A 72,089-nucleotide genomic window follows, 5' to 3' on the forward strand; every position below is an offset into this window, starting at 1 on the left:
TTACAGCTGCCTGAACACTTTTATTTTCAGAGAAAATTCAAAGTAGCTGACTGTTGACTAGGCATCATTGGCCTAAGGTGTTTTTCTTTGGGAGAAAAAGAAAACTAGAATCAAATTCAGTTAAAATCTAAAAGATGCACTTGATAAATAATAATCTTGTACATGAAAATTTGGTTTGTCTATAGCTAGACATTGGGTTTAAGGAAATTTCCCTCTTAAATACAAGAATGTCACTTCCTTTAAAAATATTGCTTTGTGGCCAGTGCCGTGGCTCAATAGGCTAATCCTCTACCTTGCAGCGCCAGCACACCGGGTTCTAGTCCCAGTTGGGGCGCCGAATTCTGTCCCGGTTGCCCCTCTTCCAGGCCAGTTCTCTGCTGTGGCCTGAGAGTGCAGTGAAGGATGGCCCAAGTGCTTGGGCCCTGCACCCCATGGGAGACCAGGAGAAGCACCTGGCTCCTGCCTTCAGATCAGCGCGGTGCACCGGCCGTGGCGGTCATTGGAAGGTGAACCAACGGCAAAAGGAAGACCTTTCTCTCTGTCTCTCTCTCTCTCACTGTCCACTCTGCCTGTCAAAAAAAATATATATATATTGCTTTGTAACTTACCAAACTTTTTTGCAATTTAGTTTACCAGGTTTCTCTTGATATAATTGGTAATCAGTATTTGATGAAGCAGCAATTGGTGTTTAGTACTCATTATAGCCCTTATGGTTATTTTACAATCTCTGGTATAATATCATGATTTATAGTTAAGAGGAGTAAAATTCCATATAAATGCGATTTTGCTCTTAATTCAGATGAAGATATAATTTAATATCAGCATCTTAATTCATGTAATTATAATTGTGACATGTAATTGGGTAAAGATAAATGAGATAAATGTGTCTAAATGTGTATACCAGTGCTCTTAACACTGTATATTCTATAAAAATTTCATTTGGGTTTGTTTACAAATATATTTTCACAAAATATATATAAAAATAGTTCAACACTGCTTAAGAGTAACTAAGGTTAAAATTCAACGTGTTATTTAAAAGATTTTAATTTGGAGATTTTTACATAGGTTTAGAATCTGATCCTCTGTTAAAACAATGAGGTTTTTTAAAAAAATTATTTATTTTTTTGAAAGTCAGAGTTACACAGAGAGAGAAGAGGCTGAGGAAGAGAGAGAGAGGACTTCTATCCACTGGTTCACTTCCCAAATGGCCACAACAGCCAGAGCTGTGCCGATCCAAAGCCAGGAGCCAGGAGCTTCTTCCAGGTCTCCCACGTGGGTTCAGGGGCCCAAGGACTTGGGCCATCTTCCACTGCTTTCCCAGGCCACAGCATAGAGATGGATTGGAAGTGAAGTACCCATGTCTCAAGCCAGCACCCATATAGGACGCTGGCAGGCCAGCCAGCCGGTGGCTTAATTGCTACACCACAGTACCAGCTCCAAAACAACGAGATTTTACAATACATATAAGTTAGTGAATGTTTTCAAAAAACCATTAAAAAAACTATTTAAAACCTACAGCATCTCCTTTTAGTAGTTTTGCTTAATGGTTGACTCTGTGTCAATTTTCTAGCCAGCTCCAGTCAGCTATTTTCTCTTCCCTAGTTGTGACTCTGTTAAAATTGTTACAAGTTATGTGGGATTTCATGCACTGACTTGTATATTTAGGATTTTATTTCTGATACTTGGATGATCAAAGAGACACAGATTTTGTGTTCTGTTTAAGTAATTTATTGTGCTCCTTTATATCTCTGTTAAGTTCTGATTGTTTAAAACTGCTGAGTTTTTATTAAGAGTAACGGTTTGAAATTTCCAGTTGGGTCCCTGGATATATCAAATAATATGTCTCTCATCTTGTAGAGACACTACCTAATAAGGCTATTTGGATTATATTAAAGATACTGTCAAGATGTATCAAGTGGTGCTAAGTTTTAAGTCATAATAATGTAAAATACTATTGATACATATCTCCAAATTTGCTATCAGACATGATGGTTATCTTAATGAGAAAGGCCCAGAGGCCTAAAATGTTTACATGTTTTATAAAATCCTACAGGTTCTTTCAAAAATAACATGTGGAGTAAGCAGTTGCCTCTTGTTGGTTGATGAGTTTATAATTTTAAACATGGCTATTTAAATGTCTTTTGTCATCCATAGTTTGTGTTCTCCTCCAAACAATAAATTTCAGATTTGCTTCTCACAAAAACTAAAACATTGTTTAAAAGTGTCCTATAGGTTCTGAAGGTCTTTTTTAGCAACTTCTGCTATATTCAGTATTGTGGGATGGATCTGTAAACAGATGATGGCAATAATGAACTACAGGTTCCAACTAAGTGAATGTATGGTTAATTGAGGTTACTAAGAACAGAAAATAATTCAAATCAATTGGTAATTTAAAAATTTAAACATTTTAAGAAGCTACTACTAAAACTGCTTTATTGTTCTATCTTGTATCATATGTTATTTGTATATACATATTATATATCTGCATGGAAAATTTTATTAAAAACTGTTTTATTGGGCTAAAAGGTTGATAAAAGATTACTCCTAAATTTAAACTGCTAAATAATCAAAGATAAGATTTTGGTTTGTGTGTCTAAAATCTCCATACCAAATGTTTTAAAATTGTTGGTAAAATAATCTAAAAATGTTTAAGACACTGATATGTTTGTACTTGATTTCTGCTGGTCAAACAAGTTACACTTGTGTTAGATAGTTGAGTAATGTTTCCAAATATATGTATTACTGTCTTAAAATCTATAGAAGGCAGTGGGCCTTCTGGTAAATTTTTCATAACTTATTTAATAGTTAAAATCGCTTGCTGAGTTTTCATTTGTAAACAATCTGGAAGCCTGACTTGTTCCTCATTTCTCTATTCTCTTTAAGATGCGAAACTGACTCCATACTGAAGGACTCTCCATGATGTAGAGTTTGATTTTTAGATCTTAGAAAAGGGATGGATAACATTTTTCTGTATTAATAGCATAGCCAAAATGAGAGCTTAAATTATAATTTCACAGGTAGAGTGTTTTTCCATGAGCACAATAAACAAGCAAATCTCCATTTCAGACAAAAGAATGGAGAGAACGTTTTACTAATAACTTCAAATTTTATATATAAGATGGTCATCATGTTTGATGTAAAGTAAGAGCATAGCTTTCCTCATGGGCATTGTCTACCCTACCTCAAAAAAAAAAAAAAACACTGTCAGAACATGCCTGTGACAATGGATTTCTAGTATATCCACCAAGGATTAGGGTTGAAGCACTCGTCTTGCATCCCCATAAAGGTTTCCTAGGATCTGCTTTAACAAAAACCAGGAGGAAGAGAAAGCTAGGTGAAGAAGCAATGTGAAAATAGATGGCAGGGCAATTAATGGCCACTTTATACAGTGACCTGCCATCAAGGAGATCCAACAGGCCAGTCTTCTGCAGCAGTTTTCAATGTAGAAAGCCAGGGCTTCATCAGAAGTCAGCTTATGAAGAGCCTTGGCGATTCAACCAGCCAAGAGTTGGGTCACCGAAAATGGAACTGCCCTGGAGTTGAAGAACATCCTGGTCAGAGCCTCAGACCTCTTTGGCTTTACTGAAAAGCCTTTCACTCAGCCCAGCTTCCAAAGTAACCACCACTTCTGAGCAGATGGCCAAGTAGGGTGAGCAACATTGCAGGCAGAACTGTAATTTTCCTATTAGAGATGCATCCTGCCTTACCTGACCAGCTTTCCTCCCAGGTCAGCTAGGTAATAGAAGTCAACAGGTGCCTTCCCCTAGGAAGTTCACACCTCCCTCATGATGTAGCACATATAAAGAGATAGACAGCTCTGGTCCTCATAACTGACAAGGCCTTAAAGGATACCTGATTGTTATCAGCCTGTTAGTTTCTACTTGCTGCTCAATGGGAAAACTTGCTCATGGTTTAGACAGCACCTTTATAACTGCAAAAATAGTCTAACAATGACGTTTATGTTAATCAGGCCATGTAAAAATGTTTTAAAAAGCTCCAACAAATCGCCACACCTATTAAACAGCCTGTCTGAGGATGCAGAGTCTCTCCTATCTTCCTCTCTGGAGACCCCTCACCACTTGGTTAATGTCACTCCCAGGGCCATTGGCTGCTATTCTCACCTTGCATTTTATACCACTTTTCTATTGAAGTGTTTACAGGAGGTGGTAATGAAATAAACCAAAATCTTCACCAACCAGGTGGTCAACCAAATGCTACTACAGGGATATGCTTGCCTCTCCACCAGGAAATCTTGACTTGAGAAATCGCCCCACCAGTGGAGAGTGACTTGTTTCCATATGCCAGCAACAAGTAGCTCTAAAAGATCATCATTCTGCCACCTCTTCTGGACTTTTGGGACTGATGTAATTCTGTAACATTTGCTTTATAAAACCAAAAGGGGGGATGTTAGTAAAATGGGATGGTCATATCTCTGGCACCATATAAGACCCAGGTGCCATGCTAGGCTCTGGTTCCTTTGCCACCTTGCACAATAAGCCTCAGTCCTAAGCCAAGCCTGGCTTACTAGAAGTGATGTGACCGACTGGGCCAACCACAAGCCTCAGCTCAATCCCTACCCTAATGAGATTCGGGGCTCCCACTCACTATGCCTACAAGGCTATTACAAGACCTGCTTTCCCATAGAGGATTTCTTCTCTTTCTCTCTCATCTTCTCTCACCTTCTCTCCCCAGCCTGTCAATTTGCCCACCCCATCCCATACAATAGACCTTTCCCTTAATCAGGTGTTTGGTGTGTTTTGTGGTGGCCTTTCAGGCAGGGAAACAAATCAGTGAATTTGAAAACAATACCTCAAGAGCTTATCCAATCTAAAGAACCAAAGAACAAGAGATGAAAAAAAAAAAACTGAATTGAAATTCAGAGACTGGTGAGATTTCTCCAAGAAGAAGAGAAGAGCAGAATATTTGAAGTAAAACAGCCACAACCATCTCAAGTTTGATGCAAAATATTAATCCACACATCTGAGTAGTTCAACTAACTCAAAGTAGCATAAACAACAAAGTCTACACACTGAAGACAAGCAGTTAAACTTAATGACAGATTATGTTGGAAGCAGCTACAGAAAAGAAACTCATGACATAAAATGAAACAGCAATGTCATTAATAAATGAGTTCTCAGCAGAAACAATGGAAGACAGAAGGGAGTTGTACAACATATTCAAACTATTGAAAGAAAATAATTAACAACACAATGTCTATATCCAAAAATATATTTATTCAACTATAAAGGCAAAAATAAAGGCATTCCAAAAGAAATAAAAACTGAGATGATTGGCTGATAAGAAACTTATATTAAAGGAAATAATGGAAATCAATAACTCAAATCTTTAAAAGAAATAAAGAATACCAATAAATGTACACATAATAGTAGTATTACCAATAAATTTCTATAAAAAGAATATATCCTATATAATTTTCCATTTTTTCTTTTGACTTATGAGTGTTGCATAAACAAATAACTGTAAAATTTTGAGAGATTTTAACTGAAAGTTAATTTATGCATCAGTAAAGAGAATGGAGGGTTAATGGAGTGATTTTCTGTTTTTTCAGAATTCAGTGAGTGTAATCTGAAGTAAATTGCTTTCATTTAAGATTTATCTTGTGATTCCCAAAGCAAATATTAAAATGTGACTCTGAAAAAACCTATAGTAATAGCTAAATAAAGCAATGAAAATGTACTTTAGAATGTTATCTGTTTTATACAGGATAATCTAAAAGAATAGAATAAAAAGATTCATTAACAGTGGTTTTTCTACTCACTACTAATAGAAATTTTATTTAGTGCAAGGTTAAGCTTGTGATTAAAAGTAAATTGAAAGTATGCCATTCTGAAACTTCAAATAAATATAAGAAAGAAAGGAGGGGGAGAGTGGGAATGAGGGAGGGAGAAAAGGTGTGGTGAGAAGTATCACTATGCTTTTAAACCATATATACAAAATTGAAAAGGTAAAAGCTAATAAAAATATATACAGGAAATAATTGAAAATATGGTAAAAATCATAGAGAATATGTTAAATTTAAACATATTAATACCCCAAGCAACAGATAAAGATATGATCATCATCTAATTATATGTATTTGCAAGAAACAAAATTTAGATTCAAAGGCAAAACTGGTTAAAAACAAAATATCAAAATTATTATCCAAGCACAAATAATAAAAAAAAACTTCATTGACTATACCAATTTCAGGGAAAGTAGACTCTAAAACAAACAAAAAAAATGCTATCACAGAAAAAGAAATATTGTATAATAGTAAAGTACTGATATAGAAGCAGGATCTAACAGTTATAATCATCTTCACTTCTAAACACAGAACTCATAGTATATGAAGCAAAATGCCTAATGGTGTAATAAATGATTTTAAAGTAATTGTCAAGTGTTTCAATAACTCTCAACAATTGAGAAAAAAACTACATTGAAAATGATAATGATGTGAATACTTATACATCGTTAGTAGCATGATATCATTAACATCTACAGAGACTACTCCCAGCAACAACACAACACACATTATTTTCAAGCTTATGTAATGCATTCCCCCATATAGACAATATTCTAGGCAATAACACAAATTTCAAAAAACTTAAAAGGGCATTATTTGCTCACAGTGAAATTAAATTGAAAATCAAAATGGAAGCAAAATTTGAACTTAATTAAAATTTGGACATTAAAGAAAACAAGTAATCCATGGATCAAAGAAGAAATCAAAAGTGAATTTAAAAAATATTTTGTATTGCATGAAAATGAAAATTGTATAAACCAAAATGGCTAATATGTAATTAACGCGGTGCCTGGAAGGAAGTTTGGAGCTTTGTATATTGGAGTACAAAAAGTAGAACCATCCTAAATCAATATCCTAAACTTCTCCCTTTAAAAACTAGAGAGAGGAGCATTGGAGGCAGCAGCAGTTTGGTTATATGCAAACGGAAAAAGGTGGGGAGAATGAGCCATTGTGAAGTGAGTAGGGGTTTTGGCCAGTGATTCTTGTGCTCACGTGGAATCCAAAGACTTTACCAGAGGGAAAAATCCATATTCGCCACTGATTTTGGGTCTGATTGGAGAGATTGACAGGGGCTGAGCATCCACTTGGACTGTGTGGAGCCCACAATTTCTCAAGATATCATAGACTCTGGGGTTCAAATCACCTAAGCCTAGCACCCACAGACAGCTGTCTCTGGGAACACCTCTGCATCTCTGTGGACAGGAAGGGCCAGCAGAAAAGACTGCACCCCGTGAATATTGGAGCCCTGTATTCTGAGACCGTGGGAAATTTGGTAGACAACACCAAGCAAGCTAGGTTGTATTATGAGAATATCATAAAGAAGAGAGAGATAGAGATGGGGGGGTGAGATAGAGAGAGAGGAGTATAAATGTGTATTTAAAGATAACGTTGATGTAAGACATCATCAAGGACACAAAAAAGGAAAAATATTCCTTGCTTATGGATTAGAAAAATCAGTATCACTGAAAAGTCTATAATACCCAAAGCAATCTACAGATTCAATGCACTCTCTATCAAAAACCATTGACAATATTAGAAAAAGCAATCTGAAAATTCATATGGAATCACAAAAGAACCAGAATATTCAAAGTGATCCTGAACAACAAAAATAAAGCTAGAGGGAACACAATACCAGACTTCAAATCATGTTACAAAGTGATAATAAATAAAATGGCATGGTACTGGCGTGAAAACTGTTATAAATAAATGGAACAGAATATAGATCCCAGAAATGAATCCACTTACATACAGCCAACATATTTTTGACAAAATTGCTAAGATAATACAGTGGAGTAAGGATAATTTCTTCACAATATGATTTTGGTGAATTAAAATCTACATATGTAGAAGAATGAAATTAGATCCATACCTCTCACCATATACAAAAATCAAATCAGGATGGTTCACAAGCCTAAACTTAAGACCTGAGACAATGAAATTCCTGGAAGAAAACATAAAGGAACACTCCATGACATTTGTGTAGGGCTACCTTCCTGTATAAGACCCTCGAAGTACAGACACAAAGCCAAACTAGAAAATGAGATTGTTTCATACTCATAATTTTTGCAAAACAGCCCAAACAATCAACAGAGTCAAGAATCTTCCAATAGAATGGGAAGTAATATTTGCAAACCACCTATTTGACAAAGGATTAATATCCCAAATATATCAGTAACAATAATCTCAACAACAACACACACAAAAAAAGAGAAATGGGCAAAAGTCTTCAATAGACAGTCCTCAACAGAAGAGATACAAATAGCCAACAAATGTATGAAAAAATGCTTCAACTTTGAGCAAGCAAGCATCAGTTACTCAGGAATGGCTTTGAATCCCACCTGGCAATGGAGCCTGCCTGCAAACAGGCTGTGATTGGATGGCTTCAGACTGCCTGGCAACAGGCTGTGATTGGTTAGGGCATAAACCGCCCCTTGACCGGATTTGCTGTCTTGGCTATATAAGCTGTCGTACCAACTGAAATAAATGAGTCTGCGGGCTGCTCACTTCTGGCCTGCTTTCACCAGACTCCAAGGGTCTGTGTGGTGACGCTGCGCCTCTTGCCTTCACCACCCTCCTCCTCTCAGAACGAATCCTCATCTCAGAGCAAATCAACCACAACACAACATCACTAGTCATCAGGGAATAGCAAATCTAAACCACAATGAGCTATCACCTCACATCTGTCAGAATGGCTAACATCCAAAACACAGAATAACAAATGCTGACAGGGATGTGCAGAAATGAGAACACTTACATACTGTTGGTGGGAATGTAAATTAGTACAGCCACTGTGGAAAACAGTGTGGAGATTTCTTTAAAAGTTAGAAATAAACCTGGCATATGACCCAGAATTCCCATTCTCACTATTGAGTATATAGCCAAAAGACTTGAAAGATGGACTGACATTGTGTCATAGAGGGTTAAGCTGCCACATACAGCACCAGCATCACATGAAGGTGCTGGTTCAAGTCACGGCTACTCCACTATCAATCTAGCTCCCTGCTAAAATACCTAAGAAAACAGCAGAGGATGGCCCAAGTGCTTGGGCCCTGAACCCAAGAGGGAGACATGAAGGGTGCTACTGGATCTTGGCTTCAGCCTGGCTCAGCTACAGCCATTGTGGCCATTTGGGGTGTGAATTAGCAGATGGGAGATTTCTCTGTCTGTAACTCTACCTTTCAAATAAATAAAATCTGAAACTTGCAGAAAAGTTTCATGACATTTCTCTTGGAAATGAGTTTTTGATACAACCACAAAAGACATAACAATGAGAAAAAAAAGTGAGTGAGAAATCATCAGATTTTGTACATCAAAGAAAACAATAGAATGAAACGAAACCCACATTATGGGAGAAAATGTTTGCAAACCATGTATATGATATAAAGGAATAACATCCAAAATATACAAAGCTTCTATACAGCTCAATAGCAAGAAAACAATGAACTGGTTTAAAAATGGGCAAATGATTCAATGGACATTTTTCAAAGAAGATATGCAAATGAGCACCTTATATATGAAAAAGTGCTTAATAACACTAATCAACTAATAATCATGAAACTGTAAATCTATATCACAATGAAATATGAGCCCACACCAATTAGTGTATTCAAAAAGAGAAAAAATAAATCTTGAGGCTGTGAAGAAAAGAGAACTCTTGTGCAGCACTATTGGGGATGTAAATTTATGTAGCCATTATAGAAAACAGTATTATGGCTCTTCCAAAAATTAAAAAGGGAACTAGCATATGATCCAGCATTGCACTTTTGAAAAGAAAATTTGGCATATGATCCAGCAGTGCACTTCTAGAAAGCGTATTTTGTTAAAAAGATGTATATGAATTTCATTTTTCTCACCAAAATAAAAATCTTTTAATTCAAATATACTGAGAGACTTTTTATAGTATTCTTGTAAAATGAAATATCATTCAGCATTAAGAAAGAGATCCTGCTATTTGGAAGAGTATACGTGGACCTGAAAGATGTAATGAGAAGTAAAGTTAGCCAAAAATGAAAATCACACAAGGTAGCTGATATGTTAATTAGGTTGATTGTGTTGATCATTTCACAATGTGTGTGTATGTGTATAAAATGTGAAGACACATGTGCATTTTAATTATATGCAGTTTGTGCTATTTATGTTTATCAATCATATGTAAATTAAGCTTAAGAAATAAAAGGAACTATAGTATATTGTTAGCAGTCGCAGAGGAGAGTGCAACCCATACTTTAGGACGGCTACATGGGTAAGCACTGGGCATGGTCATGAGGCAGAGGGAAGGGGGACATAGGCTACAGCCCAAGAGAATGAATGAGCAAGTTAAAAAAGCAGACTTTAACTAGTTTGAAAAATTTCAGCAAATTTTGGGCATAGGGATTATCTGTACTTCTCTGATTTTTTGGTCTGTGGTGACTGGAGCAGGTAGATAATAATTCAGTGGGCAAAGGCTTCATTAAAGATGTGGCTTTAGATCGATGGTTTCTAATTATCTGTGGTTGTCTTTTTTTTTTTTTTTTTTTTTGTCTGTGGTGACTGGAGCAGGTAGATGATAGTGTAGTGGGTGAGGCTCCATTTAAGATGTGTTTTTAGATTGATGGCTTTTATTGGGAAAGTACATTTTGTGTCCTATTGTTTACTATATCTAGTAACTGTTTTACTCTGGGAAGGCCAAACACTCCAGGGTCAGAAAAGCCCCATCTGTCACTGTATCAGAATACAGAAAGTAAAAGACATGGTTAATACGTGGAGTGGAATAATTGCCTCTGCTTCTGCTGGAGGGTAATGGCAATTACTATACATAATTTGCATATTTTCAAGCAGTGAATAGTTTTAGTTACATGCACTTTGTAAAAACTCCCCAGGCACTGCCTTCCAAGATTTTGCTTAGATATTGATTTAATTAATCATAAACAATTTCTCTGACAATCTGGGCTGTACCCATTGCTACACAACAAACTATTGTAAAATTCAGGAGCTGAAGATGACAAACATCACAAAACGTCTGTGATAATGAATCTAAGGTGGTTTAACTGATGGTTCTGGCTTAAAAATTCACAGAACTGCAGTTAAGGTCTGCTTTGGTGTCAGTCATCTGAAGGACTGAAGAAGGATGGAGGATGTGCTTCCAAGAAGTGTTACTCATGTAGTTGTTAAGAGGCCTGAGTTCCTTGCCCTGGGGGCTTCCTCAGAGAACTGCTCATGAAGGATGGCTTGCTTTCTGCACTGAGTAATCAAAGGGAAAGATTGAGAGGGTAACAAATGAGGCTTTGAGAAACCAGGGGTGGGGTATGTGTGCGTTTTCTATCCCTACTCTCAATTCAGCACTTCAAAAACGAGATGTATGGGGATTATTTCCCCACATTTTAAGCAATTCTCCAGGAGATACCAACTGGATGTTCATTCTGGCACTTCTACCTAAACACGGTGTCATAGTCCACAAGTGGAAGGCTCAGATCCATCATGGCCCTCTATTTCAGATGCCAGTTGCAGGTAGTCAGTTGTTAACATTTCTTTTTTTTTCCCTTTTTTTAACTTTCATTTAATAAATATAAATTTCCAAAGTACAGCTTATGAATTACAATGGCTTTGCCCCCCATAACTTCCCTCCCACTCGCAACCCTCCCAACTCCCATTCCTTTTCCCATTCCATTCATGTCAAGATTCATTTTCAATTATCTTTATGTACAGAAGATCAAATTAGTAAATACTAAGTAAAGATTTCAACAGTTTGCACCCACACAGAACATAAAGTGTAAAATACTGTTTGAGTACTAGTGATAGCATTAATTAACATTGAACAACACATTAAGGACAGAGATCCTACATGAGGAGTAAGTGCACTCCCGTTGTTGACTGAACAAGTTGACACTCTTGTTTATGGCCTCAGTAATCACCCTAGGCTCTTGTCATGAGCTGCCAAGGCTATGGAAGCCCCCTGAGTTCAGCGACTCTGATCATATTTAGACAAGGCCATGGTCAAAGTGGAAGTTCTCTCCTCCCTTCAGAGAAAGGTACCTCCTTCTTTGATGCCCGTTCTTTCCACTGGGATCTCACTCACAGAGATCTTTCATTTAGGTCCTTTTTTGTTTTTGTTTTTGTTTTTGTTTTTTTTTTACAGAGTGTCTTGGCTTTCCATGTCTAAAGTACTCTCATGGGCTTTTTAGCCAGATCCGAATGCCTTAAGGGCTGATTCTGAGGCCAGAGTGCTGTTTAGGATATCTGCCATTCTATGAGTCTGCTGTGTATCCCCTTTCCCATAATGGATCGTTCTCTCCCTTTTTTATTCTATCAGTTAGTATTAGCAGACACTAGTCTTGTTTGTGTGATTCCTTTAACTCTGAGACCTATCATTATGATCAATTGTGAACAGAAATTGATCACTTTGACTAGTAAGATGGCATTTGTACATGCCATCTTGATGGGATTGAATTGGAATCCCCTGGCACATTTCTAACTCTACCATTTGGGGCAAGTCTGATTGAGCATATCCCAAATTGTACATCTCCTCCCTCTCTTATTCCCACTCTCATATTTAACAGAGATCACTTTTCAGTTAAATTTAAACACCTAGAAATAATTGTGTGTTAATTACAGAGCTCAACCAATCGTATTAAGTAGATCAAAAAAAGTACTAAAAGGGATAAAGTATTAAGTTGTACATCAACAATCAGGACAAGGGCTGATCAAGTCATTGTTTTATATAGTGTCCATTTCACTTCAACAGGTTTCCTTTTTGGTGCTAGGTTATTTGTCCCTGATCACGGAGAACATATGATATTTGTCCCTCTGTTGTTAACATTTATAATCCAACAGCTAAAAATCTGAGCTCCCCATGATCACTTCCTTGAGTTTGACTAACTTAACAGAGTGGGTCACAAAATTTAATGTGTTTACTCATTTATTATAAATTTTATTACAGAGGGTATAGATGAATATATGGAATAGATGGAAGAGATACATAGAGTAAAGAATGTGATGAGGTGTGGCGTTTTCATATGCTTTCTGATAGTGCCACTATCTAGAAACTTCCACCTGTCCTACTGTCCGGAGACTCTCAAAACCCAGTCCTGTTTGTGAAAACCTGAATCATCAGCCCTTCACCCTTCCCTGGAGGGTGATATGGCTCAACATCACAATGCTCCAATAATACCTTATTTTTTTTCAGATGATCTGCCCCCATCCCGAAGCTATCTATTAGCCCTTAGGCTCCAGTTATTTCATTAATTCACTGAAGACATTCTTATCATTCCAGAGATTTCAAGAATTTTTGGGAGTCATGTTCTAGGAAATGAGATGCAAAGACCAAATATAAATTTCACAGTATCACAGAGATCAATGTCTTTTATTACTCAATCATGGAAGTCACAGAGCAAACCTGGCATAATAAGGAAGGATAGCACACAAGTACCAATTTTTGAAGTTAGGTACTATTAGGGCCATTTTAGATGTTGACTACTGCAGATACTACTTGTGCTTATCTCCCCATGCTTACTTAATTTTATATTAACCTTGAAGTTGAGGGTCACAGTGATGAAACTGGGCATTGTTTATCACAAATGCCCATTGTAATTCTTCAGCTCAGCACTAGTAGTCAATATTGCAGATCATATTCAAACCAAACTTTCTTTTTGTCTCATGCACACTTTCGGTTTGAAGACTATGGATAAGTGTTTGAAGACCATGGCGGCACAAGGACCTGCAAAAGTGGTGCCCTGATATTTACCATGTGCAGCATTAAAGCCTTGCATGCAGCAATGCAGCTATTTAATAAGGACTTAGCTGTATATCCGTGAAAACTTGAAATCTAATACCTGCAAGTTCAGAGTTCCTGATTCCAACCTATGCTTCATTTTTAAAGAGTAGCAGGATATAAAATGAACCTTGCTGAGAAACCTTGCTGAGTGTGAAAACTGTGACCTGCCCATGTTACCTGGTGTTGTTGTGGGCTTGGCAGGGCCTGAATCTCTTTTCCAGACTCTCACCTTTTACTTAGAGAATAATTGTAAGTACAGGTACAAACACAACATGCAGTGTGGTAATGATTATTTACTGAGTGAAAAGAATACAAAGGCTCATGAGGTCTTATTTATGGAGAGTGAGCCAGGAAAAGTAAAGAGGGACTTCCATACTCTGCTTTTCCTAGGTCCATGAGGCAGAGACAGAGCAGAGGGTGAGAAAGAGTGATCCCCTTCCCTTTACCAGGCTTCCTATGAGCTTAGAGAAGGGGAGTGGTTACCTAGTACTGCCCCCAGGTCCCAGGTAAGGGGAGGTACATCCAGGGGAGGGGTCATCTGAGTGACAGGTGGGTTGATACGGTTACACAGAGCTGGAAAGGAATGGCAAGCAGCTCATAAACTTAAAGTATCTGCCTGACCGTCACACATCAGTTACTGCCTCAGCTGGGCTCCACTCTCTTATTTGAGTCTTACTGCCAAAGAGCAGGACAGTGAAAGTATTCCAGACTGAGTAGTGCTCTGTGTAATCCAAAGTTACTTTTTTCTCCATGAAAAAAATTCAAGCTAATGTTTTAAGATTACATTATGGTGAAACTTTTAATAAGTGACCATTTCCCTGATGATTACTGATGTTGAGCATTTTTATATATCTGTTGGTCTCCTTTATGTCTTCCTCTGATAAATGTGTTTAAATCTGTTGTGCATTTTAATTGGATTGCATGCTGTCCTCTATTGTGTTATTTAAGTTTTTACATACTCTGTAAACATGTATGGCTCTCAAATATTTTCTGATTCTGTAGTTTGAGTCAACCTATTGTTTTCTTTGTTTTGCTGAAGTGTTTTAGTTTGATGAAATCACATTTATTTATTAGGGTTTTATTTGCTGTGCAGTTAGCAGTCTGATATATAATTTCCTCTCCCATTCCAATGTCATGAGGTGTTTTCTCTATTTTTTCTTTTAATAGCTTCAGTTTCACATCTCATGGTAGAGATCCTTCATCTATTTAGTTAAATTTATTCCCAGGAATTTCATTTTTTTTGTATTTATTGGCAATGGGATTGCTTTCTTTATCTTAATTTTATTTTTATGATATTAATATAAAGAGAACAGATTTAATATTGTTCACAGATGGAATTCTAAGAATATAATGTCCTTTTCCTCCCTCCTCTTCCTTCTCTTTCCCTCTCTCACTCCCTTCCATCTTCTATCTCTCTCTCTCCTCCTTTTTAATTTTTGAGAAAATATTTTAAATTGCCATTATAGTGAAAAGCTTAATGCTTCACTAAATAAAGAGGTGGGCAAGTAAAAAATCCTATAGGGACTACTTTCTTGACCAGATAAGTCTCTATTAATATATAACATCACTAATTATTTTTTTACATTGACTGCTTTCTGCAACTTTGTTTAATTTGTTTTATTGGTTTTAACAGCTTTTCAGTGGAATTTTAGGGATTTCCTATAATATAAGATCATGCATCAGCAACTAGTAACAGTTTGGCTTCCTTCTTTCTGGTTCGGTGCATTTTTTTCCTGTTGCATAATAGTTTAGCTGGGCCACCTGTGCCATGTTGAATAAAATTGGTGAAGGTGGACACCCCTGTATAGTGCAAGATCTAGAGAGAAAAGTTCAGCTTTTCCCCATTCAATATGATGTTATTTGCTGACATGTTACATATGGGTTTTATTATCATGACATATATTTCTTGTACAGTAAATTTGGTGAGAGTTTTATCATTAAGGATGTATAATTTTATTAAATGCCTTTCTGCATCTCTTAAGATGATCATATTGGTTTTGTCCTTCATTCTTTTGATGGTGTATCACATCTATTGATTAACATTTCTTGTACTGTCCTTCCATCTCTAGTATGAGCCCTACTTGATCATGCTGAATGATATTTTAGTGTGCTGCTCAATTCAATTTGCTAGTATTATGCTGAAGATTTTTGCACTCATATTCATTAAGAAAATTGGCCCCAAATTTTCTTCTTTTTGTTGTGTCCTTGTCTGATTTTGATACGAATGTAATGTTGAGTGAATAATATATATTTGGAAGAGTTCCCTCCTCTTCTAGTTTTTAAAAATTGTTTAAGAAAATTTTGGTTAATTCTTGTTTAAATGTTTGGTATAATTTGGCAGTGAAGCCATTTGGTCTTGGGCTTTCCTTTGTTGGGAGACTTCATTATTAAAAGGATATTGTAAGGGGTCCAGCGCATAAAAAATCTTCCCAGGCAAACGAATCAATTAATTCACAGGCTTTTATTGGGGTTCCGCTCCCGGGCGAGGTTCCCCAGTCCCAACAGGGCAACAGAGCAGGGGTTGGGGAAGTCGCGCATCAGAGATTGGGAGAGCACATTTTTTTTAACTTTTATTTAATGAATATAAATTTCCAAAGTACGATTTATGGATTACAATGGCTTCCCCCACATACCGTCCCTCCCACCCACTACCCTCCCCTTTCCCACTCCGGGAGAGCACATTTTATAGATTCAGGGCATGGGGTTTAAAGGTTGAGGCAGGTCTGATCCTCACTGGTTGACCTTTAGGCATCCACAGGGACCTTGACAAGGACTTTTCTTCCCTGGAAGTACAGGTAGGAACTTTCCATTCCCGGAAGTGTAGGCCTTCCCTCCTTGCAGATCCCAAATCTACCATCCCGACCTTTTGATGATAGGAAAGGGGGCAACGATGAGTCTCTCTGGCTACTTCCTGATGACTGGGGATGTTGTCTACAGGGGCCCACTGGGGGTATCTTGGGGTTCCACAGGGACAGGCATATATGGATGGAGAAGCATCTGGTCGACTGCCTGGTTGCTGAAGGCCTTGGTTCATTCCATTACCACCTGCTGTAAACACTTAAACAGACACTGTATTATACAAGTCAGGGTGAGAATGGCAACCAATGATCCTAAGAGTGGCATTAACCAGGTAATGAAAGGATTTCAAAGAGGAGAGGAAATGAGGGGGGTCTCTGGACCCTTGTGAGGATTGTTTGAAGGACGTGGTTTAAATCTGATCCTAGCCAAGACCAGGAGAAAGGCCACTCAATTTTTTCAGGTAGAGGGGTTTGTCTGTAGAGAAATTCTGAATAACCATACAACATTAAGTGGAGGAGAGGGAGAGGACTATCAATACACACAGGTTGGGAGTAGAGTCAATTAAGTTTTCTGATTGAGAGGCAAAAAGAACCTGACAGAAGGGGCTTGATAATAATCTGGTGGGCTTTAGGCCTTGTAAGTTAAGAGGCCCAGACCTATCTCTTCATAGGGTACATCCTAAGGGAGGTGTGAACCTCCTTGGGGAAGGCACCCTGTTGACTTCCATTACCTACCTGGCCTGGGAGGAGAGCTGGCCAGGTGAAGGCATGTGGCATCTCTAACAGGAAAGTTACAGTTCTGCCTGTAATGTGGCTGACCCTACTTAGCCGTCCCCTCAGCTGCGGTGGTCACTTTGGAAGCTGGGCTGAGTGAAGGGCTTTTCAGCTTAGAGCCAATAAGATCTGCGGCTCTGACCTGAAGTCCTTCGACTCCAGGGCAGGTCCATTTCCAGTGATCCAAGCCTCAGCTGGCAGAACTGCCAGGGCTCTTCACAAGCTGATTTCTGTTGAAGCCATGCTTATCACACTGAAATCCACTGCAGTGGACGCGCCAGTTGGGTCTCCTTGAGAGCAGATCACTGTACAGAACAGCCATTAATAGGCCTGCCACCAATTGCTTCTGATGCCTGGCTTTCTCTTCCTCCTGGTTTTTGTTAAAGCAGACCAGAGGATGCAAGTCAAGGGGGTGCTCAAGTCCGAGATCACTTACTGACAACAGTAATATCAAGTGAAAATTTAGAAAGCAGTTTAAATCATTAGATAACAAATATAGAAGTTTCAATACTAGCTTTTTAAAACTTTAACTGTTTTTTTAATTTACCAATTGATTCAAATTACTTTCTGCTCTTAGTAACCTCAGCTAACCATACTTTTAGTTGGTACTTATAATACATTATTGGCTTCATCTGTTTACAGCGCCACCCCAAAGTACTGAATACAATAGATGGGGCTGGAAAAAGTCCATCAGAACCTATAGGAGGACAGCTAAGCACAGAACCAACAATGCTTTAGTTTTATGAGCAGTGACTCTGATATATAAAACTGTGGAAGACAAAATACTTTAAGTTGCCAGGTTTAAAGTTATAAACTTATTATAAACTCAACAAGAGGCACGTACTTACTTCACATAGCATTTTTGAAAGCACCTGTAGGATTTTACAGAACATTTAACTCTTTAGGCCTCTGTGGCTTTCTCATTAAGATCCAAGAATTCTTTTGTAACCTTCTGTGACTTCCACACACCCTCTTCAACGTACTTGAAACATTCCATCATTTCCATTCCAGTCTAGAGTAAACTAGCCATCAGGATGAAGTCAATCTTACAAACTTTGTCCTTTCTTTATTCAAAATAACTCTTCCTTTTAACTTTCCTAACCAAATGCACATTTATATAACATTTTTAACACAAATTTAACATGCTGAGTATACAAGAGTTTACAATAAATTTGCAGTTACACCTAAATTACTTAAGATGGTGATATGATATATCTCTACTTGAATTCAATTAAAATTAAAATTGCTTTCATCTAAAACAAGTACTAATTACCCATTGCTGTTTCACTGAGTACTGATTGCCCAGAAACCTGTTAAAATAAATTGCAAAAATAAGCACAGCCAGTTACAAAACAATATTTTCAAAGGTAGTGATCTTCCTAGATTCAAAGAAAGGAAACCAGAGGAGGAGGCTAGAGAGCCATGTGTTCAGGAACAGGTCCTTTTAAAACTTTGCCGGAGGGCAGCCAGGGAAGCAGGAACAGCAAATCCCACTAGGATGGGGGTGGGAGCGTAACACTAGTGGTTGGGCCACGTGGCTACCTGACTTCCAGTAATGGCAGCAGGGAGAGGCAGGACATGGGGTGGGGCAGGGTGGAAGAATGCGCATATGGGGGAGGGAGGTTCCCGGCTAGCTGTGGGATACCCACGAACTCAGGAGGGTCGGAAAAGGTGGAGTGTCAAGAATTAGCAGTAAAACAGAAGAGGCATCCTAAGGAGGTGGGGGCCCAATCTTGGCCAGCAAGACCTGGGCCATGGAGCAGGCAGAGAGGAAATTAGAGAAGAGGGTAGGATGGGAGCAGAGGTCTCAGAAAGCCTGGACATATGGGACCTCTGACCATTTTCTCTCCCTGTGGCAGAAATTCTCGAGGTAATTAGGCCATGCCTGGGTGGAGTAGAAGATTAGGCATTTACACCGTAGGTCCTGGGCCAGTCCCAGTTTCTTCAAGTTCTTTAGGAGGCAGGCCAGGGGGCATTTTGAGTCCCACCCTCGGGATTAGCCAGATCCCATGGTCTCCCAGGTAGCCCGGATCTACTGAAATTCGATCAAGGTGTCCCCTCTCCCGGACTTCAGCAGATGGATTAGAGGTCAGTCCTCTACAGGTTCAATCCAGTGACAGGACATCTCCACAAGCCGCTGGGAGGCTAAACAGCGGAGAACAGAGCCCATGTGCGCACAATTTGGAGGTCTCTGTCCAGACGGAGAGCTAGCCGGAGATCGCAGAGACTGGGCCAACCCAGAGGAGGGAGGGAGAGCAAGGGAGGAGTTACTTACAGTTGGTTGAGCATGGTCTGTAGTCAGCCTGGGGCACCAGACAGGTTCAAGGAGCGAGGGAGCCTCATTCCCAGGAAGAGGAGGTGCCAACCTCAGCTCCTGGGTTTTGGCGCAATCTGCAAGGTGTCTGGCAGGTAACAAATCTTCCCAGGCAGATGAATCAATTAATTCACAGGCTTTTATTGGGGTTCTGCTCCCAGGCAAAGTTCCCCAGTCCCAACAGAGTGGGGGCCGGGGAAGTCACACATCAGAGATTGGGAGAGCTCCTTTTATAGATTCAGAGCATGGGGTTTAAAGGTTGAGGTAGGTCTGATCCTCATTGGTTGACCTTTAGGCACCCACAGGGACCTTGACAAGGACTTGTCTTCCCTGGAAGTACAGGAAGGAACTTTCCATTCCCGGAAGTGTAGGCCTTCCCTCCTTGTGGATCCCAAAGCTACCAGATATTTCTAGTATTTATTTAATCGCTCAGGCACCCTGATCATGATTCTATATTGATAAATTATACATATTTAAGAATTTGGTATTTTTTGGGTAACCAAATTTTTGTCATACAATTGGTAATGGTAATCTCCTACAATTTTATATCTTTGTGAAGTCAATCATATTGTCTCCATTTTCATTTCTGATTGTATGTGTCTGAATCCATTGATTGTATAGGAGTAAGCCATTTAATGTCTATGTACTTGTATGGTTCCCAATACTTACCTAGTTGTTTTTTTCTGGTTTTATTGCAGTGTGGTCAGAAATGATATTGATCTGATGTCTGCTATTTTAAATTTGTCAAGACTTGTTTTGTGACCTCTGGAAGATGGGGGCTGTGCATTTATTGGCTCCACTTCCTAGAAAGGTACTGTACTCCATCATTTCACTGCTGTAGATATATAAGTATGAAATTAGGTCCACACCCAATCAAAATTTAATTAAAAAGTGTTAAAAAGATGAATCTGAAATTTGAAGCTGAAAAGATAATAGATAAAAATAGAGGGAAATCTATATGGCATTCATGTAGATGTTATTCATTTGGATTCTCCCTATGTGCTGGAGAGTTGTACCGATTTTGCCTTTTCATAAGGATACCAGTCATATTGAATTAAAGACACATCCTCATTCAGTGTAATATCAACTTACATATCTGCAGTAATCCTATAGCCAAATAAAGTCACATTATGAGATGAGATACTAGAGGTTAGAAATTCAGCATCTGAGACTGAGGCTAGGACACAATTCAATCAGTAGAACAGAGAATATTTAAGAGAAATATGAAGAATAGAAAACATTATGTGTTTAGATCATTATTTTGAGAATTTTCATTATATAAGGAAAAAGATGATTAAAATGGAGAATATAGTGTTCATGGAAAATTTTAATCTTGCAGTTTTAATATGGGTAGAATTTGATTTTTTTAGAATTCATGAGAAAGACTACGTAGAAAATGTAAGAACAATAACTAACTGTTCCCCAAACCAGGTAGGTCAGTATAGAATTGATGGAGAGAATACCTGTTGTTCCCTACATAGGAAGAGGTTGTTTGTATTAATGTAACTGAGATGGAGGAGTAATGCAGACTCCCAGATAGTTAGAACTGTTTTATTTGCTGTTATAAAGATGAGATAGTTCCCTTCTGATGGATTCTAATTATTATTACTTTGATTTTCTAAGTGGGAACATAGTACTTTATTAAAAACCAGGGAGAATAGAATTGAAAGTTTAAATAAGTGGACTATTTTAAAAGTTGATTGGTCAAATCTAAGGAAATGTAGATGGTTAGAAAAGCATGAGGGATAGTGTTGTCATCTAGGTTGTGAAAGGTACAACAAATATATAAGATACCAGTCTGTTTATACCTATGAAGTTTTAAAGCATGTTAAGCTGCTAGTGTAAACAAAGGATAGAAATATCCATATTTAGGGTTTTGCTAAGAAAATGTCACAGCAGGACAAAGAGGGCAAGGTTTTCATTTACTAATAAGGGAATATTTGAAGCTATTAGCCATTCCTATTTAAGTAGCAAAGTGTGGGAATTGAAGTCAGGAGAGACTGACTGACCAGGAAAAAATGAGAGTCTGATGGGGCTGAAGCACAAAGAGATCAGTACACAGTTCAGGACACTAAACCTCCTCTTTCAAATGTGGATGTCTGCTGCCATCCTGAACAGCAGTGCACATCAGTTAGAATTAGATCTCATAATAAGACCCATAAAGATACACTAATGGCTTAAAGACATAAAGGTTTATTTTCCAAAGAAAAGAAGTCTTATGTTAAACAAGAGAATTTACAATATGTTGTCAAAAATTTAAAATCACAATATCTATCTGTTATCCATTTCTTATTTCACGCTCAAAAATATGCCTCAAGTAATTATGCATCATTTCATATCTAGCCAGCAAAAAAAGTGAACCACAAAGGAAGACATACAATATCCTATTAAAGGAAAATATCAGAAGTCAGACTACACAGTTCAGCATACATTATACTGGCCAACATCTAGTAACATGCAGCAGAGGAGGCTAGGAAATCTAATATTAAACTAGACTATCATGGGTCAGGAAAACTATTATTAAGGAAGAGGAAAATTAGCAGTAAGGAACAATCAGAAATCTGTGTCCCCCAGCTTCATTTTGACAATGAACCAATGAAGAGAAAGAAAAAAATGCAATTTCTCAATAGTTAGATGGAATTACAATCAACATTAGGACTCAAAGTCATTATTTTGTGAAATGGGTGTGCTTCTGAATGACAACATCACTCTGCTCTCCTTCAGTGGACAGTCGTCAAGGTGCCTGAGTCAGAGTTCCAAAGCCTGAAAAGAGGTCTTAAGGCACCTTGGAACAAAATCCAGTTAACGGTGTAAATATGGGATCCATCTGTCAAGTTATAGAATGATACACCTTCATCTTCATAATCCAGGAATACCCCCACCCTACGGGGGGAATCTCTCAGAGTAAGATGAGTTTCTGGGGAAGTGAGAGCCCAGTACTCCCCCTCATAAAGCCTGATGGCCCAGAAACCATTTTGTGGGGATATTGTGATTCGCTCCTTCCTTGTTACATTGTCCCTACAGATTCCCAGATCACAGGAAACTGTGTCCCCAATATCTACCTCCCAGTAGTATCTCCCTGAGGTGATACTCAGCTGATCCAGCACACAGGGAAGGGAATATCATCTCTGTTTTGAGGCAGGGAGATCTTGCCTCTCATCTTGCCAGGTTACTCATCTCTGTTCAGAGAGGAAGAGGGAAGGATGGGCAGTGTCTGCATACAGGGTCACCTTTACTGCAAAGACAAGAGAACCATCATCATCTAACTAAGGAAAGTCTCAGTATTCCTGGCCAGAGAAACTGTATTCTGCTAGAGCTTCTCTGGCCCTAGGTGGATTCTACTAACCTCTGTGCATCTTTGTGTGAGACTACGCACAAAAAACAGGATCCCTCTACACCATCATAGACTCACCATCCTGGAACAATTCTTTCCTCCAATCTGAAAGAAATATATCAACGTGAGAAGCCACCATCTGAAAAAGTATGCTACTTGAGCAGTTACAGTATGAATTCCCCAGGTTTAGTTTAAAATAATAGCAACTAAAGAAAATTCTCTTACGTATCCTTGCCCTTCATTTTATAGATTGCTGAATATGTCTGACTTGAAGAACTGACCCATGCCAATGCTTTCCTCATTTAAAAAATTCTACACTATAACAATCTTTTCTATATTTAGAGGTTGGAGTGGAAATATGGCATACGGTGACTGACTCAATAACTCATTTTTGCTTTGTTTCTTCAAATTTTAGTAAATAAACACCATTCTATCTTCTTTCAAAAGATAAGGTAATACACAGATTTACAAAGATTAAAATGTAGTGTTTCAATCCCATATGTGTTAAAATTTTAAGTTTGTTTGAACAGTAAAGTGATGGAGGGTTGAGGAGAGAAACAGAGAGAACAAGGGCAATTTCATCTATTGCAATGTGCTAGCCTAAAGCCAGGAGCCCAGAACTCCACCCAAATCTCCCTGTGGTAGTAGAAAAACAAGTAGTTGGGCCGTCATCTGCTCCCTACCCAGGTGCATTAGTAGGAAGCTGGATTGGAAGCAGAGGAACTTGAACTCATCAGCAGTCCAGTATTGGATGCAGGTGTCCTGAGCAGTAGCTTAACTTCTGTGTCAAAATACTCATCCCAATGTGCGAAAATTTTGTAGTATTATGTCATTTATATGGGAGATTTGTATTGTATATCTTTTCCTTCATGATGTTTTGTACATTGAAGATATTCATGTATAATATCTTCAGTAATAGGTTATTAATAGAAACTGTGGCACTTACCAGGATATAATGCTGCTTTCCTCCAGTCTGAAAAAGAAGAAAATAGGAAATCCTTTATTTTTTTCCTTCTGTGTCTTCTCTCATTATGCTTCTCAATCATCCTGCATTTTTCTCACATTTCCTTCTCTACATCTTCTGTGCTTTCTTTTTCTCGCCTTTATCCTTGTATTCTAAATTTCAAAGACGTGATGATGAAAATGATGAAGTAGAAGAAATTTAGAAAAATTAAAGCAATAAAAGGTAGGAGTGTAAAGGTGGGAGCAAGAAATAAAGGGAAGTGGAAAGAGGAAAGGGTGTAAAAAGGGCATGAAGAATGCAGAATCACAATGATCTTATTTATTTCAGATATATGCCCAGTAGTGTGATTGCTGGATCATATGGCTGTTCTGAAGCAACGCACTCACCATCTATTCCTGCTTGTAACATCACTGGCATGTTGTCAGAGATTAATAATTCAGAATTTTTCATGTACTTGAGCCTGCAAAGTCTCTCTGTGCTAAAGTTGATGAAGCTCTAGCTGTACTACATGTCTACCAAGGTAAACAGGCTGCCCAGAAAAGAGTGAACAGGGACACTGTTGTTCCAGCTGTTTATAATTGACCAGGGACCACTAAAAGATACTCAGGCCTCACCAGAGGAAAAATATCTAATCCTCAAAACTTAAATATTATGGGAAAACATTGCAAAATATAAAATAAATAAAAAAGGAAAGGAAATGTAAAACCCTATGTACTGTGCTAATACCAGACCTAGCAAGCATAATGGTAGTCCTAGGTTACTTATTGATTTAAAAACAGCAGCAACAAAGTAAAATAAAAAGAAAAAATAATGTATAATAGATCTTGGAAAAAAGAATTTTTAACAAGTAGAAAATGTGTAACATCCCTTCCTTTAATTTTGTAATTCTTTTACGATGAAATAGCACAGAATGTTAGCTTTGTTTTAAGAAAATGATGACCAAGCAAGAAAACATAATTTGGATTATAAAAGTCTTCCTTTAATAAAAATTCCTTAAACAGTGAAAATAGGAAGTCTTCATACTATTTTCCATAGTGCTTTTACTAGTTTTTATTCCCATCAACTGTGTTGCTGTATCCCATATCTTCACTAATATTTATTTCTGTCTTTTTAATAATAGCTATTCTAACTGTAGTGAGGTGATATCTCATCACGGTTTTTGAAGGCTAGTGATATTAAACACTTGTTCATATGTTATTGACAATTTGTATTTATTCTTTTGAGAACTGTCTATTCTGGTCTGTCAATTTCTCCTCTGGATTTTTGTTGTTGTTGTTGTTGTTTATGAGTTACTGAGATATTTTTATACTAATTTTATGTCAGAAAAGAGATATTTGCTCCACTATGTTAATTGTGGCACTATTCATAATAACTGTGATAAAGGAATCAACCAAGGTATCCATCATCAGATGTATGAATAAAGAAAATGTATGTATGTATGTATTCGTACATATACACATACATACAACTACAATGGAATACTATTCAACAACAAAAAATGAATCTTATCATTTGCAAGAAAATAGATGGGACTGTAGTATATCATGTTAAGCAAAATAAGCGAGACACAGAAGGACAATACTGCATATTCTCTACCCTATATGGGGGATAAAAGAAGAAAACAACAAAAACCTCAATATGGACACAGAATAGTGACCACCACAGGCTGCAAGGGAAGGAGTGGGGAGGATAGAGGGAGTTTGGATAAATTAATAGGATCAGCTGGGTATGGTCCATTAATTGTCACAAATACTAATATGAGATATTAGTAATAATGAACTTCGTTGTGGTTTCTTTTTTATTTTTATTTTTTTTTTATTTGACAGGTAGAGTTATAGACAGTGAGAGAGAGACAGAGAGAAAGTTCTTCCTTCGGTTGGGCACTCCCCAAATGGCTGCTATTGCCGGCGCTGTGCCTGTCTGAAGCCAGGAGCCAGGTGCTTCATCCTGGTCTCCCATGCAGGTGCAGGGGCACAAACACAGTGTGGTTTCTTAAGTGGTACACATATACTTATATAAGATGGTAATAAGGGGAAGATGAGTGTGGAGTATATGGGAACTCTGTACTACATAATTTTTGGTTTGTAACCTTAAAATGATTCTGAAATTAAAAGTTTATTGTAAAGTTTTTAAAATAAGATCATAAAAATCTAATATAACATTCACCCTAGGTGCCAGAGCCATAGCATGCTAGGTTAATCCTCTACCTATGCATTAGCATCCCATATGGCCGCTGGTTCTAGTCCCGGCTGCTCCTTTTCCAATCCCGGCTATGGCCTGAGAAAGCAGTGAAGATGGCCAAAGTGCTTAGGCCCCCTGAGTCGCATGGGAGACTGGGAAGAAGCACGTGGCTCCTGGCTTCAGATCAGTACAGCTCCGGCTGTTGCGGCCATTTGGGGAGCGAACCAATGGAAGGAAGACCTTTGTCTGTGTCTCTCCCTCTCACTGTCCATAATTCTACCTCTCAAATAAATAAATAAAATCCTTAAAAAATTCACCCCAATGTTGAAACACTTTTAAGTTGTATTTAAGGGAGCAATTTATTGAAATCCTTTTTGCCAAATACACATTGTTTGTTGCATTGTTGTATCATAACCAATTACTATAGAGGTTAAGATAGGTGTTGAATCCAAAAGAGATAGAAAAATGGAATTTTTTTGCGAGAGAATGATCACTCGCTGAATTTGAATTGAGCCTACTTCTATCTGAAGGAAGCAATGACTACATGCATCCTTTAATTGCTGTGGAACTCAGATATGGACTGAACACATTGAAGATATAGGAATGGAGGTTTTCTAGAGATAATAATTACTTACCAAACATATATTGAGCCTTCCTCCTATCTGAGAGAAAAATATACAAAACATACCTTCATGAGATAGGTTTTGTTAAAATCATAAATAATACACAATTCAAGCCATATATCTGTTAGTGTTCATGCCTGCAATATTGAGCAGATCATATTCATTTCATTAGCAATAAAAGAAGACTCAAAGTACATTCATACTGAAAACTTCACTCCAATTGGAAGAACACTATATGAGGTGTAAATAGTTAAATACAAGGTGCTTCAGAAATCTTGTATGAAAGAATTAAAAGTTATTTTTTATTTTGGTACAAAAATGTTGATATTTATATCTAGTTTTTTCATAATTTACATTTTCCACAAACTTTTTGAAGACTCCTTTTTTTGACAGGCAGAGTTAGAGAGAGAGAGAGAGAGGAAGGGAGAGAGAGAGAGAGAGACAGAGAGAAACGTCTTCCTTCCATTGGTTCACACCACAAATGGCCGCTACAGCTAGCGCGCTGCGCCCATCCAAAGCCAGGAGCCAGGTGCTTCCTCCTGATCTCCCATGTGGATGCAGGGCCCAAGCACATGGGCCATCCTCCACTGCCTTCTCAGGCCATAGCAGAGAGCTGGACTGGAAGAGGAGCAACCGGGACAGAACCAGTGCCCCAATTGAGACTAGAACCCAGAGTGCTGGCGCCACAGGTGGAGAATTAGTCTAGTGAGCCATGGCACTGGCCCTTGAAGACTCCTTCTAATGCTTATAAATTGGAACTAAAATTTGTAGAAATATCTTAGAACAAGGTCTTAGATTTTAAAAATATATTTCCAATGGAATTTACTTAACAATGCATACTAAGGTCATGAATGGAGGGAAATTCAGAGATCAAAATTCATAGACCAAAAGATGAAAGAACAGTAGTAGCTATGATTGTAAAGAGAAGATTGTAAGATCATGGGAAAGTAATTAATACCTAGGATTATTTAAAAATATTACTGAGTAATACAAATTAACAAGTCTCCAGACTATATTTGATATTAGTATATACTAACTGTATAAAGGCCAATAAAAGGAGGAACTTATAACTTCCAGGAATTTTGGAGTCTGATACCCACAGCTAATAATTAAGATATCATCATGTGAAAAATAATGAGCACTCTGCTACAGAAGATGTGTTGTGGAACACATTTAAAGGAAGTTTTCTTTTCAGTGGAAAAAACTATATTCCTCTGTTCATCTCATAATAACATATTGGAGATACAACAATTATCTGCAAGACAGAAGAAGTCAAAGAACATACGGTACAGAATGGAAAAGGGATAAAGAGAAGGGGAGGGAGAGGATCAGAAGCAAACTTAATAAGACAAAAGTTCATGGAGCGAAATAGAAGGTAAATAGTTTAATTTGAACTCTACAAGATAAAAAGCAGAGAAGAGTAGAAATGATGTAAAAGGGTCAAAAGACAGCAAAAAGAAAAAGAAATATATCAATAGGAAAAAATATCATAAAAATTACCAATTTCTCCCTGAAGTTCTTCTGAAAAACAAAATGGAAAATTCATATAAATGTCAAGGGACAACATGGATATAGTTAGAGTATGTATGCTAAGTGTAATATGTAGATACACAATGCCTTATATTATGTGTTTTCACATGTGAAAACTTAAAAAAGGAATACCATAGAAACGGTGTAGAAAGTTTATTTCAAGAAGCTGAAGGTGCTTGGATATATATGTATGAACTACATGCAACTTGTATACCTTAAATAAAATTAAAAAAGAAAAAGCTAAAGGGGAGTACGAAGGACACAGAAAGGAAAGAAGTTGATTAAAATGTGCCAAGTTTCAATTAAACTAGAGTAATAGGTTTTAGACCATATTGACCACAGTTCTTAGCAATATAAATTTCAAAGCTCCTTTAAAAAGCATATTTTTAATATTCTTACCACAAATATAAATATAAAATATCTTTATTTTTGTATGCTATTCTGGCTTTTATTTTTAGGGTTCTTTGATACTGTCTTTGATTCCCAGTAAATCTATGATATTGATTCCCATTTTCATGATAGCAATATTGTATTAAGTCACAATCAACCCTGAGTTAGTGACTCCTGAGCCACTGCTTTTGGAAAAATATCTGAGTTCAGATGCCTCTAAGACTCTGGTCACCATGCAACCATTACAGGCTTTAGTGTCAAGAATTTGGACACAGAATAAATAAATGTTCATAGGGAAGTAAAGCCATGGGTGAACTGAAACTGGAAGTGAATGATAGAAAATGAAGGAAAAGAGGGGGGAAGGGCAAGATGGCAGAATAGGAAGGGAGCACACTGATAGTCCGGTAAGAGACAGTTTAATAAAAGTGGAGATACTGCAGGTTCAAGGAAGAGTAGGGAAGAAACAGCAGAGGAAACTCTTCCAGAGCTAGTGATTAATGGTGGACCTACATGGAGGGCGTGGGAGACCACGGCTCTGGACACCAGCGGCAGAATCAACACACCAGTGCGGGAAGACGAGGTGAGCTGAACCTCAATAGCCCGAGACACCAGTGGGAAAGAGGAAAGAGGAGACTAGAGGAAATGAGTCTTGAAATCCCGTGGGGAAAATTTCACCAGGCTAACTAGAAGAGAGAAGGAAAAAAAAAAAAAGTGACCGGTACAGACACGAGTTTCTTTCTCTTCGCTCACCTCTCAAAGGTGAGCCAGACAAACAGCAAGTGCCATTTTTGACATACACATAAGTGGCATGACCTCAGGACTGCACCCGCCCCCAGCCAAGCAGAAAAACCTGACCCTGGGAGGGGGGGTGAAATCACAGGAGATTAGAACCTAGTGAATGTGTGGTGCTAATGAACTGAGACTGTGAAAAAAGTGACGGTGGATGAGAGAATTCACGGAATTCACGTGAGTACTCTCCAGAGATGCTACAATTCAGTAACCTTGGCAACCCAGTGGGAGACTGCAGGAGAATTTGAGCCCACACTAGGCAGCACAGATTCCCTGTGTGGTCCTTGGGAAAGAGCTTCAGATCTCTTGCTCCTGTGGGTATATCATTCACCTACTAACTACCTTCAATTCCACTCAGTTGTGTGGAATTACTTCCCTTCTGAATCCAAAAAAAGAAAAGAAAAAAAAAGAAAGAGAGATATAAACCAACATAACCAGGGAGTGACACCTTTGGCACACCCTTAACACTGAGGAACCAAACAGAGATCTCAGGCCACACCCATCTCAAGCCTCTAAGGCTCCATCAAAAGCAGACAGTCCACTTAATACAGTTATAATATAACAAGAAAAAAAACACAGTGAGGGAAGAAGAATCTAAAGAATATCTCCACAATGCCAAGCAACAAATGCAGAAACTGAGGAAACAAGAACAATGAAAACATTATGACAACCCCAAATGAACAAGACACCCCAAGCCAAGATTATGAAGATGGTGAGATGGAAGAAATGCAAGATACAGATCTCAAAAAAATTATGATAGGAACAATTAGAGTTTATAAAAACAAATGCTAGAGCTACAGAAATCCACACTGGACAGGATAGAAAATCTCGTTCGAGAAAATGAAATCTTAAGGAGGAATCAAAATGAAACACAGAAACTAGTAGAACAGGAAAGTGTAATAGTGAAGAAAATCAAAATGAAATGAAGAGCTCAATAGATCAAATGACAAACACATTAGAGAGCCTTAAAAACAGAGTCAGTGAAACAGAAGACAGAACAACGGACTTAGAAGACAGAGCACAAGAAAGTTTACAGTCAAACCAAAGAAAAGAAGAGGAAATTAGAAATCTAAAAAATATTGATGGGAATCTACAGGATACTATTAAAAAACCCACATTCGGGTTCTAGGAGTTCCTGAAGGCATGGAGTGAGAGAAAGGATTAGAAGGCCTTTTTAGTGAGATACTTGCAGAGAACTTCCCGGGTTTGGAGGAGGACAGAGACATCCTAGTACAGGAAGCTTGTAGAACTCCTAGTAAACATGACCAAAAGAGATCCTCACCACAACACGTTGGAATCAAACTCACCACAGTGAAACATAAAGAAAAGATCCTAAAATGTGCAAGAGAGAAACGTCAGATTACTCTCAGAGGATCAGAGGATCTCCAATCAGACTCACAGCTGACTTCTCATCAGAAACCCTACAGGTTAGGAGGGAATGGTGAGACATAGCCCAGATACTAAGAGAGAAAAACTGCCAGCCCAGAATATTATATCCTGCAAAGCTATCATTTGTGAATGAAGGTGAAATAAAGACTTTTCATAGCAAAAAGAAATTGAAAGAATTTGTCAAAACTTGTCCAGCCCTGCAAAAGATGCTTAAAGATGTGTTGCACACAGAAACACAGAAACACAGTCATCAATATGAAAGAAGGTAAACGAAGGAAAGCTCACAGAAAAAGATCACAGGGAATTCAAAGCATATATTAGAAAATATCTTTGGGAAAATGGCAAGGCAAAGTTACTACTTATCAATAGTCACATTTAATGTTAATGGCCTGAATTGTCCAGTTAAAAGACACCTATTGGCTGATTGGGTTAAGGAACAAAAGTCATCTATTTGCTGTTTATAAGAAACACATCTTTCCAACAAAGATGTATACAGGCTGAAAATGAAAGGCTGGAAAAACATATACATGCCAACAGAAATGAAAAAAGTGCAGGCATAGCCATCTTAATATCAGACAAAATAAACTTTAACACAAAAACTCTTAAGAGAGACAAAGAGGGGCACTATATAATGATTAAGGAATCATTTTCAACAGTAAGTTATATGATTATCAATGTATATGCACCTAATTACAGGGCACGGGTTTATTTAAAAGATCTGCTAAAGGAATTAAAGGCAGACTTAGACTCCAATATAATAGTACTGGGGACTTTAATACTCCACTCTCAGAAATAGACAGATCAACAGGACAGAAGATCAACAAGGAGACAGTAGATTTAAACAACACTATAGCCCAAATGAATCTAATAGATATCTACAGAACTTTTCATGCTACATAGAGAGCATTTGCATTTTTCTCAGCAGTATATGGAAACTTCTCTAGGATTGACCACATACTAGGCCACAAAGCAAGTCTCAGCAAATTCAAAAGAATTAGAATCATACCATGCAGCTTCTCAGACCATAGAGGAATGAAGTCGGTAATTAACAACTCAGGAATCCCTAGAGCATATGCAAACCCATGGAGATTGAACAAGATGATCCTGAATGAACAATGGGTCATAGAAGAAATCAAAACAGAAATCAGAGACTTTCTGGAAGTAAACAAGGACAACAACACAACATATCAAAACTTATGGGATACAGCAAAAGCAGTATTGAGAGGCAAGTTTATAGCAATAGGGGCCTATATCAAGAAATTGGAAAGGCACCAAATAAATGAGCTTTCAATTCATCTCAAGGAAATAGAAATTCTGCAGCAAACCAGACCCAAATCTAGTAGGAGAAGAGAAATAATTAAAATCAGAGAAGAAATTAACAGGATTGAATCAAGAAAAACATTCCAAAAAATCAGCCAAACGAGGAGCTGGTTTTTTGAAAAAATAAACAAAATTGACACCCCATTGGCCCAACTAACTAAAAAAAGAAGAGAAAAGACCCAAATCAATACAAAGAGGGATGAAAAAGGAAGCGTAACAAAAGACACCACAGAAATAAAAAGAAACATCAGAAATTACTACAAGGACTTGTATGCCAGCAAACAGGGAAACCTATCAGAAATGGATAGATTCCTGGACACATGCAACCTACCTACATTGAACCGGGAAGACATAGAAAACTTAAACAGACCCATAACTGAGAAAGACATTGAAACATAATAAAGGCCCTTCCAACAGAGAAAAGCCCAGGACAAGATGGATTCACTGCTGAATTCTACCAGACGTTTAAAGAAGAATTAATTCCATTTCTTCTCAAACAATTCAGAACAATTGAAAAGAGGGAATCCTCCCAAATTCTTTCTATGAAGCCAGCATCACCTTAATTCCCAAGCTGGAAAAAGATGCAGCATTGAAAGAGAATTACAGACTAATACCTCTGATGAACATAGATGTAAAAATCCTCAATAAAATTCTGGCCAATAGAATGCAACAACACATCAGTAAGATCATCCACCCCAACCAAGTGGGATTTATCCCTGGTATACAGGGATGGTTCAATGTTCGCAAATTAATCAATGTGATACACCACATTAACAGACTGCCGAAGAAAAACCATTTAATTATCTCAATAGACACAGAGAAAGCATTTGATAAAATACAACACCCTTTCATGATGAAAACTCTAAGCAAACTGGGTTTGGAAGGAACATTCCTCAATACAATCAAAGCAATTTATGAAAAACCCACAGCCAACATCCTATTGAATGGGGAAAAGTTGGAAGCATTTCCACTGAGATCTGGTACCAGACATGGATGCCCACTCTCACCACTGCTATGCAATATAGTTCTGGAAGTTCTAGCCAGAGCTATTAGGCAAGAAAAAGAAATTAAAGGGATACAAATTGGGAAGGAAGAACTCAAACTATCCCTCTTTGCAGATGATATGATTCTTTATTTAGGGGATCCAAAGAACTCTACTAAGAGACTATTGGAACTCATAGAAGAGTTTGGCAAAGTAGCAGGATATAAAATCAATACACAAAGGGGAAACCATTTGAAGTTAAAACAGTGACTTGATCAGCCCTTGTCCTGACTGTTGATGTACAATGTAATGCATTATCCCTTTCAGTATTTTTTGTTCTAGTACTATTAGTTGAACTCTTTAATTAACACACAATTATTCTTAGGTGTTTAAATTGAACTGAAAAGTGATCCCTGTTAAATATAAGAGTGGGAATAAGAGAGGGAGGAGATATACAATTTGGGACATGCTTAAACGGACTTGCCCCAAATGGTGGAGTTAGAAATGTGCCAGGGGATTCCAATTCAATCCCATCAAGGTGGCATGTACCAATGCCATCTCACTAGTCAAAGTGATCAATTTCAGTTCACAATTGATCACATTGGTAGTTCTAAGAGTCAAAGGCATCACACTAACAAGATTATTGTCTGGTAATACTAACTGATAGAATAAAAAAGGGAGAGAATGATCCAACATGGGAAGTGGGATACGATCATAGAATGGCAAATGTCCTAAGTAGCACTCTGGGCTCCGAATCAGCCCTTAAGGCATTCAGGTCTGGTTGAGGAGCCCATGAGAGTATTTTAGGCATGGAAGTCCAAGACACTCTGGAAAAAAAAACCTAAATGAAAGATCTCTGCGATTGTGATCCAAGTGGAAAGAATTAATGGGGCCTTCAAATAGGGAGGTACCTTTCTCTGAAGGGAGGAGAGAACTTCCACTTTGGCTATAACCCTGGCTAAATAAGATCATAGTCGGCGAACTCAAAAGGCTTCCATAGCCTTGGCAACTCATGACTAGAGCCTAGGGAGATTACTGACACCATAAACAAGAGTGTCAATTTGTTAAGTCAACAACAGGAGTCACTGTGTACTTATTCCTCATGTGGGATCTATCCTTAATGTGTTGTCCAGTGTGTAGTAATGCTATAACTAGTACTGAAACAGTATTTTACACTTTGTGTTTCTGTGTGAGCAAAGTGATGAAATCTTTACTGAATATATACTGAATCGATCTTCTGTATATAAAGATAAAAGAAAATGAATCTTGATGTGAATGGAATGGGAGAATGAGTGGGAGATGGGAGGGGTGCGAGCAGGAGGCAAGTCATGGGAGGGGGAAGCCATTGTAATCCATAAACTGTACTTTGGAAATTTATATTTACTAAATAAAAGCTAAAAAAAAAGAAAATGAAGGAAAAGAGAAATGGAGACAATTTAATATGGGGAAGTCCAGCACTCAACATATATGGGATGAGAGTACACATTCAGGAGAAGGGTAATCAAGGCATAAATTAGGGAAGAGGGAATAAATGCCAACGACAACAAGAGAGCAATCATTTTAAAGTGGCAAGGGAGGAAAATTGTAAGGGAATGTTTACCACATCTTTTCTGAAGATCATCTGAAAAAAGATGGAAAAAATCAGTATAAATATTTTTGTTATGGAAAGCAACATTATGAATTTTATAAACTTTTAAGGGGATAAAGGAATGTCAAACATTTTTTATCTGAAGTGCATCTGAAAGTAAGATGGAGAAAACCAATATAAATATTTTTGTTTTGAAATGGATAAGAAAATTCAAACTTATGTAAAATGCAATGCAAAATTTAAACTCAGTATATCGAAACACACACACACACTCACACAGATACACAAACACAGAGCCATCCTGCTGGAAAACTAATTTTATCTAAGTAGCATGCTATTCATAATTAAAGAAAAGGAATAAATTTGCTTCATTTAGAAAGAACAGAAATATTAGTTCTGATGGTAACTATAAAATATGTTTTAATGAATGCAATTCGCACTTTTATTTTAGCGTTCTTTGATACTGACTTTGATTCCCAGTAAATATGATATTGATTCTCATTATCATGGTAGCAGTGTTGTATTAAGTCATAGTCAACCCTAAGTTAGGGACTCCTGAGTCATTAGTCCTGAAAGAAAATCTAAATTCAGAAGCCTCTAAGTCTCTGGTCACCACTGCACCCAAAATATCACTAAGTTTTCCATGCTTGTGTGTCAACAATCTGGACACACGTTTATAGGGAAGTAAAGCCATGGTGAACAAAAAAGGGAGGTGAATGATAGAAAATGAAGGAAATAGAGAGAACTGAATACGGGAAAAGTCCAGCAGTCACCACATACGCGGAGAGAGTAGACATTCAGGAGAAGGGTAAGTCAAAGCATGCAATTAGGGGAAGAGGCAATAAATGCAAAAGACAACAAGAGTGCAATCATCTTAAAGTGGCAAGAGGGTAAAGGCTGTCAGCGAATACTTACCAAATCTCTGAAGTTCATCTAAAAATAAGATGGAAAAAATCAATATAAATATTCTTGTTATGTAATGCAAGGATAAGATAATTCTAACATTTTAAGGGAATAAAGAGATGTCAGACAATTTTACCATTATTTTCTGAAGTTCATCTGAAATTAAGATAACAAACCAATATTAATATTCATCTTACAGATTGCAGGGTTAAAAAATTCTAAACATTTAAGGATATAAAAGAATGCCAGAATGTATTTACCATTAGTTCTCTGAAGTTCACCAAAAAATAAATGGAAAAAATCATTATACATATTCTTGCTATAAAAAGGTTACGTAAATTGCAAATTATGTAAAAAAAATACCAAATTTAAACTCAACATATAGACTCGCACACACACACACACACACACACCACATGCACACACCCGTGCTGCTGGAAAACTAATATTGTCTAAATAACATGCTATACTGATTTAAAGAAAAGGAAGAAACTTGTTTCACTGAGAAAAAAATAGAAATATTGGGAGACCGAGGAGGCAAGATGGTGGAATAGGAAAGGCGCACACTGATAGTCCAGGGAGAGACAGTTTAATAAAAGTGGAGATACTGCAGGTTCAAGGAAGAGTAGGGGAAGAAACAGCAGAAGAAACTCTTCCAGAATGAGTGATTGACAGTGGACATGCTTGGAGAGCATGGGAGCCCACAGTTTGGGACACCAGCGGCAGACTCAACAGACCAGCACTGGAATGCGAGGTGAGCCGAACCTCAATAGCCCGAGACACTGGCAGGCAAGCAGAGAGAGGAGACTAAAGGGAACGACCCAGCGGGGGAAAGTTCACCAGGGTAACTAGAAGAGAGAGAGAGAGAAAAAAAAAGTGACTGATACGGAAATGGGTTTCTCTCTCTCCGCTCACCTCTCAAAGGCCAGCAAGACAAAAAGCAGGCACCATCTTGGACATACGTCATAAACAGAGCGACCTCAGGACTGCACCGGCCCTGAGCCTAGCAGAAAAACCTGACTCTGGGCGGGGTGAATTAACAGGAGATTAGGACCTAATGAATTTGTGGTGCTACTGAACTGAGACTGTGAAAAAAGAGACGGTGGGGGAGAGAACTCACGGATTCACATGAGTACTCTCCAGAGATGCTACAATTCCGTAACTTTGGCAACCCAGTGGGAGACTGAAGGAGAATTTGAGCCCACTCTGAGGGCAGAACAGATTCCCTGTGTGGTCCTTGGGAAAGAGCTTCCAATCTCTGGCTCCTGTGGGTATATCATTTGCCTGCTAACTACCTCCAACTTCGTTCAGCTGTGTGGAATTACTTCCCTTTTGAATCAAAAAAGAAAGAAAGAGAGAGAGAGAGATCTACCATGCCTAACCTGGGAGTGTCACCTTTGGAACACCAAACAGAGCTCTCAGGCCACACCCATCTCAAGCCCTAAGGCTCCATCAAAAACAAACAGTCCACTTAATCTAGAGTCATAGTATAACAAGAAAAAGCACCACAGTGAAGAAACCAAATATCTCCAATATGCCAAATAACAAACACAAAAACCGAGGTAATAAAAACAAGGAAGTCACTATGATGCCCCCAAATGAAAAAGACACCCCAATTCAAGATTATGAAGATGATGAGATAGAAGAAATGCAAGAAGTAGATCTCAAAAAATTGATAAGAACATTAAAAAGTTCTCAAAAACAAATTCTTGAACTACAGAAATCCTTAATGGACAAGATAGAAAATCTCTATCATGAAAATGAAATATTAAGGAGGAATCAAAATGAAATGAAACAACTAGTACAACATGAAACTGTGATAGTGACGAGAAATCAAAATGAAGTGAAGAATTCAATAGATCAAATGAAAAACACATTAGAGAGCCTTACAAACAGAATGGGTGAAGCAGAAGACAGAATATCGGACTTAGAAGACAGAGAACAGGAAAGGATACAGTCAGACCAAAGAAAAGAAGAGGAAATTAGAAATCTAAAACATATTGTTGGGAATCTACAGGATACTATTAAAAAACCCAACATTCGGGTTCTAGGAGTTCCTGAAGGCATGGAGAGGGAGAAAGGATTAGAAGGCCTTTTTAGTGAGATATTAGCAGAAAATTTCCCAGGTTTGGAGAAGGACAGAGACATCCTAGTACAGGAAGCTCATAGAGCCCCTAATAAACACGACCAAAAGAGATGCTCACCACGACACGTTGTAATCAAACTCTCCACAGTGAAACATAAAGAAAAGATTCTAAAATGTGCAAGAGAGAAATGTCAGATTACTCTCAGAGGATCAGAGGATCTCCAATCAGACTCACAGCTGACTTCTCATCAGAAACCCTACAAACTAGGAGGGAATGGCAAGATATAGCCCAGGTACTAAGAGAGAACAACTGCCAGCCCAGAATATTATATCCTGCAAAGCTATCATTTGTGAATGAAGGTGAAATAAAGACTTTTCATAGCAAACAGAAATTGAAAGAATTTGTCGCCACTCGTCCAGCCCTGCAAAAGATGCTTAAAGATGTGTTGCACACAGAAACACAGAAACACGGTCATCAATATGAAAGAAGGTAAACGAAGGAAAGCTCACAGAAAAAGATCACAGGGAATTCAAAGCATATATTAGAACTTATCTTTGGCAAATGGCAGGGCAAAGTTACCACTTATCAATAGTCACATTGAACGTTAATGTCCTGAACTGTCCAGTTAAAAGACACCTATTGGCTGATTGGGTTAAGGAACAAAACCCATCTATTCGCTGCTTACAAGAAACACATCTTTCCAACAAAGATCCATACAGACTGAAAGTGAAAGGCTGGAAAAAGATATACCATGCCAACAGAAATGAAAAAAGAGCGGGCGTAGCCATCTTAATATCGGACAACATAAACTTTACCACAAAAAACTGTTAAGAGAGACAAAGAGGGACACTATATAATGATTACGGGATCAATTCAACAGGAAGATATAACAATTATCAATGTATATGCACCTAACTACAGGGCACAGGTTTATTTAAAAGATTTGTTAAGGGACTTAAAGGGAGACTTAGACCCCAATACAATAGTACTGGGGACTTCAATACTCCAATCTCAGAAATAGACAGATCAACAGGACAGAAGATCAACAAGGAGACAGTAGATTTAAAGGGCACTATAGCCTAAATGGATCTAACAGATATCTACAGAACTTTCAATCCTACAGCTAAAGATTTTACATTTTTGTCAGCAGTATATGGAAACTTCTCTAGGATTGACCACATACTAGGCATAAAGCAAGTCTCAGAAAATTCAAAAGAATTAGAATCATACCATGCAGCTTCTCAGACCATAAAGAATGAAGTTGGAAATTAGCAACTCAGGAATCCCTAGAGCATACACAAACACATGGAGATTGAACAACATGCTCCTGAATGAACAATGGGTCATAGAAAAAATCAAAAGAGAAATCAAAAACTTTCTGGAAGTAAATGAGGATAACAGCACAACATACCAAAACTTATCTAATCCAGCAAAAGCAGCGTTAAGAGGAAAGTTTATATCAATAGGTGCCTACATCAAGAAATTGGAAAGGCACCAAATAGATGAGCTTTCAATTCACCTCAAGGATCTAGAAAACCTACAGCAAACCAGACCCAAATCTAGTAGGAGAAGAGAAATAATTAAAATCAGAGAAGAAATCAACAGCATTGTATCCAAAAAAAAATTACAAAAAATCAGTCAAACGAGGAGCTGGTTTTTTGAAAAAATAAACAAAATTGACACCCCATTGGCCCAACTAACTAAAAAAAAGAAGAGAAAAGACCCAAATCAATAAAATCAGAGATGAAAAAGGAAATGTAACAACAGACACCACAGAAATAAAAAGAATCATCAGAAATTACTACAAGGACTTGTATGCCAGCAAACAGGGAAACCTATCAGAAATGGATAGATTCCTGGACACATGCAACCTACCTACATTGAACCAGGAAGATACAGAAAACCTAAACAGACCCATAACTGAGACAGAAATTGAAACAGTAATAAAGGCCCTCCCAACAAAGAAAATCTCAGCACCAGATGGATTCACTGCTGAATTCTACCAGACATTTAAAGAAGAACTGACTCCAATTCTTCTCAAACTATTCAGAACAATCGAAAAAGAGGGAGTCCTCCCAAATTCTTTCTATGAAGCCAGCATCACCTCACTTCCTAAGCTAGAAAAAGATGCAGCATTGAAAGAGAATTATAGACCAATATCTCTGATGAACATAGATGCAAAAATCCTCAATAAAATTCTTGCCAATAGAATGCAACAACACATCAGTAAGATCATCCACCCCAACCAAGTGGGATTTGTTCCTGGTATGCAGGGATGGTTTAATGTGCGCAAAACAATCAATGTGATACACCACATTAACAGACTGCAGAAGAAAAACCATTTAATTATCTCAATAGACACAGAGAAAGCATTTGATAAAATACAACACCCTTTCATGATGAAAACTCTAAGCAAACTGGGTACCGAAGAAACATTCCTCAAAACAATCAAAGCAATTTATGAAAAACCCACGGCCAACATCCTATTGAATGGGGAAAAGTTGGAAGCACAGCACTGGCCCATCTAATTTACTTTTTTACAATTTTTGAAGATTCATTTATTTATTTGAAAGAATTACACAGAGAGAGAAAGAGAGGGAGGGAGAGAGAGGATATGAATCTTCAGTCTCTGGTCCACTCTCTAAATGGCCACAATGGGGCTGTGCTAGTGCAAAACCAGGGGCCACGAGCTTCAGCCAGGTCTCCTACCCATGGGGACAGGACCAGAGCACTTTGGCCATGTTTCATTTCTTTTGCTAGGCCATTAAAAGGAGCTGGATCATCTGGGACAAAAATCAGTGCCCTTATGAGATGCTAGCATCACAGATGGCAAATTTACTAGCTACGGCACAATGCCAACCTCTAATTTACTCTCCATAAATGTTTTATTGATGTATACACACACACACACACACACACACACACAATTTCTTTTTTATACTATGTCATTGACATTGGCTAGAACAACCTAAATTATATTGAATTCCCTTGATTTAATGTTTAAGTGTTGTATCATTAAAAAATTGCTTATTTGTCATGTGTGATGGAAATTATTTGCCAGAACTAAAATATTTTCCTCTGTTTCTAGTATACAGTTTTTACTATTTTATATCAAGTGTGCTTATATTTAACTTTTGGGATATAAAAAATGATCATTCTGCCAGCGCTGCGGCTCACTAGGCTAATCCTCCGCCTAGTGGCGCCGGCACACCGGGTTCTAGTCCCGGTCGGGGCGCCGGATTCTGTCCCGGTTGCCCCTCTTCCAGGCCAGCCCTCTGCTGTGGCCAGGGAGTGCAGTGGAGGATGGCCCAGGTGCTTGGGCCCTGCACCCCATGGGAGACCAGGAAAAGCACCTGGCTCCTGGCTCCTGCCATTGGATCAGCGCGGTACGCCGGCCGCAGCGCCAGCCGCAGCGGCCATTGGAGGGTGAACCAACGGCAAAGGAAAACCTTTCTCTCTGTCTCTCTCTCTCACTGTCCACTTTGCCTGTCAAAAAAAAAAAATAAAAATAAATGATCATTCTTCTTATTTCATATATTACTTTGGAAATATCCTCTAACATATTATCTAATTGTAGAATCATTATTGCATTTCTGATCATACTTAGTTGTCAAAGATGTATAATCTCTTCATACATTGCTTTATCATGTTAACTACACTTTCATTGAGATTCTTGCATTTATATTTAGAAATACCAATTATTATTCAAAGTTCATCACACTTCGTTTATTTAAGATGAGTAGAATGGTTTTATGACAATTACTTGTTAGGTTCACAGAGTGTCCCAGTTGTAAATCCTGTACTCTTGGACGAGGCCATTAAAGTTTGTAAGTCTAAGATAATATAACTACTAACCAATGTATTTCTGAATTATTATATATTTGGACAACAATAAGATTGAAATTGCACAAACAGCAATTACTGGAAATGCAACTTTTTAAGCAAGATACTTTAAAAAATTATACAGGTTATAAATGATAATATGTGGCTTCACTTTTTTTTATAATGCTATATATTGATTCATTATTATTCCTCTGTTACCTATTGTCATAAGATTAAAGGGCCTAATGAAACTTTTTAATTCATGTTCATTACATCGACATGCAGGTAAGACCAGAGCATCAAAATTTTCCAAAAAAACAGGGAGAAATAATCAATTTAAATAACTAACCATAATTGCCATGCTATCCACTATAATAGATGTTATTTATGAATATCTGTGAATCAGATTGCCAAGTCTATTTTTAAAAAATGCCTAAAATTATGTGCCTCAAGTAGCAGGGACTGAGTTCATAGTTCTTTAGGATACAAGCCTGAAATCAAGACAGCAAAACACTTGTTTCCCTTGAGTATCAGGAGAAAGAATCTGTATCATGAGTCATCCATAACATCTATTAGTTTGCTGCCAATCTAAAATGTTGATTGTTTTATATAATTTTTCCTTCATCTTCACGTGGCTGGTCTTTGTCTCGTCACTTTGCCTTCCCTTATATATATCTTTTGCTGATTACAAATATCTAATTTTCATAAGGACATCAATCATAATGGATTAGAGCAAACACTTATAACACATGTGAATTACACCTGTGTTGACCTATTTTCAAATAAGATCATGTTCCAAGATGGTAGGGTAGGATTTCTTTCTCTTTTTTTAACTTTTATTTAATGAATATAAATTTCCAAAGTACAGCTTATGGATTACAATGGCTTCCCCCCCATAATGTCCCTCCCACCCACAACCCTCCCCTTTCCCACTCCCTCTCCCCTGCCATTCACATCAAGATTCATTTTCGATTCTCTTTATACACAGAAGATCAGTTTAGCATACATTAAATAAAGATTTCAACAGTTGGCTCCCACACAGAAACATAAAGTGAAAAATACTGTTTGAGTACTAGTTATAGCATTAAATCTCAATCTACAGCACACTAAGGACAAAGAGCCTACATGAGGAGTAAGTGCACAGTGACTCCTGTTGTTGACTTAACAAATTGACACTCTTGTTTATGGCCTCAGTAATCACCCTAGGCTCTTGTCATGAGCTGCCAAGGCTATGGAAGCCTTTTGAGTTCAGCAACTCTGATCGTATTTAGACAAGGCCATGGTCAAAGTGGAAGTTCTCTCCTCCCTTCAGAGAAAGGTACCTCCTTCTTTGATGACTCGTTCTTTCCACTGGGATCTCACTTGCAGAGAACTTTCATTTAGGTTTTTTTTTTTTCCCAGAGTGTCTTGGCTTTCCATGCCTGAAATACTCTCATGGGCATTTCATCCAGATCTGCATGCCTTAAAGGCTGATTCTGAGGCCAGAGGGCTGTTTAGGACATCTGCCATTCTATGAGTCTGCTGAGTATCTCACTTCCAATATTGGATCGTTCTCTCCCTTTTTTATTCTATCAGCTAGTATTAGCAGACACTAGTCTTGTTTCTGTGATCCCTTTGGTTCTTAGTCCTATCATTATGATCAATTGTGAACAGAAATTGATCACTGGGACTAGTGAGATGGCATTGGTACATGCCACCTTGATGGGATTGAATTGGAATCCCCTGGTATGTTTCTAACTCTACCGTTTGAGGTAAGTCATCTTGAGCATGTCTCGAATTGCACCTCTCTTCCCTCTCTTATTCCCACTCTTATATTTAACAGCAATCACTTTTCAGTTGTTTCAGCACTTAAGAATAATTGTGTATAGATTACAGTATTCAATCAAAAGTATTAAGTAGAACAATCAAAAAAATACTAAGAGGAATAACATATTAAGTTGCTCATCAACAGTCAGGGTGAGGGCTGCTCAAGTCACTGTTTCTCATAGTGTTCATTTCACTTGAACAGGTTTCCTTTTTGGTGCTCAGTTACTTGTTACCTATCAGGGAGAACAAGTGGTATTTGTCCCCTTGGGATTGGCTTATTTCACTCAGCATAATGTTTTCCAAATTCCTAACAGGGATCACTTCTCAGTTAAAATTTAAACACCTAAGAATAGTTGTGTGTTAATTACAGAGTTCAACCAATGGTACTAGAAGAAAAAAAATACGATAATGGATAAAGTATTAGATTGCACATCAAGCATCAGGACAAGAGCTGATCAAGTCACTGTTTCTCACAGTGTCCATTTCACTTCAACAAGTTTCCCCTTTGGAGCTCAGTTAGTTGTCGCTGATCAGGGAGAACATATGATACTTGTCCCTTTGGGACTGGCTGAATTCACTCATCATGCTGAGTGAATTACTTGTTCTTTTCTAAGTTTGTTCCTTCTCTGCCATATACATACAGGGACTGATTGCCAATCTCTTCAACTGTTCATTCTCTTACAAAATTCCTCAATCACTCTTACTCTTACTTTCTTTCTATGCTTTGCAGAATACAGGTTTCTTGTTTAGCTAACAAATTAGAAAACTATATATACCTTTTTGTTAATATTTAGACATTAGATTGTTTTTTATTTGGAAGAATGAGTCAACTAATTAAGAATGAGTTTTTCAATCTCAAGCACATTAACTCCCAATTAACATACATGGACATGTTTTCATCCACCATCCAAATGGATTTATGCCACTGTAAGCAGTTAGGTCATTAACTTCATAACTTAAAATTACCATACAGGAGCCAATGATATGGCATAGCGGGTAAAGCCGCTGCCTGCAGTGCTGGCATCTAATATGGGTGCCGGTTTGAGTTCTGGTTGCTCCACTTCTGATCCAGCTATCTGCTAAAACCTGGAAAAGCAGTGGAGGAAGGCCCAAGTCCTTGGTCCCCTCCACCCACGTGGGAAACCCAGAAGAAGCTCCTGCCTCCTGGCTTTGGATCGGCACAGCTCTAGCCTTTGCGGTCAAATGAGGAGTTAACCAGTGGATGGAAAACCTCTCTCTCTCTCTGCCTCTCCTCTCTGTGTAACTCTTTCAAATAAATAAATAAATAAATGTTTAGAAATTACCATATAAATATTATTCACCACAAAACCACTGAGTAAAATGCAATTAAATGTTTAGTCTATATTTAGTTATTTTCTGAATTTTGAAATCACCTGTTTTTATGGACAGAGTTTGGGTAGTGGGTATCAAAACAGAATCAGATTGTAGGAATAACTTCCTACCATTACACTGCATAGTGTGGAGACTCTAGCTCACAACAAATGAGTACATATTGTAGGAACAAACAGAAGAAAGAAACTAAGCCTCTAATTATAAAGTGATGTCAAACAAGGGAAATGTTGATTACACTGTCATGTAGTACATATTGTATATATATATTGAATTATCACACTATAGCCCATAAGATATATAATTATTAATAAAAATATTTAATGTTTAATAAAGCAACTGCTTGTCAACATATCTGTCTCTAATCCACAATAAAATAATTTGCTAGCTGTTAACAGAGAAAATCCAGAATAGTGAAAATAATTCTCTCTCACTCTCTCTCTCTACACACACACACACAAACACAAACACACTCATACACACCAATGTATGAAGTACTCCTTCAGTTTCACAGATGCCTTAGATTTTTCCCTTTACTCTGATCTGGAAGAACTGCTTTCCAGTTCTGATGAGGTATCATTTTCCTTTTCACTATTTTGGTGAAGTCTATATTTTCTGTCCTATATCTTCCTCTTCCTTATTTTGGTTCCTTGAAAGGGGGACCTGAAATAAGTACTAAGGTAACCATGTTTTACCTGGGGGTGATTCCAGAAAATAGAAGTGAAATATTAAGAGAAAGTGAGACAAGAAACAAGAAAGGGGGCCAGCATTAGGCTTGTGATGCTGGCATCCCAAGTAGGAGTGCTAGTTCGAGTCCCAGCTGCTGCATTTCCAATCCAACTGCTTGATCATGCAACTGGGAAGGTAACAGAAGATGACTCAAGTACTTGGGGCCCTGTGACCCATATTGGAGACTCTAACAAGTTCTGGGCTCTTAGTTGCAGCCTGGCTCAGCCCTGGTCACTATGGCCATTTGGGAAATGAGCAAGCAGATGGAAAATCTCTGATTCTTCTTCTATCACTCTTCCTTTTAAATATATAAATAAATAAATGTTTTATTATAAAATAAATGAAGAAAAAATTGTCAGTGTTAATGAGGGTTATTACTTTTTTATGTTTTTGTTTTTTTTTAATGTTTTTTCTTTTTACCTACCTCCCTATGTATGTGTTTATCTATCAATATTTCTATCTACCTATCTATATAATTGAAAGGGATGGAGAGAGATGACTAAACCAGATGGGAGTAGAGACGGTAAGGGACATTTACTCAGGCCTGCACTACTCAGCCTCTGGAGCCAATGAATTCTCAGCTGGTAGGTCAGCTGCTTTTGACTCTTTGCCACCTTGTGGTTTACAGTTTTCCAGGCATCTGCCTGAATAATTGATGTTGAGGGTGTATCAGTGTTGAGGTGGCTTCTGACATTGGGACTCATCTCCTTGATTGTCCTAGTCCTCTTCGTTGGCATCCTTTCAAGGTTGTCTTTGGCAGGGCAATCTCTGCAGAACTGTGTTCTATAACTCTGATCGTTACATATTCTGTCTTGCTAGTCTGCCTTCTTCTCCTGCACCCTTGTTGTCAGCACCTTCCATCACTTCTCCCTGCATAGCAGGGTTGGAATATTGTGATAGAAGTCCATAGGGTCTTTGAATGGAATCTTTTGCTGTGATAGGGCCAACGTTGTTGGGCCTGGCTTTAGTAAGAATGAAATCAATCATACCATGTGTCTTCTCAGCTCACAAGCAAATTAACTAGAAATCAAGAACAAGAAGAAAAATAGAGCATTCAAAAATACATGGAAATTCAACAACATGCTACTGAATGAAAATGGGCCATAGAGGATATTAGAAAGGAAATAACACTCCCAGATAATTTATTCTTTTCCCCACTCTCACTATGCTGGTAATTCTGGTCATTGAGAGAACTTTTATAATCATTAAGATCTATTGCATGTGCACTGCCTATACGGGAACTCCAAAAAAGCTGGTAACATTTGCTGCCTCCCACCCTTTTCTCCAACGATATCAAACTTCACAATCTCTCCAGGTTCTACACTGCGAAGGGACTTCCTGGGGCTATTCTTTATGGCAGCCTAGTATACAAATATGTCTCCCTTGCTATAATTTCTGTTGGTGAAGCCATAATATATCTGTTTCTAATATTGAACCATTTTACTGTTCCCAACACAATTAATTACTCTTTTTTTCGACACTGGTAGTTGCTGCAGATATGAGGCCTCCCAGACCACTACTCACTGTGCTTCCCATGGCACTGGGTTTTGATTTGCTTCCCTGAGGGCAGGAATGACAGGTGGCATAGCGGGACCTACTGCCTCTCTGCCTTTCTGCTCATGGTTGTGGTTATGGTGACCAGGGCGGATTGCAGCGGCTGCAGCTTCTCCCTGGGGTATGATGATAACTAGGTGAGTGGTGGTGGCCCAAGTGGAGGATGGACACCAGAGTTTCCAGATGACTGGGATAGCAATATTGAAGGTTTTAAAAAATGCATTTACTGTCTGTTTGCATGTTTTTTTCTTAGGAAAAATGTATTTTCAGATACTTTTTAAAAATCATTATTATTTGAAAAATTGAGAGAAGAGAGAGAGAGGAGAGAGAGAGAGACAGACAGAGACAGAGAGACAGAAATACAATTTGCTGTTTCACTCTCCATATGCCCCAACAGCTAGAACCAGAAAAGATAGAAGCTGGGATCCAGAAATCAATCCAAAGCTCCCACATGAGTATCAGGGACCCAAATATCCTATTGGGATTCACATTAGCAGAAAACTGAAATTGATAGTGGAACCAGGAATGGGCCCCAAACACTTAGATGTGGGAAATCTGCTCAGAAATATCATTTAATTTGTTCATTTTTAATAGTAGAAAGTTATGAGATATGTAAGTGATATATTGTCTTCATTAACATTTATTTCAAGAAAAAATTTATTTCCTTTCTAATATCCTCTATGGCCCATTTTCATTCAGTAGCATGTTGTTGAATTTCCATGTATTTTTGAATGCTCTATTTTTTTTCTTGTTCTTGATTTCCAGTTAATTTGTGTGTGAGCTGAGAAGATACATGGTATGATTTCAATCTTACTAAATTACTTAGACTTGTATCTTAATATATGCTCCACCATACAAAAGATTCCATGTACTGTGAGAAAAACGTGTATTCTGTAGTTTTTTGTGAAATGACCTGTAAATATCTGTTAGGTTCATTTGCTCCATTGTGTGCTTCAACTCTGATGTATCTTTGATGATTTTCTGGCTGAATGAACTGTCCATTAATGAGAGTGTGGTGTTGAAATCACCCACTATTGTATTGGAGTCATCCACTATTATTGTATTAGACCTTTAGGTCTAACAGTATTTGCTGTATGTATCCGGATAGTCTTGTGTTGTGTATATAATATTTGATTGTTTTATCTTCTTGTTGATTCAATCTTCTTTCCAAATGTAATGTCCTTCTTTGTCTCTTTTTACAGTTGTTGGCTAAAAGTCTATTTTATGTGATATGAGAATAGCTACTTCTGTTCATTTCTAGTTTCCATTTAACTGGAATCTTTTTCTAGCCTTCCACTTTCAATCTATACTTATCTTTATGAGATTCTTAATGATATAATATAATGGGGTCTGAGTTTCTTATCCATTTAGTCAACAAAAAATGTTTTGCCTAGAGAGTTTTTGAAATGCCCGCATACATTTCTCCACACTGAGAACCAGTAGTCATTCAGCATCAAATCTAAATGCAAATATTATGTCTCTGTCTCCAACAGATGTATGGAAAAAGATTTATTTCTTTTTAAAATCACTTCTACTGCTAAAATTCAAACTCCAGCCAGTTGATGGATTGATTGTTGTGGCTATTTGTAATTAAATTGGTTGGTACTGATAAGGGTGACATGAATCATATGGGAATATTAATTTTGAATTTTATGGTTTTACTGTTGTCACATAAGTATTTTCATTTTGTAGATATTCATTGATCTTCACTCTTGATATTGAAAACATTTATAAATAAAAATTCTATGAATTGAGATGTGTCCTTCAGAAATTAATATATTGAAATCCTACCCTACCCAAATGCCCATCAACAGTAGACTGGATAAAGAAATTATGGGACATGTACTCTATCGAATACTATACAGCAGTCAAAAACAATGAAACCCGGTCATTTGCAACAAGATGGAGGAATTTGGAAAACACCATGCTGAGTGAATTCAGCCAGTCCCAAAGGGACAAGTATCATATGTTCTCCCTGATCAGCGACAACTAACTGAGCTCCAAAGGGGAAACCAATAACTCACCACCTACTGGGAGGTGGAGGTTGGCAACAGTACAGCCTGGGACCTAGGAATTTGCAGGCATAATGTAGTGAGGAAGGGGAGGATTTGCACAAAACCTGAGGATGGTTTCTGGGCCGTCAGATTTTATAAGGTAAATACTGGGCACTCACTTCTCCAGAAACACTGCTCACCCTAAAAGAACACACTGCTATGGTGTGTATTTTCTTAGAATCTAAGGATGGACGTGTCCCATTCTATAACATGACAGATAAATCTAATATTTACACTTTTCCTGAGACTCATTCGATAGGTCCCTGTACTCAGGACATTTGTCCATGTGTCCACTGCCTGAATCAGCACAGCTTGCAGATAACTCTCACCCTGATGCCACCCCAGTCCTGGAGAAATCATGTACCCCGCAAGTCAGTGAGGACTGAGGCCTGCACCAGAGCAAATCACCTTTTATTCTTTCTATGGTTCTTCCCATCATTTAATTTCTCTCATAAAAGTTCTTCCCTAAAGCCTGGTCCACTGTAAAGAAGTCTGTGTTGCTTGTACCATGATATGAAAAATTACATACTTATAGACATACAGGCTCATGTAGCATAATCAAACCATCACTATAAGATTATACAAGTGACTGTATATGGTCTATCAAGAGTGAAATTTCTTGAATATTTACCAAAAGTAGGAAAAATGATCATTTTTTCTTTCATATTTTTGTAAGTTTGTTTTTTGCAGATTGTTTTTAAAATGAAATGAATAAAAGTAAACTACTTTTTTTTAAAAAAGACAAATTGTTCTCAGTTGTTTAACCCAATATGACAATGGGGAAGCAAGTGTTTTCAAGTTTATCCTTTAGTTTCATCTGTGATAACATTATGTACATTACATCTTGATGTTTTTATCTTCTTCATTCCATTCTGACATAATATTATCTTTTTTAAAAGATTTATTTATTTATTTATCTGAAAGGCAGAGTTAAAGACAGAGAGAGAAAGAGTAAGGGATAGAGATAGTCAGAGAGAGAGAGAGACCTTCCATCCAATGGTCCACTCCAAATATGGTCACAGTGGGCAACTCTGAAGCATCCACATGGGTGCAAGGGCCCAAGCACTTGGGCCATCCTCTGCTGATTTTCCAGGCAAATTAGCAAGGAGCTGCACTGGAAGTGGAGTAGCCGGGACTTGAACCAGTGCCCATATGGGATGCTGACACTGCAATGGAGGATTAACCCACTTTGTCACAGTGCCAGCCCCCATTCTTGTATTTTCCTGTCACCATTTATAGTTTTGGAGAATGATTCCTTAATGTAAAGGCAATAAATGTATCTCTTTATAGTACCTCCTATGAGTTTCTACACATGTATACACTCATGTAGCCACCACTGGATACATAACCATTTCATTATTCATATAAACTTTCTAAAACTATGCCTTGGTAGTCATTCCTTTCAAGGACCTACCTTGTCAACAATTGATCAAGTTTTGTCTCTATATTTTTCCATTATTAAGTGTATTTTATAAAATTTACAGATATGAGTATCTGTCTTCTTTCACTCAGAACAAGGTCTTTGATAGTCATCAATGTCAGTGTGTGTATTAATAGTACATTAGGCCGGCGCCGTGGCTCAATAGGCTAATCCTCCACCTTGCGGCGCCGGCACACCGGGTTCTAGTCCCGGTTGGGGCGCCGGATTCTGTCCCGGTTGCCCCTCTTCCAGGCCAGCTCTCTGCTATGGCCAGGGAGTGCAGTGGAGGATGGCCCAGGTGCTTGGGCCCTGCACCCCATGGGAGACCAGGAAAAGCACCTGGCTCCTGGCTCCTGCCATCGGATCAGCGCGGTGCGCCGGCTGCAGCGGCGGCCATTGGAGGGTGAACCAACGGCAAAGGAAGACCTTTCTCTGTCTCTCTCTCTCACTGTCCACTCTGCCTGTCAAAAAAAAAAAATAGTACATTAGGCTGGCAGCACGGCTCACTAGGCAAATCCTCCACCTGCGACGCCAGCATACCAGGTTCTAGTCACGGTTGGGCACTGGTCCTGGTTGCTCCTCTTCCATTCCAGCCCTCTGCTGTGGCCTGGGAGTGCAGTGGAAGATGGTCCAGGTCCTAGGGCCCTGCACCCTTATGGGAGACCAGAAGGAAGCACCTGGCTCCTGGCTTCTGATCCGCACAGTTCGCTGGCTGCAATGCTCCGGCCATAGCGTCCACTTTGGGGGTGAACCGATGGAAAAAGGAAGACCTTTTGCTCTGTCTCTCTCTCACTGTCTAACTCTGCCTTTCTGAAAAAACAAACAAACAAACAAACAAAAAATAGTACATTACCATGTTGGCTGAGTAGTTGTACAGTGAATGACTATACTACAGTTTGTCCATTCACTCTTTGAAAAGCATTCATGTTGTTTTTAACGTGGGTAATTTGTGAATAAAGCAGTTATAAACATTCATGTACACGTTTTTAGGTGGATGTTACTTTTCATTTTTTTTTTTGCTAAACATCTATGTATGGAATAACTGGGTCATATGATGGGATTATAACTGCAAAGAAATTAGGAAACACCCTGCTGAATTCCTACTGAAAATGCCTAACAGTTTCAGTTGTTTCTCACCACTGATTTCAGTTTTGATGTCCTCTTATTGCTTTAATGCTATCCAACATAATATTTGGCTAGACTCTACTTTGAGGCCAAGCTTGACCAGTAAGATCAACCTGGCACCAACACCTCTTATTCTGTTTTTTAGGTCAATTTTATGGAGTACAGCTTCAGATCAAAAGAATGCATCTATTTTAAGTGTACAGCCTAAATAATTTTGACTATGATTCATCCTCAATAAAGCCAAGATACACACCTTCATCATCTCAGAAAGTTCTCTCATGTCCCTTTGAGTTTCTGAAACTAGTCAGCTATAGTTATGATTTACAATGATAATTTGATCTATTTTATAATTTTATGCTTATAGATTCACTATTGGTTTTTTTTACAGGCAGAGTGGACAGTGAGTGAGAGAGAGAGAGACAGAGAGAAAGGTCTTCCTTTTTTGCTGTTGGTTCACCCTCCAATGGCTGCTGCGGCTGGCACACTGCGCTGATCCGAAGGCAGGAGCCAGGTGCTTATCCTGGTCTCCCATGGGGTGCAGGACCCAAGCACCTGGGCCATCCTCCACTGTACTCCCGGGCCACAGCAGAGAGCTGGCCTGGAAGAGAGGCAACCCGGACAGAATCCAGCACCCTGATGGGCACTACAACCAGGTGTGCCGGCGCTGCTAGGTGGAGGATTAGCCTATTGAGCCATGGCACTGGCCTATAGAATCACTCTTTTAAAAACTTATTGTTTTTATATTTAAAGTGTACAACATTATATATAAAATATATATGCACACCGCGGCTCACTAGGCTAATCCTCCGCCTAGCGGCGCCGGCACACCGGGTTCTAGTCCTGATAGGGGCGCCGGATTCTGTCCCGGTTGCCCCTCTTCCAGGCCAGCCCTCTGCTGTGGCCAGGGAGTGCAGTGGAGGATGGCCCAGGTGCTTGGGCCCTGCACCCCATGGGAGACCAGGAAAAGCACCTGGCTCTGGCTCCTGCCATCGGATCAGCGCGGTGCGCTGGCCGCAGCGCGCCGGCCACGGCGGCCATTGGAGGGTGAACCAACGGCAAAAGGAAGACCTTTCTCTCTGTCTCTCTCTCTCACTGTCCACTCTGCCTGTCAAAAATTAAAAAAAAAATATATATATATATATGCACACATAAAGATATGTACTTCAAAATTTTTGTGGAAAAGGAATTAAATGAAGAGTTTAAATTGGTGCTAAATAATGCATAATGGACATTTTCTATGCATTTTTGAAGTGCCTAATATGCATGTGTATGATATATATATATATAGATGTACAAACATGTATAGACATATATAGACATTTATATTAGTGTGTGACAGTTCTCATACATCATTGGACATTCATATGTTTCTGCATTTTTGCTAGTGTGAATAATGCTGCAATGAATGTGCAAGCACAAATCTCTCTAAGAAGTTGATTTAATTTCCTTTGGGCATACACTCCAAAAAGAGATTGCTGGGTCAATTTTTAATTTAATTTTTAATTCAAAAATTTTTAATTTTTGAGAACTTACCTACTATTTTCAATATGGTTGCTTCAATTGAATTCATAGAAACCATGTGTAGGATTTCTCTTTCTCCACACCCTCACCAAACCTTGTTAATGCCTGTCATTTTGATGATAGCAAACTCAACTAGTATTAAGTGATATTTCATTGTGGATTTTATTATCATCTCCCTAATGAGCACTTATGTCAAGCAGTTTTTGATGTGTGGGTTGTCATTTGTATATCCCCTGGGAAAATATATCAGTTCAAAACTTTTTTCTTGTTTTTACTTGAAATTTTTAACCCCTTATTAGATATATGGATTTCAAATATTTTCTTCCATTCCATAGGCTATCTTTTCATTTAGTTGGCTGCTTCCTTTGCCTTGAATGAGCTTTGTAGTTTCATGTAGCCCCATTTATTTATTTCTGTTTTTATTGCCTTGGCTTTGAATGTCACACCCAAAAAGTTTCACAGGCTGGCCATGCCCTGCCTGATCTGCGTGCGCGGAGGGGGGAGGGCGGGAGCGTTCCTCCCCTCTCTGGCGGATGGTATTTAGGGTGGCTTGGGGAGTCGCCAGGGATTCAGGCGAGGAGCGAATGGTGTCCAAACAGGTCTCCTCGGCGGTCCGGACCCCCCAACCCCTCTTCCTGCGCGCCCTTGGTGGTGACGGGGTCTGGCTGCACTCTGGCGGTGGAGGGCCATGGCCGAGAGGTGTGTGGTGTGGCGTGGTGTGTGTGTGGCGGTGGGAAGAGGCACTGGGTGTGGTGTGTCGCTTGCGGTGGTGACGGGGTGTGGGGCGTGTGCTGGTCGCGGGTCTCCCTCTCACCACCTTGGGCTCTGCTCCCTTGGCTCCTCTAGCCCCACCCCCACTCCAAGCCGCCTCTGCCCGCCCCTGGTCTTGTCTCTCTGTCCAGGAGCCCGTCATTCCTCTCCTGTTGGAGGCTGGCTGCCCCGGAGCCGCCTGGCCAAGGAGGAAGAGGAGGCAGTGTCCCCTCCCGCACGCACCTAGGGGCAGTTGCCATCCTCCTGCATTTCCCTCTCCCTGTAGCCCTGGGGCCGCACTCCTTTCACCTCCAACTTCATGGCCTCGAGGTCTGTGTGCTTGTCGATGGCGATGGGGGTTGTTGGGGGTGGACGAGGGGGCTTGTGCCGTCCCTGCCGCGTGGCCATGGGGGTCCGGGTTGGCCGGTGGGGCGCCTCTGGATAGTGCGTGTGCGTGTGCGCCTCTTGCTCTCTCCGGCGGGTCTGGGCGTCGGGAAGGCGTGTCTGCAGTCTGATGAAAAGGAACATTTCATGTATCATTTTTTCTAAATTTGTTAAGGTTTCAGTTATTATGTTTTGTTCATTTTGTTCTACCTTATAGTAGAATACAGTAAGTCTCCATTTAAAAGCTCTTAGAATTATTTAAAAATTTAACATAGTATCAAGATTCAAAATTAATACACAGATCCCCAACGTACAGTGATTGATCTCACACATTTCCATTTTGTAATGGTGAAAAAGCAATATAAAATCAGTAGAAAATGTATTTTAATTGTTATCTTTTTCTGGGATAAAAATGTATGGTACAGCACATTTTCGCTATGTTGGGACTTGATGTGAACCACAGTTCACAGTCAACCGAAAAACATGAGGGCAATTAATCATCTACAGTATTCTGGGTTATTGCATTTTTGGGATATGGTGTTTTGAGTTTTCAATACTTATGCCTACAAAATGCCTTACTGTGTCACTTATACCTATCTAACAGTTCTTTCACTTTCAGTACAGTAGTCTATATATCACATGACATATTCAATATTTTATTATAAAATAGGCTTTGTTGTGGAGGATTTTGCCAAATTGTAAGCTTATATAAACGTTCTGAGAACATTTAAGGCAGATTAATTTACGTTATGATATTCAGAAGTTTAAGTGTATAAAGTGCACAAAAGCTCAAGTAAGAAATACAGAACAAAGCAAGTGAGATTACAGCAAACTCAAAAGATTTTATATTGCAAAGAACACGATAGAGAGGATATATCTGACAGAATGGGAAAAAATATATGAAACTATCTTATAGACGATTACTATCAGTATATGTAAGGGATTTGAAATTACAACTACCAAAAACACCCCATCCAGATAATAAGTGGGTACAATGTCCTTAGAAGAAGAAATGCAGCAACTGGTGCTGTGGCATATCAGGCTAAGTTTCTGCTTACAGTGCTGCTATCCCATATGAGTTCTGCTTCATGTCCCGGCTCCTCTTTTTCTGATCCAGCTCTTTGCTATGGCCTGGGAAAGCAGTGGATGATGGCCCAAGTGCTTGGGCCCCTGTACCCATGTGGGATACTCAGAAAAAGCTTCAGGCATCTGGTTTTGGATCGGCCCCGTTTTGTTGCAGCCATTTGGGAGTGAATGAGCAATGGAAGGCTTTTCTCTCTGTCTCCCTCTCTGAAACTCTGCCTCTCAAACAAATAAATAAAAATCTTTTAAAAAAGAAGAAATACAAATGACCAACATTATGTGTAAAAATATACTATATATATATATAGTATGTATATAGTGTGTGTGTGTGTGTATATATATATATATATATATATAGTATATACTCAGCAGGGAAATGCAAATCAAAACCACAATTTCACTTCAGCCATTAAAATGGCTATTATCAAAAAATCAAAACTAATAAATTTTTTCAAGCATGAGGAGAAAACAAAACCCATACATTGTTTTTGTGAGTGCAAATTTGTCTAATCACTATGAAAAACAATATGGAGATTTCCTTAAAAAACTAGAAATTGAGCTGCCATATGATTCATCAGTCCTACTAATGGAAACATCCTAACAACATGAAATCATGGTAAAGAGATACCCATTCCTCCATGTTTATTACAGTTTACAGTAACCAAGATAGAGAACTAATCAAGGTGTCCATCGTCAGATCAATGGGTAAAGAAAATGTGGTACATACACACAATGGAATATAATTCATTCATAAAAAAACTTGAAATCTTGTGATTTGTGGCAAAATGGATGGGACTGGAAGACTTTATATTAAGTAAGGCAAAGAAAGACAAATATTTTATGTTCTTCCTTATACAGGGAAGCTTTGCAAAACTAAATCTGAATGCAGAATTATAATTACTAGAGATTGTAAGAGGTGGGGGAGGGAAGAGAGGGAAATTGGATAATGAGCATTCAGAATTAAAGCAAAGGAATAAGTTCATGGTGCAGTCAAGAAACTATAATTTGCAATTACCTACTATACATTATAGAACAAACAACAGATGCCCCAAGCCTTCAATCATAGAGTATGTCAAAAAATTGGAAATATTATCAGCCTTTGTGATCAGTGCATTGTATATATGTATTGAAATATCACACTGTGGTAACAAGTACTTACCTACCAAAGACTAAAGAGAACTCCATAGAAAAATACAGATAGCAGCCACTGCCTCTAGGACTCAGGCAGAGGTCTCTAAGGAAGGAAGGAATTAGCGGTGTTGCACCAAGGCTGAGAGAAATTGTCTCCATACTTATGTAGAGACGGTGTGATGGAGGCTGACTGGAGACAGAGGCTCACTGTGTGGTGTAAGGAAAAGCAAGAAACTGGATGCTGCTGAAACTCCTAGGAAATCATGTGTGAATTGCTTTAAATACTTGGTGGGAGATAACTGGGGAGCTGCTGGGCTTCACTGGAAGTCCACCTGTAGTCAGTGGCACCAGTGAAACTCAGTAGGAAGTGAGCCAAGCTAGGAGTCCTATGTGCCAGAGCAGAAAGTGGAGAAAAGCCTGTGAGAAACAAGAGAAGAGCTTTTGTCTGTTGTGCATTAGTGTTCCTAAAGGAATCTTCTATTTACAACACTTAACTTGTTGCCTGCTGGAAAAGAAGAAATATTACAGTCAACTCCAGTTTCAAAAAGCATGACAAGGAACAATGGATTTGGATATCAGATGAAAAAAACTATAATATTGAATATTTCATTGCTTGGACATACTAGAGCTTGATTATGGGTTTCCTTCATAATGTTGCAGTTTACAACTGTTAAAAAATAAAACTCATATAAACATTCATGTATAAGTATTTTAATATGCAGAATTAATTTTATTTCTCTTGAGTCGGTATCTAGGAGTAAAATTGTTGGGTCATTTAACATATGCTTAACTCTGTAAGATAATGATAAATTGCGTTCAGAAATACTCTTGCCATTTTGACTCCATCCAGGGATATGATACAGATCTACCATACACAATGAAGTGTGTGCATGAACTATAGGATATCAAACAATATCTAACATCAGGCCTTCTAAGACCAAATGCATTATCTAAACTACAAGATCGATGCCTTAAATATCTCTTAGTTATGGATTCTACATGCAAAAATTTTTAAATTTTTACAAGGGTTGTGGAAAGCAGCACCAAGATGTCCTGGTATCTATGCAGACACATAGAAGCATGACCACAGTCTCTTTCAATTTCCTGAAATCCGGCAAAGCTGGGTGTTTTTGGAATAAATTCCCTTCTTGATATCTCTTTTTTTTTTTTGACACGCAGAGTTAGATGGTGAGAGAAAGACAGAAACAGAGAGAAAGGTCTTCCTTCCCAGTTGGCTGCCACGGCCGGCGCATTGCGCCGATCTGAAGCCAGGAGCCAGATGCTTCCTCCTGGTCTCCCATGTGGGTGCAGGGTCCAAAGACCTGGGCCATCCTGCACTGCACTCCCGGGCCACAGCAGAGAGCTGGACTGGAAGAGGAGCAACAGGGACAGAATTCTGCACTCCAACCAGTGGTAGCACCTGGGGATCGGGCGCCACAGGCAGATTAGCCTAGTGAGCCAAGGCTATCTCTTGTGCATGCACAGCCTTTAAATTCTGTTTCTAATCTTACCTATTAATCTAAAATAGTAGTTTCCAACTAATACAGTTCTGCATTTCTCATCTCAAGAGTTCTGTACTACAATACTCAAATTCTCTCAATTCTGTTTGATGAGAGTAGCGCATATGCTTAAGATATAGCTCACTAAGTCATCCAGACTTCCTACCTGAGAGGAGGGACTGTGCAGAACATTCACGTGTGAAACAAAGAAAAGCAAGATGCTGACATTAGTGTTGGGGAATGAATTCTAGCCAAGGTTTTCAAGTACAGAATCAAATTCAAGGAAGCAAGAAGTATCTAATAAATTCAGGATATGATCCCTAGGATTTACATTAGGTCCTCAGAAATTTTTTAAAGATTTTATTTATTTTATTCAATAGTTAGAGATACAGACATTGAGAGGGAGAGACAGAGAGAAAGGTCTTCCTTCCATTGGTTCACCCCACAAATGGCTGCAATGGCTGGAACTGTGCGAATGAGAAGCCAGGAGCTAGGAGACTTTTCCCGGTCTCCCACGTGGGTGCATTGGCCCGAGAACTTGGATCATCTTCCACTGCTTTCCCAGGCTGCAGCATAGGGCTGGACTGGAATGGAAGAGGAGCAGCTGGGACTAGAAGCAGTGCCCACATGTGATGCTGTCGCTGCAAGCACGGGTAACCTACTGTGCCATGGTGCTGGCTCCAAGGTCCTCAGAGATGAGACCTTGTGTAAGAGTTCCAACAATAAAAGTGACATGGGCTTTTCACTACTACGTGGGTTCTTGCCTAGACCAACTGTCAGAATTTCTAAATCAGTCTTATGTGTGGATGACACTAAATACAAGGGAGCGTCCAGAGAATGCACACTTGATAAATGTAAATTTTTCACAGGCAGTAAACATTTATGGTTCTCGAGATATAAATGCAAGAATCAGCATTTCTCAATGTCCTGGGAAGAGTATATCTAAACTGTAGGATTGATAAGGCCCAGTCATGATGTAGGACACAATGTCCTCTCCACCAGTTCTGCCCGCAATTCCTCACCATAGAACTGCTCCAGGCAGCATCCTTCCTCTGTGTCCTAGGAAATGATAGGGACAGATAACATCAGCTTTCCTGAGCAAAAGGCCACAGAGGAGACATATGTATACATCCATCACACTGAACAAAGTAAATACATGTATCTGGTGAGTTGGTGTATGAATGCCTCATTTAAATCTCTACTAAATGATTTTCTCTTTGAAATAGTAGTGACTTTAATGATCTTCTGTGAAATTTTATTTATGTTATACAAGTTTTCATATACATATGCAAGTTATATGTGTATTTCACATATACAGATTTAGGAACATAGTGACACTTCTAGTGACACTTCCCACCAATAGTAGCAATTAAATAAAAAAATTGAGAAGGCGAGCTGTCAGTCTTCAGAGATTTTTTAAGTGTATACGTGTATTTATATGAGCACATAAATATCTAGGTTTAGTCTGCTTGGTTTCATGTTCATTTGAGGGCTTTATTGCCACTAATTAAACGGAGAAGTGCAAAGTTCAGTACAGAGTCCTTCCCTGTTATTCCTTTTTCATTTTCTATTCCTTACAACTCTCCTATTCCTGCTGGTTACAGTGCATGGAGCAGACAACTGCACTTCCAGATAGTAGAAGACACTTAAAGCAAAGACATCAGGTAAGTTAAGAAATTTTTACCATGAGAAAGTTTAAGGGTATTGTTGGAATGTGTGTGTGTGTGTGAGAGAGATAGAGACAGAGAGAATGAGAGAGAGAGAGACTAGGGTTTCTAAAAGACCTAAAAATGGTCAATAGAGAAAACAAGGAATACAGTGAAACTTTTAAGTAATGTCATTTGTCCTGATGATTTCTTCAAGTGATTTTATTTCCTTCTACAGTTAGAAAACCTTAAAGATTCTGCTAGTCTATAACCCTATAAAATCTTAAGTATTGGGATTTCCCTCAGGCTCTGTAAGTCCATTTTCAAGTATGTCATGCCATTGTAAAAATAAAAGAAAACTAAGAAACAAAGCTGGAGGGTAGGAGTAAAGGAGGGAGAGTTGGTAAGGGTGGGAAATATCATCATGGTCTTAAAACAGTATATATAAAATCCATGAAGACTATTCCCTTTTTTATATAGATTTATTTTATTTATTTTAAAGAGTTACAGAGAGATGTAGAGACAGAGAGAGGGGCCTTCCATCCATTGGCTCACTTCCCAGATGGCCGTAAAGGCTGGAGGTGTACCGATCAGAAGCCAGGAGCCAGGAGTGGGTGCAGATGCACAAGGACGAAAGCCACCTTCCATCTTCTCAGATGATAGCAGATAGCTGGATCTGAAGAGGAGTAGCATGGACTAGAACCGGTGCCTATATGGGATATTGGTGCCGCAGATAGAGCATTAATCTACTGTACCACAGCACCAGCCCCTCCCTTTGTATAAATATAAAATTCAAAAAGAATGACGGAGATTAAGGTTTATATCCTGATGTTACTGTTTGTAGAATTTTTTCCCAGTAATTTTAAATTTTGATAAGCCACAAAATTTCCACTTTGGCATTCCCTTTTATGTTCATTTCAATGTTCCCCGCCATCTATGTGACTAGATATCTCTAAAGTGGCTGATAAATTTCTGTTTGATGCCTGTTACTTTAAAGTAAGCTTTCCTTTTAATGATGTTCTCATGTAAAAGTTATTACCCACTCCACAGATTAAGGTTATAAATTTCTATTTGGGAAAGTTCCTACAAATGGTTTGTCAGATAAAGCTGTTTTGACTGAGATGAAAACCACACTGAATAGTCTGCATTTCAATTTTATTGAGTGAACTAAATCTTTCTTGCATAGGTATGTCAGAAAAATATTTAGAAGAAACAAAAGGTAAGTTCTGTTACCTTTTTTACCCCTTTTATTCATTGATACTGTTCTTTCCTTTAAATTTTCCCTTTGGTCTCAGTCTTCTATTTTCCCATGTTCCTCAATTGGTACTAGTTATTTAAGTATGTTTATAAAAAGTAATTTCTCAAATTGAAGTTGAAGTTTTTTTTAAAGATTTATTTGTTTATTTGAAAGTTGGAGTTACACAGAGAGAGAATAAGAGGCAGAGACAGAGAGAGGTCTTCCATCCAATGGTTCACTCCCCGATTGGCCACAACCACTGGAGCTGCACCTATACAAAGTCAGGAGCCAGGAGTTTCTTCTGGGTCTCCCATGAGGGTGCAGGGTCCCAATGACTTGGGACATCTTCTACTTCTTTCCCAGGCTACAGCAGAGAGCTGGATCAGAAGTGGAGCAGCTGAGTCTCAAACTGATGGCCATATGGGATGCCGGCACTTCAAGGCCAGGGCATTAACTCACTGCACCACAGCGCTGACTCCTCAAATTGAAGTTTACACATTTTTAAAAGATTTTATTTATTTTTTGTGAGATAGAGTTACAGAGAGAGGGAGAGACAGAGATAAAGTTCTTACATCTGCTGATTCACTCCCCAGATGGCCGCAATGGCTGAAGCTGAGGCAATCCAAAACTAGGAGCCAGGAGCTTCTTCCAGGTCTCACATGGGTGCAGGGGGCTAAGCACTTGGGCTAACTTTTTCCCAGGCCACAGCAGACAGTTGTATTGGATTAGGAGCAGTCGGGACTTGAACTTCTGCCAATGTGGGATTCCAGCAACGCAGGTGGAGGCTTAGCGCACTATGCCACAGAGGCAACAGCTACACAATCATTTAATGCGTGTTATCACACATTGCCTGCTTTGTCATCATATGCCATCATATCCCGATAATTAAAGATAACCTTTCTAGCTTGAGATCATAAACTGAGTCATATTTGCAAAGTTCCTTTCTCCATATAAGGTAACAAAGTATAGAGGGTAGGATATGGACTTTTCCAGGGGACCTTTATTCTGCGTATTGCAATAGATTTCTGTATATTATTCCAGAGTATAGATGGATGTTTTATAGTTCTTGAGTCTTTGGTACTTATTTTTAAAATACTACATATGCTTAACATAGAACATTTCAGTGCTGTAAGACATATTATGGAGAGAAACTATCAACATATATCTATAGACTTGTTACAAAAATTTCAAGAAATTAGAAAAGAGTTTTTACTCTTCATTTTATGAGATTTTATAAAATATTTCATTTGATATAGAATTTAATGTATATGGAATCATATTCCTTCTGGCTTCTTTCATTAAATAAAATTGTCTGAGATTCACTCATGTTGTAGTTTGTAAAAAAGTTATTTACTTTTATTTATTTATGAGGAATTCTCTATTGTATCTACATACGCCAAGATGCTCATTTAGTTTGTTTCCATTTCTTACATATTAAAACATTTACTGGGTGGAGCCAAGATGGCGGAATAGTGAGGGCGCGCACCGATAGTCCGGGAAAATTTAGTTTAATAAAAGGGGAGTTACGGTAGCCTCAGAAAAAAGAACCAGGAAAATATTGCAGAGGAAACTCTTCTGGATCCAGTGGCCGTGAATTGGAGGACCTACTGGGAGAACAAGGTCGCCCACTGCGCGGAAGCCGAGCAGGACCGAGCTGCGGGACTGAGCCGCGGAAGCGGAGCCGTGGGACCGAGCTGCGCAAGCTGCAGGCTCTGCGCGCCAGTGCTCCAAGGGGAGTGCGTGCCACACAGACAACAGCGGGGAGACTTGGGAAGTCCAGGGCTCCGAGTCCACACATCGGCGCTGGAAGGGGAGCGGACCTGCGTGGAGAGCGTGGGAGCCCACAGTTCGGGACACCAGCGGCAGACTCAACACACCAGCGCTGGAATGCGAGGTGAGCCGAACCTCAATAGCCTGAGACACCGGCAGGCAAGCGGAGAGAGGAGACTAGAGGGAACGACCCCCGGGGTGGACTTCACCAGGCTACCTGGAAGAGAGAGAGAGGAAAAAAAGGTGACTGGTACGGACACGGGTTTCTCTCTCTCCACTCACCTCTCAAGGGCGAGCAAGACAAAGGCAGGCACCATCTTGGACATACGAAATCAGCAGAGCGACCTCAGGTCTGCACTGGCCCTGAGCCTAGCAGAAAAACCTGACTCTGGGCGGGGCGAATTAACAGGAGATTAGGACCTAGTAAATTTGTGGTGCTACTGAACTGAGACTGTGAAAAAAGAGACAGTGGGGGAGAGAACTCACGGAATTCACGTGAGCACTCTCCAGAGACGCTACAATTCTGTAACTTTGGCAACCCAGTGGGAGACTGAAGGAGAATTTGAGCCCACTCTGAGGGCAGAACAGATTCCCTGTGTGGTCCTTGGGAAAGAGCTTCCAATCTCTGGCTCCTGTGGGTATATCATTTGCCTGCTAACTACCTCCAACTTCGTTCAGCTGTGCAGAATAACTTCCCTTTTGAATCAAAAAAAGAGAGAGAGAGAGAGGTTTACCACGCCTAACCTGGGAGTGTCACCTTTGGCACACCAAACAGAGCTCTCAGGCCACACCCATCTCAAGCCCTAAGGCTCCATCAAAAACAGATAGTCCACTTAATCTAGAGTCATAGTATAACAAGAAAAAGCACCACAGTGAAGAAACCAAATATCTCCAATATGCCAAATAACAAACGCAAAAACCAAGGTAATAAAAACAAGGAAGTCACCATGAAGCCCTCAAATGAAAAAGACACCCCAATTCAAGATTATGAGGATGATGACATAGAAGAAATGCAAGAAGCAGATCTCAAAAAATTGATAAGAACATTAAGAAGTTCTCAAAAACAAATTCTTGAACTACAGAAATCCTTAATGGACAAGATAGAAAATCTCTCTCGTGAAAATGAAATATTAAGGAGGAATCAAAAGGAAACGAAACAACTAGTACAACAGGAAACTGGGATAGCGACTGAAGTGAAGAATTCAATAGATCAAATGAAAAACACAATAGAGAGCCATACAAACAGAATGGGTGAAGCAGAAGAGAGAATATCGGACTTAGAAGACAGAGAACAGGAAAGGATACAGTCAGACCAAAGAAAAGAAGAGGAAATTAGGAATCTAAAACATATTGTCGGGAATCTTCAGGATACTATTAAAAAACCCAACATTCGGGTTCTAGGAGTTCCTGAAGGCATGGAGAGGGAGAAAGGATTAGAAGGCCTTTTTAGTGAGATATTAGCAGAAAATTTCCCAGGCTTGGAGAAGGACAGAGAAATCCTAGTACAGGAAGTTCACAGAACCCCTAATAAACACGACCAAAAGAGATCCTCACCACGACACGTTGTAATTAAACTCTCCACAGTGAAACATAAAGAAAAGATCCTAAAATGTGCAAGAGAGAAACGTCAGATTACTCTCAGAGGATCTCCAATCAGACTCACAGCTGACTTCTCATCAGAAACTCTACAAGCTAGGAGGGAATGGCGAGATATAGCCCAGGTACTAAGAGAGAACAACTGCCAGCCCAGAATATTATATCCTGCAAAGCTATCATTTGTGAATGAAGGTGAAATAAAGACTTTTCATAGCAAACAGAAATTGAAAGAATTTGTTGCCACTCGTCCAGCCGTGCAAAAGATGCTTAAAGATGTGTTACACACAGAAACACAGAAACACGGTCATCAATATGAAAGAAGGTAAAGGAAGGAAACCAAGGAAGGAAAGCTCACAGCAAAAGATCACAGGGAATTCAAAGCATATATTAGAACTTATCTTTGGCAAATGGCAGGGCGAAGTTACCACTTATCATTAGTCACATTAAACGTGAAAGGCCTGAACTGTCCAGTTAAAAGACACTGATTGGCTGATTGGGTTAAGGAACAAAACCCATCTATTCGCTGCTTACAAGAAACACATCTTTCCAACAAAGATCCATACAGATTGAAAGTGAAAGGCTGGAAAAAGATAAACCATGCCAACAGAAATGAAAAAAGAGCGGGCGTAGCCATCTTAATATCAGACACCATAAACTTTACCACAAAAACCGTTAAGAGAGACAAAGAGGGACACTACATAATGATTAAGGGATCAATTCAACAGGAAGATATAACAATTATCAATGTATATGCACCTAACTACAGGGCACCGGTTTATCTAAAAGCTTTGTTAACGGACTTAAAGGGAGACTTAGACCCCAATACAATAGTACTGGGGAACTTCAATACTCCAATCTCAGAAATAGACAGATCAATAGGACAGAAGATCAACAAGGATACAGTAGACTTAAACGACACTATAGCCCAAATGGATCTAACAGATATATACAGAACTTTCAATCCTACAGCTAAAGATTTTACATTCTTCTCAGCAGTACATGGAACCTTCTCTAGGATTGATGACCTACTAGGCCATAAAGCAAGTCTCAGCAAATTCAAAAGAATTAGAATCATACCATGCAGTTTCTCAGACCATAAAGGAATGAAGTTGGAAATTAGCAACTCAGGAATCCCTAGAGCATACACAAACACATGGAGATTGAACAACATGCTCCTGAATGAACAATGGGTCATAGAAAAAATCAAGAGAGAAATCAAAAACTTTCTGGAAGTAAATGAGGATAACAGCACAACATACCAAAACTTATGGGATACAGCAAAAGCAGTGTTAAGAGGGAAGTTTATATCAATAGGTGCCTACATCAAGAAATTGGAAAGGCACCAAATAGATGAGCTTTCGAATCACCTCAAGGATCTAGAAAACCTACAGCAAACCAGACCCAAATCTAGTAGGAGAAGAGAAATAATTAAAATCAGAGAAGAAATTAACAGGATTGAATCAAGAAAAACATTCCAAAAAATCAGCCAAACGAGGAGCTGGTTTTTTGAAAAAATAAACAAAATTGACACCCCATTGGCCCAACTAACTAAAAAAAGAAGAGAAAAGACCCAAATCAATAAAATCAGAGATGAAAAAGGAAACGTAACAACAGACACCACAGAAATAAAAAGAATCATCAGAAATTACTACAAGGACTTGTATGCCAGCAAACAGGGAAACCTATCAGAAATGGATACATTCCTGGACAGTTGCAACATACCTAAATTGAACCAGGAAGACATCGAAAACCTAAACAGACCCATAACTGAGACAGAAATTGAAACAGTAATAAAGGCCCTCCCAACAAAGAAAAGCCCAGGACCAGATGGATTCACTGCTGAATTCTACCAGACATTTAAAGAAGAACTAACTCCAATTCTTCTCAAACTATTCAGAACAATCGAAGAAGAGGGAATCCTCCCAAATTCTTTCTATGAAGCCAGCATCACCTTAATTCCTAAGCCGGAAAAAGATGCAGCACTGAAAGAGAATTACAGACCAATATCCCTGATGAACATAGATGCAAAAATCCTCAATAAAATTCTCGCCAATAGAATGCAACAACACATCAGAAAGATCATCCACCCAGACCAAGTGGGATTTATCCCTGGTATGCAGGGATAGTTTAATGTGCACAAGACAATCAATGTGATACACCACATTAACAGACTGCAGAAGAAAAACCATATGATTATCTCAATAGATGCAGAGAAAGCATTTGATAAAATACAACACCCTTTCATGATGAAAACTCTAAGAAAACTGGGTTTGGAAGGAACATTCCTCAATACAATTAAAGCAATCTATGATAAACCCACAGCCAACATCCTATTGAATGGGGAAAAGTTGGAAGCATTTCCACTGAGATCTGGGACCAGACAGGGATGTCCACTCTCACCACTGCTATTCAATATAGTTCTGGAGGTTCTAGCCAGAGCTATTAGGCAAGAAAAAGAAATTAAAGGGATACAAATTGGGAAGGAAGAACTCAAACTATCCCTCTTTGCAGATGACATGATTCTTTATTTAGGGGACCCAAAGAACTCTACTAAGAGACTATTGGAACTCATAGAAGATTTTGGCAAAGTAGCAGGGTATAAAATCAATGCACAAAAATCAACAGCCTTTGTATACACAGACAATGACATGGCTGAGGAAGAACTGTTAACAATCAAACTGTTAACAATCAAATACCTTGGAATAAACTTAACCAAGGACGTTAAAGATCTCTACGATGAAAATTACAAAACCTTAAAGAAAGAAATAGAAGAGGATACCAAGAAATGGAAATATCTTCCATGCTCATTTATTGGAAGAATCAATATCATCAAAATGTCCATTCTCCCAAAAGCAATTTATAAATTCAATGCAATACCAATCAAGATACCGAAGACCTTCTTCTCAGATCTGGAAAAATTGGTGCTGAAATTTATATGGAGGCACAAGAGACCTCGAATAGCTAAAGCAATCTTGTACAACAAAAACAAAGCTGGAGGCATCACAATACCAGATTTCAGGACATACTACAGGGCAGTTGTAATCAAAACAGCATGGTACTGGTACAGATGGATAGACCAATGGAACAGAATTGAAACACCAGAAATCAACCCAAACATCTACAGCCAACTTATAATTGTTCATGGATCTAAAACTAATTCCTGGAGCAAGGACATTCTATTCAATAAATGGTGCTGGGAAAATTGGATTTCCACGTGCAGAATCATGAAGCAAGACCCCTACCTTACACCTTACACAAAAATCCACTCAACATGGATTAAAGACCTAAATCTGTGACCTGACACCATGAAGTTACTAGAGAACATTGGAGAAACCCTTCAAGATATTGGCACAGGCAAAGAGTTTCTGGAAAAGACCCGGGAGGCACAGGCAGTCAAAGCCAAAATTAACTATTGGGATTGCATCAAATTGAGAAGTTTCTGTACTGCAAAAGAAACAGTCAGGAGAGTGAAGAGACAACCGACAGAATGGGAAAAAGTATTTGCAAACTATGCAACAGATAAAGGGTTGATAACCAGAATCTACAAAGAGATCAAGAAACTCCACAAAAACAAAACCAACAACCCAATTGAGAGATGGGCCAAGGACCTCAATAGACATTTTTCAAAAGAGGAAATCCAAATGGCCAACAGGCACATGAAAAAATGTTCAAGGTCATTAGCAATCAGGGAAATGCAAATCAAAACCACAATGAGGTTTCACCTCACCCTGGTTAGAATGGCTCACATTCAGAAATCTGCCAACAACAGATACTGGCGAGGATGTGGGGAAAAAAGGGACACTAACCCACTGTTGGTGGGAATGCAAACTGGTGAAGCCACTATGGAAGTCAATCTGGAGATTCCTCAGAAACCTGAAGATAACCCTACCGTTTGACCCAGCCATCCCACTCCTTGGAATGTGCCCAAAGGAATTTAAATTGGCAAACAAAAAAGCGGTCTGCAGCCTAATGTTTATTGCAGCTCAATTCACAATAGCTAAGACCTGGAACCAACCTAAATGCCCATCAACGGTAGACTGGATAAAGAAATTATGGGATATGTACTCTTTAGAATACTATACCGCAGTAAGAAACAATGAAATCCAGTCATTTGCAACAAAATGGAGGAATCTGGAACACATCATGCTGAGTGAAGTAAGCCAGTCCCAAAGGGACAAATACCATATGTTCTCCCTGATCAGTGACAACTGACTGAACACCAAAAAGGAAACTTGTTGAAGTGAAATGGACACTATGGGAAACGGTGACTTGATCAGCATAGCCCTGACTGTTAATGAACAACTTAATACATTATCCCTCGTAGTAGTTTTTTTTGTCTGTTCTACTTAATATGACTGGTTTAATTCTGTAATTAATACACAGTTAATCTTAAGTGTTGAAAATTAACTGAAATGTGATCCCTGTTAAACATAATAGTGGGAATAAGTGAGGGAAGAGATGTATAATTTGGGACATGCTCAAGCTGACTTGCCCCAAATAGTAGAGTTAAAAACATAACAGGGGATTCCAATTCAATCCCATCAAGGTGGCATGTACCAATGCCATCTCACTATTCCAAGTGATCAATTTCAGTTCACAATTGATCATAATGAAAGGACTAAGAGTCAAAGGGAGCACATAAACAAGTCTAGTACCTGCTAACACTAACCAATAGAATAAATAAAGGGGAGAGTGATCCAACATGGGAAGTGAGATACTCAGCAGACTCATAGAATGGCAGATGTCCTAAATAGCACTCTGGCCTCAGAATCAGCCCTAAAGGCATTCCGATCTGGCTGAAAAGCCCATGAGAGTATTTCAGGCATGGAAAGCCAAGACACTCTGGCAAAAGATCTCTGCGAGTGAGATCCCAGTGGAAAGAACAGGTCTTCAAAGAAGGAGGTACCTTTCTCTGAAGGGAGGAGAGAACCTCCACTTTGACTATGACCTTGTCTAAACAAGATAAGAATCAGAGAACTCAGAGGGCTTCCATAGCCTTGGAAACTCATGACTGGAGCATAGGGAGACTACTGATGCCATAGACAGGAGTGTCAATTGGTAAAGTCAACAACAGGAGTCACTGTGCACTTACTCCTCATGTAGGATCTCTGTCCTTAATGTGCTGTGCATTGAGATTTAATGCTATAACGAGTACTCAAACAATATATTTCACTTTGTGTTTCTATGGGGGTGCAAACTGTTGAAATCTTTACTTAATGTATACTAAACTGATCCTCTGTAAAAAAAAAAAAAAAAAAAAAAAAGAAAGAAAGAAATTATCATCTCCCAACTTGACTCTCACTGGGATTAAACATGACAATAGGTCTGATCTGATTTCATCATCATTTAAAAAAAATCATCTATTATTTTTCACTTTATGTTTCTGTGTGGGAGCAAACTGTTGAAATCCTTACTTAATGTATACTAAGCTGATCTTCTGTATATTAAGATAATCGAAAATGAATCTTGATGTGAATGGAAGGGGAGAGGGAGTGGGAAAGGGGAGGGTTGTGGGTGGGAGGGACGGTATGGGGGGGAAGCCATTGTAATCCATATTCTGTACTTTGGAAATTTATATTCATTAAATAAAAGTTAAAAAAAATAAAAAAATAAAAAAAATTTACTAACAATTTTTGATAAATATTTGTATAGATCTACCATTTCATTTCTCTTAGAAGTTGAATGACTGAGTCATGTGATTTCTGGTAAGTTCATAGTGAAGAAATTATAAGTAACTCAATGAAGATTGCAGAGTAGAGAGGGAGCTTGCTGCTCGAGGGTAGGAGAAGAGAGTTTAAAAAAAAAGTGGAAAGGGTTCCTTCTCATGGAAGCGTTAGAGAGAAAACAGCAGAGGAAACTCTATGTTAATTGGAGGAACACAATGGACCTATGTGGAGGGTGAAGATGTGTGCAACTTAAGACCCCACCAACCAAGAGCTTCCACACCAGCATTGGCGAACAAGGTGAGACAAGATTACAGTAGCCCGAGCCACTGGTGAAAAGCTGCAGGAAGAGCCTAGAGGGAATCTGGCTTGGAATCCTGTAGGGGACATTATACCAACCTCAAGATGAGAAAAAAAAAAGAAAGGGGGGAGGACACGTTTTCTCTCCCTGATCATCCTACAAAGGCATCCTGTAACAAGCTGACAGAAAGCAAGCACCATTTCAGACATGTAACAGCTTTGCTAGCTCATGTCCATGCTTAGCAACCAGCCAAGTGGAGACTCCTGAGTCTGGTGGCAAGAAAAATCTGGCGGCTGGGTGCTCATGACTTAGGAGTCTTTTGTGCCTGGACTATGAAAACATTGAGGCTGTGTGGGAGGATTCAGGGTGTGGCTGGGATATTGGGCAGTCCTGTGGAAGACTCCACATGATCAGGGCTCCCTGGTTACCTAGCAAGAGACATTTCTAGGGACTCTGAGCTTATACTGAGACCTGCATGGATCCTTCGTGTAGTCCTTTGTGGCAGAGAAAACAAATAATATACTCACTGGGGCTAGTGCCCAGGACTGGTCTCCTTTGAAGAGAGGAGCTGAGACTATGTCAACATACAAGAAGAAACCTCCCTTGTGATAGAGAGAGAGAGAGAGATTTACCACTCCAAACATGGATGTCACTTCAGACACACCCTTCACCCTGGAGCAATGAAAAGAGCTCCCTGGCCACTCTCACCACTCAACTCTAGTTATTCCCTGAAAGTAGACACTCGACTAATCCAATCAGATATAGTCCAAAGATTTATAAAGATAAAAAGCATGACAACAAAAAATCAAAGAAGAAACCCATGAGTATCAGCACAAAAGCCAAATAACAAATGCACCAATCTAAGAAACAAGAACAATGAAGACAACATGACACCCTCAAAAGAGCACAACAGCTCAATACTAGATTGTAAAGATGAATGGACTAATGACATGCCATAGATGGAATTCAAAAACAATGCTTTGATAGAACAAAAGCATACTAACAGGGACATATTCAGTAATCAGCTTTTAGATCAGTTTGTCTTGTGCCAGGATTGATTAATTATGTTCCAAAAAGGTTGTCATTTCCTGTAGGTTTCCAAAATAATTTCAAAAATTGTACATAAGGCCATTTTAATAGTAAGTATTTTTATTAGTAAAAATTTAGCAAAAATAAAACTTCTGCAAATAAGCAACCCAATAGATGGATCTCAAGTAAATAGAAAAGTAAGAACAATGCAAAGCCAATACTGGTAGAAGGAAATAAATAATGGATGTCAAAGCACAAATAGATAAACACTAAGTAAACAATTCATAAGATCAGTGAAATGAAGTTAGGCTTTTTTCCTTAACAGTAATGAAAATATTTGTGTATTCAAGTGTGGCTTTTCAATATATTCATACATGTGTATTGATCAAATAAGTGTAATTGACATTTCCTTCTTTTTGTTATTACTTTATGATTGGAGCTTTGGATGTCCTCCATTCTATTTGCTCATAGAATGTAGAATAGGTCATTGTGAACATCAGTCACCCCACTAAGCTGTGTAACACTAGCAGATCATTTCTTCTATATAACTCTGATTCAGTACCCATTATCCAACCTTATTATAGTCCCCATCCCAACCCCACCTCTCTAATTACTTTGCTATGTTCAGATTGAGCTGTTTTAGCTTCCACGTATAAAGGAGAATGTGTGGCATTTGTCGTTCTGTAACTGGCATGTTTCATTTCATGCCATCCACTTCCATTCATTTTGCTATAATGACAGGATTCCATTCTTTTTATGACTGGATAATATTTTATTACATAAAAATATATAAAATATGTATACAATATACAATATATATAATAAATATATAAATATATACATATATAAATATAAACATAAAATAAATATATAAATTGTAT

This window comes from Oryctolagus cuniculus, chromosome 5, assembly GCF_051225735.1.
Source record: "Oryctolagus cuniculus isolate XC-2025 breed Fujian yellow rabbit chromosome 5, ASM5122573v1, whole genome shotgun sequence".
Classification (NCBI taxonomy): domain Eukaryota; kingdom Metazoa; phylum Chordata; class Mammalia; order Lagomorpha; family Leporidae; genus Oryctolagus; species Oryctolagus cuniculus.